This window comes from Haliotis rubra, unplaced genomic scaffold (assembly GCF_003918875.1).
Source record: "Haliotis rubra isolate DU_JTF1 unplaced genomic scaffold, ASM391887v1 Scf96, whole genome shotgun sequence".
Classification (NCBI taxonomy): Eukaryota; Metazoa; Mollusca; class Gastropoda; order Lepetellida; family Haliotidae; genus Haliotis; species Haliotis rubra.
Window position 1 is genome coordinate 901,489 of NW_025767701.1, and position 72,089 is coordinate 973,577.

Below are 72,089 nucleotides of genomic sequence, written 5' to 3' on the forward strand. Positions count from 1 at the left end.
TACCCCGAGGTGACACAAGAAGATTTGACAAATTAACCCCCAAACTGACTGTGTACTATTCTTTCCACCTTCGAATACACACATTAAAGAAACAAAACTTTATCTATGATCCTTAATCCGTCTCCAAAACCTAACATTGGGTGATCTCTGCCGACCTAAATATTTCTCGTGTCAAAAGCTAATCCTTACATATAAAGTTATTTGGCAATCATAATGCAGTACATTAAAATAAAACAAAAGAAACAAAAAGAAAATATAATTATGCATGCATTCGAGAGACAGTCAAAACTATGTCTCAGTAAAAATTCACATATGGTCAATTAAAACGGTTTCAAATTTTCAAACTCAAAAACTAATTGCATACATTTCTGTAGAAACTTTTAAACCGCATAAAGACCATTTGTAGATAATAGAAAGTCACATTCTTTATTTTAGGGGTCGCGGTTGAATGGCTTAGTTTTTATGACAGGAGTTGTAACTGCAGGGGATGAGGCGAGGCAAGCATGCAGTATGGTGTGAAATTAATAGCGTGCATCGCTGTGAGGGGAAAATGGTCCACCAAGCCTGCTTGAGATGCATTGATTCTGCCACGAAATTTGCAAGTAGTATTTTTGCATATGCATGTATGGTATATGTATTTATGAAAGTATGATTTATAAAATTGCCTTTAAAGTCCAAATCGTTTGATAGTTACCACCGCGTTGTTGTGACGCGTGCATGTTATTACCGTATCTTGGATAATACGTAATAATAATAGTTATCTTCTCCAACTTCTTCCAATTGCATCTGTGATTAATCGGGCTGCGCAGTAAAACCGGTTTACCGGTATTTTCGGTTCAGACATGAAAACGATACATATTGCGATACGCTGATCGAAAACCGGTATTTTGATATGCATTCAGAAAACTTGGTAACACTCGGAACCTTGATGATTGTGGCAATTGTGGTAATAGTGGTGGACTGGTCGTGGTGAAAATTACATTTAACTGGATTGTTAAGTTCGGTTTGAAGTGTTTTGGAATTTGATGTTTTAAATACTTACTCATTAATTACCAGTGATCTATGATATGTCCTGACCAGGTCAAGTTGCTGTGTTAAATCTCAGGGCTTTTTTGTGAGAGTGGAGAAAGTAGTTCAAGCTAGTAACCACTGCGTTGATGTTAAATTGTTCATTTCCATGTTTCATTTCTGCCAAGTATTATTTACATTTTTATTTTGTCATGATTGAAAGTTGTTGTTTTTATTAAAGCTGAATCAAGGATAGTATTTTTGTTCTGTTGTTGCTTTACAACTCAAGCATTAGAAGTAGTTTTTATGTAAAAAGCTTCTAGCAATATATTGCATCAAAATATATCGCAATATGAAACTTCTTGGCAATACCCACCCCTAGAGATTAACATAAACCATATGGGACAATACGAATGACCGCTTTTCTACTACCAACGTACGTTTAGAACCCTAAGTACAGATAAAGCTGACTAGTCACGCGACAATTCACGGATGCATTGTGGGACCGTAAACATTGTGAACGTTACCGTGTCCCTGTTTAATTGTGACTTGAGCTGAGACATTTTATCCGTCGAAAAGCATAAACATAATGTTTTCACCAAGTAGCCAAGTAAAGCATATGTAAACCATGAATCGGGGTTCTTCGGAACAGTTTACCGTAGGAGAATGTACGAGGCAATGACGACTGACATGCATTGTGACGTCGGTTACAAGGGTATGCTTGATGACAAGGGGTCAGAGGAGAATGGCATAGTGACGTCATACAGTGTGACGTCATGCAATAGTGTACTTTATCGCCTGATGAAGTACTGTCGGCGCATTTGATCTTTTAGCGAAACGTCTTAGAAGTAATAATAAAGTAATAATAGTATACAAAGCGTTGTTTCGGACTCAAGGGTAATCAAATAAGTTTCTTGAACCTGCTTCATGGGATATACTCATAGGATTGTACAACGCAACATTATGAATGTGTGTCGCAGAATAAAGCGGTGTATAGGAATCTGCAGAATCGAATGGCTATTATCCCCCGCCACTCGCCGTACGTACGAATTTGAATATCTTAAGAACCGTTTACTAGATACTCTTCATACTTGGTACCTAGGTTCATCACAGTGTCAAAAGGTCCCAGTCAGGTTTGGTGGCCTTGATCTTCATTTCAAGGTCACAAGGGGACTTTAACGTTTTACCCTTGTCAGCGAGATATCTCAAGAACAATTCAATGACTTTTCTGCATGTTTGACACCAAGCTTTATCTAGTAAAGGCGCGGGGCACAAACGATTTGGGTGGACAATACGACATCGTTTTTTGTTGGTTATCCCGCCACATTAGAATTCTGGTAACACAGTGGCTGATTCTGCTGCTAAAGCAACACTACACAAATCTGATCACAAAGCCATCATTAGATCAGATATCCGTGATCTGAAGAAGTAGGACACCCAAGTAGTTAATAATAAATAACATGAAATATAACCTATGTTGGTTAAACCTACTTGCTCTGTCAGACAAAATTTGCGGAGGTCATTATAAGACGTTGTCGTATTGGTCATTCAAGATATACACAAGAGTATTTGCTTAATGGTGAAGATCCTAAATTTCGCGTCCCTTGTGATGAAAGGATCACGGCCAAGCACGTCCTGCTTGACTGTACTGATTTTTCCATCACAAAAAAAGAAATATTTCAATGTCAAAACATTAAAGGATCTTTTTAACGTGAAGTCACATTTAATACTTTCCTGCATATTGGTCTCTCACGGTTATTTGCTATCTCTGTGTACAATGTGTGAAGCCCATTTCTGGTGTCCCCCTCCGTGCTATTGCATGGATATTGCTACAAGCGGCATAAAACAAATTCACTCACTCATTCACTATGTGCTATCTCAATGCAACAACGTGCCTTTGCACTGCTGCATTGCCGGCGTCAAAAATCTAGAGGTTGATCGATATCCTTACCCTTGAATGTCCTTATACGATTCCTCATTGACGACTGCATCCGATGAATGTCACGTCGTGAAACTAGCAAACTTCTGGAACAAGGTACAGAAAATTTAAGGTAAAGGTACTAAATCGATCGTCCATGACGTTAAACATGGAGATCAAGTACTTACCGACAAATCAGATATTGCGAATAAACTCTCGCTAAACATTTTTTGTCTTCTAATTATGTGCCTAAATTAAAAAAAATATCAAAAACAGCAAGAAAAGAAAACTATTAATTTCAATTCGGATAATGGGGAAGTATTTTTTATTCATGAGCTCCATATCAAATTATCTTTGCAGTATGTCACTGACCAGAACAACCCTGCTTATATATGTGGGAAGAATAAAACAAATCTCCTCTTATTCCACCTCTTGGAATCTGAATAAAACCGCCTCTTTCTGCTTCTAACATTGGCCTAATTACTATATGTCCATCCCGCCTGTTTTATTCTCCCCCGTGGCAGTTGGTGAGACCACAAGTACACCTAACACTGACCACTTTAAAGAAATCTGAAACAAATGAATTACAATACAGACAGGAATATATTTAATTAAGAAATACATATAAAACTTACAAATCGATATTAACAGATTGATCAAAGGATGGTGGCGTGGTTGCTTGTGCCACTGTCCGTGAATCAAAGGCAATATCTTACCGATTATCAGATAACAGCTCTATCTTTAACAGCTCTACTTTTACAGCAAATGCCATATTAACAGCCTTAAAATGTAATAATAGACACCCTGTATATAAACAATACATCATCTTTTTAGACTATATTTCTTGCCTTCAGGTTCTATACAAATTTCTTGTAAACATCCTCTCTTAACTGAAATTATTGAATTTCATAATGATCATGCTACTGGCCAATACGACATCATCCTCTGATGGTTAACCCAACCATGTTGGAATTTCTGGTAACACGATGACCGACTTTGCTGCTAAGGTCGCCTCGCATGGCCAGCCCAGGCAACTAGGGATCTGTTCTAACCTGGATTCACCTGAATGTACGTGTATTGGTAGTAAGTACCAACGAAGACCCAGGTTAATACAATCGTGTGGTTGACACGGTCACCGTATCCCAATTCCGCATATCTATGCTCATGATGTTGATCACTGGATTGCCTGGCCCAGACTCGATTATTTACAGATCGTAGCCATAGCTGGAAATTTACTGAGTACGGCGTTTAATAACAAACAAACAATAAATATGTCCGGTGACAAATAACAGTCCACTGTAACAACAGCAGTGAGTTAATCTTGACAAACCCTCACGCCGGCGTTATCACCACACGGCGACAACCTCTCCCGAGACCATCCCGCGTGGGAACCTCCAGGTGACACCAACTTGAATGCTGTAGTCGTCCTTCCCCGCCGACAGTCTGGAGTAGCAGAATGAATACACTATGTACGTCCCAGGGGGCGGGGCAGAAGTCAACATGGCGGGGATGCACGCTTTGGGGATGCACATGGTTGCTGCTGCTGCTGGTGATGGTGGGGATGGGAACGCCAGGTAGGCTGCTTAATCTGTGACGTTTCTTTGGTTTGTTACGACACAAACTTATTACAGTATGTGGATGAGAGTATTTTTATCGGACCTTTGACCATGTTTATGCCATCTCCTGTCGGACTGACGAAGGAGCGCGACAGATTTTGAAACACAGCTATTATTGCTGTTACACCTGGAGTGAGTGAGTATGATTTTATGCCGTTTTCACCAATATATAAAAAATATCCCCGCGATGACACTAGAAATGAATATCGTTCAATTTCCCCATACGAGAAATGGAGCCATGATCTTCGGTGTGAAGAGCGGACCCTTTAACCACTAGGCTACGAAACCGCTCTTAGAGAAAACCAAGATATGCACTCAGGTCCAACCCATTGTTATAAGGGGACACTCCTCGACAAAGCGTCTATCCGTGCTGTGCCATGGATTATGTGGGTTCGATTCCCACCTGCACTATTTGAACCCCGAAGAACGGTGTAAATCCATACTCACTCACTCACTCACACCACATACCACAGAGGTGGAGAATCGGATCCGGAGATTGTGTACTGGACATTATTCAAAAGCCTATTTTGAATCCAAACGATGTGTATTGGTCACAATTCAGTGACTGTTAGATGTCCAGATATTGTGTATTGGACAAAATGAAAATGAAGTTCATGTATACATTTGGAGCTGTTCATGTCGCCGGTGTTTGTGTTGTTGAAGGCTACGAGATAACACTGAGAGATAGCAGAATCTGGTCATGTGTCAAACGGCTCGACTGACCGTCTATACGCAATGCTGACCTAATTGTCTTATGAGCCGAATGATCTGTAATTTGTTTTCACACGCGACAAGAGATTGCACGTATTAATTGTTGAACAAGGGCTCCTTTCACGAAGCAGCCTTTACTAAGGTTAACTTTAACTCCTATTCTTTAACATTCCACAGATATAGACATGAGCCAGAGCGTCATTTGAGCAGATACATAGATCCTTATTCAGAAGTAAAGAGGCTACAAACATTTTGTGAGCCACGCGTATCATGAACGCCAGTGTACATCGTATCTTGATCATCTGCCTGAACAGATTTCGTTGGGATAAAGAGGCAAAACAGAGGTTAACGTTATATTCTAATTCAACTTAGTATGTAACACGAGTTCTGATTGGTCAATGCTATAAATTTCCGACCGTATAATCAGCATATACGGTCGCAATTTGAAAACCAATTCACGGAACCTTTGAATGTATCCCTACACTATTGGGGTAACGCTGTTTCGCAGGACATTGTCATTTGCAGAAGCCATTGGTCAAATAACTCCCTATCCAATAAAAATGGGTGGAATTTGTGTTAAAAAAGACAAAACAGTATCATAAATTTAATTTTAAGTTCAAACAACTTACTCGCAACGGACTGTTGACCCAACACTGTTAGATCATGAAACAAGGTTTATGACGTCATTATGGAGCGTGACGTCACCTGCTATGACGTCATTTGACAACAGAACTGGTAATGGCCCGTAGTTAAGGAATCAGCGGGCGGCTCATTTCTGTAACTAGAGGGTGGTTTCATCATAATACCGTCCATTTTATCTAAAATACTATGATCTATTCATCAGTGTCAAACTTAGTCTGTGTGCACATAATAAACGTGTAGTTTGAAAAGGGAACTACTTTCTCTGGCGATGGTGTAAGTTGAAGGAGTGATATGATTAACCTTTGACCTAGAGGAACTTTGACCTGGTTTAAATAATGAATTTCTTTCACGAAAAAACAGCGTAAAACGAGTTGAATTAGAATGGGGATAACTGTACTGTGTTTGACGAATTGGGGACGTATACCGGTGGTTATATAGCCGCAAATTTAGTTATATCGGCGACGCGTTAGTTATCCCCTAATTAATGTATCACTGAATAATTTGGTGTAGCAAGCTTAAACCATACACGTTGACTCAATAGTGTTTCTGTCTTGTAGACGATCAAGATCAACATTGTAATATCTGTAACAAACAGTTGGTATACAGAGGAAACCTGACAGCATATGGTAAATGTTGGCTTTACATGACTTGACGTATACATCTTATCTCCAATTGCTTAAAAATATATGTAGACCACCGAACCCGTGGGAAACTAGCATATGATGTGCAGCTGATGCATATTTTGAGCACCCATACTTATCTAAGTGCAACAGCAATGTATGAATATGTGTCAGCATGCATCAGTACTTAACACACCTTTACTAGAAAAAGGACGCCAATTACATTCAACTCTGAAAACTGAGGAACGCATATTTCTGAAAAATATTTTTTATATATATTTGAAAAATAGAATATAAACAATCCTGAGAAAACCTAATTTGGTAGTTTATAGTTATCACCCGAGGCTACAAATAGAATGAGTGAGTGAGTATAGTTTTACGCAGCACTCAGCAATATTCCAGCTATATGGCGGCGGTCTGTAAATAATAAGTCTGGGCCAGGTAATCCAGACCAGTGATCAACGGCATGAGCATCGATCTGCGCAATTGGAAACCGATGACAAAAAAACGATCGCGTACCGATCCGTCGAGTTTCTGATTTCAGAGTAGTAAAATGCATTCGACGGATCGGCACTGTGATCTTAGCTATGAATTAGTTATCAAAACATTGGATCATACCAAAACAAGACGCAAAGGGTGTTGGATGGTTTGACTCTCTATATTTTTGTACTTTTGTACAGTATATATCTTTTTTGAGTGGCATTTAGAAGTTGGTGTGATGAACAACCATCTCGTTGTTCAGTATATATATTTGCCTTCTCATATGATACAATGACTGACTGTGACTGAGTTTAGTTTCACGCCGCTTTTATATCACCACACCAGAAATGGGCTTAACACATGTGCCCATGTGGGAATCGAACCCGGGTCTTCGACGAGCCAACGCTTGAACCACTAGGCTACCCCACCGCCCATATGATACAATGAGAAATTGATGCATTAAATGTATGTTTGGACTCTCTACACGTTTTTACTTTTGTACAAAATTGAAATTTATGCATTAAATAAAATGCATTCATAAGGAGAAATATATAGTTCGTGATGTTCTTACTTCTCGAGTAGTACTTTAGACTTGGTGCATAAACCTGGGAGTATAATAATGTAAGGTATACAAAGTCGCATGGTAGGGATTAAACTTAGGGGTCTCTCTAATCTCAAATATCTTTGTTATAAAATTGCTTAACATAAGGTGGGTTTTTCATTTTGGTTGGATAGTGGTCCTACAAACTTAACAAAGAAATGGGTGCTTTGTATAATATTCTGGTAGATACTTTTGTCTGCTCCCTACAAGAAGGACATGGAACTCGTCTTCATCTGTGTTTCTACAGAACGGGCAGAGTGATACACCAGGGTCGGGGTTTGTAGCCAAATACAAGCCGACCCCTTAATTAATGAACTTAGACTCTCCTAGTGTGTTAACACAGTCTGAAATTCGACCGATTAGCACAGAACCACTCAAGCATGATTCGACGGATCGGCACTGCTGGCTGTTCGAAATTCGACGGATTAGGCCGTAACAAAAAAAAAAAACATAACTAAAACACAATTATCACTTATTCATGACATATAACATGCATTGCTGATTGTGGAAAAACGAATAATCAAAATTATAAGCGTACAATCGCGAATCAAAAGTGCAATACTCCGATTTCGCGGGGTTTTTTTTCATCGCGTTATTTTTCAACTTTATAAGTTGAATTTGCATTTTTCATAATTTGTTACTGTAAGTCCATACCGAAAGGTATCAGAATCAGCAAAGTTGTGTATTGCGTTGCATGTGACCTTTAAGGATATTTCGCATATATGACGACATGCATGCGTGTGGCTGCTTGTACTAGCCCAGACTTCAGCTGGTTTAATAGTGTTAGCTCACTTAGATACCCCATGCACAGTTAAGCATGAATACTTCACACAGACACATTATACTGACTCCAAGCCGACCAGTCCTTGTTGTACCCATTAATCCCGAGCGCCAGGCAGGGACCAACAAGTTATATATTTTTTAACGTCTTTTGGTATGACGCGGCCGGGGATCGAACCCGCGACCTTCCGCTCTCGTTGAGGACGCTCTATAGTTACACCACGCAGACGGCCGTCAGGGTACGTGAGTAGAGGAAAAAGTAGGACTTCATGACAACAATACCAGTTACCTCCCAATTTCAATGGAAAGCGAAAAAAGCGTGAGCACGTGTACAATGGAGGGAGGTACTTGGATGTGCAGTAGACCGAGGAATACTCCCTAAAGATGCGGTAACAATGGACACAAGGGAGGTTATAGAATTAAGCGTTATCATAAGACGGTACTTTTGGTTGAGGGAGGTAGAGGGAAGGTTAAGGGAAATTCATTGGCTGATCCAAGTCACGTGGTCATAGCTGATGCATAGGCAAATATAGGCAGGGCGTCACGGGTCAGGACTGCCGAAATGCCAGCAGGCGAAGGCGACCCCCAAAGCATATAACTGAACATGGTCAGGAAAGATGAATGAAAGGTGTGTGTGTTTTAATGCACTCTCACAGAAAACCCTTCATGACACGAAACAAAAGCAAAGTGTCATGAATAGAGCCATGTATAGCGTGCTGCCCTGAATAGACAGACAGTACCTGTCAGCCCAGTTTGAATTGAGCGCGCTTGACAACTCACGTGACCCCGTCGGTTTTAATAGCTCTAGAGCGCGCGACCTGTTTTGATGAATACAGGGTGTGTGTTTTGAAACTACATCGTAGCACAATAGAGACGGGTTGTGTCAACATTATATACGCCGGGTAATGTAGGAAAAATGTACGTCTAGCTGGATCAAATTCATCCTGTACGGTGCACACGTTGTACACCATAAAAGTTAGACAAGATGTTTGAAAAGAGATAGAAGAAATAGATAGGACATGTAGAGGCAAGCAACGTATTTCATGTTTACGATCTTCATCCTTAATCGCAGAGATAACATATTTTAACATGGACATTTTAAAGGCGAGGAAAATGTTTCATTGGAAATATATGTCGAAGCAGATTTATTCATAGCTAGTGTGTAGCAGACAGACTAAGCGACCGGCCATAACAATGTCAACATACCGGCCTAACAATGTCAACATACTGGCCTCGCCTACCGGTGAAGCTTCCCATTCATAAATTGTGTGACCAGTGTACCGTATTTATTATAGGTTAGGGAAGATGTGTTATTTCAGAGATGTCATGGGTATTCCCTTCATTAAACCTTTTGTTGTTGTTGTGTGTGTATATATATCAAACATTGTTGTCCGGCCAATAGCCTTCAACCTAAGAGAAAGTGCGCCACACTCGAGAGTGATGATAATTACAGTGACTATGACGACCTAGCCTCTTCCCAGAAAGACAGTGGTCTTGCCGTCAAACCTCCTCGTTGGTAAGCCAACATTCACTGATATGGAAGCCGAGGAGTGGCAAAACGTAGGCTTACAACGCATCTGGAAGCAGGTGTACAACATGTTCCAGGACAAGATGAAACTACAGAGAAACAGCACAAGCGACAGGGACGAAGGCAAGAATGGATTGAGAGAAGATTGAAACAGAGGTGGGACGATCTACTGCGTAATACTCTCATCTTTGCGGTGGAATACAACAAGTACTTTAAAGAGCCACCTCTGTTTCAAAACATGCTATACAGCCTGGGAGATATGAAACCTTCCACGGAGCAATCCGTTCTCAAAAAATAAAATCAAACTCCTCCTGAAACCCAAGATGAAAGAGATCCTGCCTTTGCTAGATATGCCGGAAATAGAAAGTGAAACTGAATCTGATAGCGTTCCGGAGGATAACGATGGTGATGACGAAGAGGATGGCATGGAGGAGAATGTTTGAGGAAATAAACACTGGTCATTAGTATATGAGTCTAACAGTAAGAAGAGAATGCCGAGTCAACGCCGCACGTCTACTTTGATTCATATTTTGGAAACACCTCATAAACTGAGGCGCTTGAACGATGAGAAACGCCGAATTTCCCTCTACGTGAGAGGAGTTGTGAACTGGAACCCCTTGACGGAAATCGTTAAAGGCAGTGGATAAAACATAGACTATAGATGACCATTCAACCTTAAAACAGCATAGGTAAGGTGAACTGAATATTCAACAGTGCGAAATGTGTTTCAAAACAGGGACTTGCTGTTTAACCAATCGCGCCTTGAAGCAGCAGCTTGATTGTGTATAGAGTGACTGAACTGTTGGCTGAAATGTTCCAGAGTGAATCCTATTGTCCATTCGTATATCACAGTTTTGTATTGAACCGATTGACTTGAATCAATAAATTATATGAATGAATTGCTTGTTTTGTCGGTTTTTGCATAGAATATGATCTTCATATACCTCGATGACAATATGTGTAGTCCCTAGACGGACATCGACACACACTTCACAGATCTACAAACCACACACATCCTTACCGATACATCTAAAACGTAATCTAATCATTTGAATTGTGAGTTTAAACGTATTTTACATGGACTTACTAATACAAGGATGAGTGCATTCCGCACAAACGCTACACCCTCCTGTTATCAATGTGTAACTGTTTACAGTTCGATAGTGTGAAAATACCCAGAGTTATGTTGACCCTAAACATGTGTGCGGGCGAGTTCATTCATCAGAAATCTGTTATTTACGATGTGTTTATAAATACGAACTGCCAGCCACACGCATATTAATGTTTCATGTCGTGGTTAGAACCGTATTTAATCTATTGAAAGGTGTCATACATTCATGTTCAGATATATGTATAAAATGTACACGCACATACATTCCTACAATACCACAATTCATTCAAATGTATTAAATACCGGTTCCATTTAATACACACACACACACACACACACACAACAACTACAAAACAAATGTTTAATGAAGGGAATACCCATGACCTCTCTGAAATAACACATCTTCCCTAATCTATACTAAATACGGTACACTGGTCACACAATTTATGAATGGGAAGCTTCACCGGTAGGCGAGGTCGGTATGTTGACATTGTTAGGCCGGTATGTTGACATTGTTAGGCCGGTATGTTGACATTGTTATGGCCGGTCGCTTAGTCTATCTGATACACACTAGCTATGAATAAACCTGCTTCGACATTTTCCTCGCCTTTAAAATGTCCATGTTAAAATGTCCATCTCTGCGATTAAGGATGAAGATCGTAAACATGAAATACATTGCTTTTCTATTTCTTCTATCTCTCTCCAAATAGTTTGTCTACCTTTCATGGTGTACAACTTGTAGAGCGTACAGGATGAATTTGATCCAGCTAGACGTACATTTTTCCTACATTACCCGGCGTATATAATGTTGACACAACCCGTCTCTATTGTACTATCGTGTAGTTTCAACACACACCCTGTTTTCATCAAAACAGGTCGCGCGCTCTAGAGCTATTAATACCGACGGGGTCACGTGAGTTGTCAAGCGCGCTCAATTCAAACTGGGCTGACAGGTACTGTCTGTCTATTCAGAGCAGCACGCTATACATAGCTCTATTCATGACACTTTGCTTTTGTTTCGTGTCATGAAGGGTTTTCTGTGAGAGTGCATTAAAACACACACACCTCTATTGTACTATCGTGTAGTTTCAACACACAACCCTGTTTTCATCAAAACAGGTCGCGCGCTCTAGAGCTATTTAAAACGACGAGTTCACGTGGGTTGTCAAGCGCGCGCTCAATTCTAATTTCTCATTCGCTGGGGGGTAAATCCAACTAGGGTCAATGCAGGTAGCAAAAGTACTGTTAGTCCCCATGGTTCCCTAGTATGGTGATCTACTTTCAGGTGTAGGCGATCTCTAGCCTATTTTTATATCATATTGTCCAAATAGTGCTATCAGTTTTAACTTTCTACACTAGTTTTAGTTGTAATTGTGATATTCTAGTTGTTTTACTGTCCTTCGTCGACAGGTTTTTATAATGTACATATACTCCATGTGGCTGAAATATTGCCATGTGACGTTAAATCTCACTCACTCACTCACTCACTCACTCACTCATTCGCTGGGTTTGGGCGCAAGGCCGTTTGATGGGATGATTTACCTGATTATTTGATGTTGGGTAAATCTCTTTCGTGCAATAAAAACTTTTTTTCATCCAAACTGCGTTCCATTGTAGAAATCGCATGTGTCAAACAGTAGATTTTGTACAATGCCACACGTCATCAATTACAAGACTCACAATGCTATGACGTCATACATTTGATGACGTCAGAATGCTATGACATAGCCTCAACACAAAACTAATGACAGTGTCGTGTTCAGAGATGTACATTTTCCATTGAAAACTAATGAAGGGCGATTTTTGATGATAAATAGAATCTCACCCTCGTAACTTCTGATATCAAGTATATCAACACTCGTTGATAAAAAAGTAACATATAATCGGCAAACCTCGGATATGTGTAACTTTATCAACTCGTGTTTATATAAACGATATCAGTAGACACTTGAGGGAGATTCTCTATGTATGTGTGTGTCCAGTTTGGTAGGTGCAGCAGCGGTTATTGCTAACATTTTAAGTTAATTACGGCTTAATTTCAATTTCAATATCATGATGTAATTAATTCTAGCTAGGGCCCATGCAGGTAGCATAACTACTGTAAGTCCCCATAGTCACTAGTATGGTGAACTTTTCTTCTGTTGCTGGGGATCTATAGCCCGTTTTTTATATTGTATTGTTCTGATAGAAATCGAATTATAAAGATAGATGCTAGTTTTAAATTCTGTTACTGCAATATGCAATTATTTAGTCATCTTCGTTGTGATGATTGTTTTATATTTGAAATGTTTTGATCATGAAGTTAGAACTTATTTCAGTCACGATATGTGTCTTTAAATTTTAATTCACTCACTCAAATGTATTTAATTTTACAACATTATAGTATATAAATATGATAAGAAGCTACACAGTCACCTGTTATATATTCTGAAGATATATTTAGGAACAATGCACAATATTACTTACACAAGGGGCGGATCCTGTGAAAGATGCACGTTGGACTTGATCTTCAGTATCCCATTCTTGTCGTAAGAGGTGAGGTGAGGTGAGGTGAGGTGAGGTGAAATTGGGTTTTACGTCGTGCTTGAGAATATTTCGCTCATATCACGACGTGCATGCGTGTGTATGTGTATGTGCGGCTGCTTGTACTAGCCCAGACTGAAGCTGGTTTTATAGTGCTAGGCCACTGAGATACAACGCCGCAGTGAAGGATGAATACCCCACTCAGACACATTATACTGACTCCGAGCCGGCCAGTCCTTGTTGTACCCATTAATGCCGAGCGCCAGGCAGGGACCAACAAGTACCATATTTTAACGTCTTTTGGTATGGCGCGGGCGGGGGATCGAACCTGCGACCTTCCGCTCTCCGGGCGGACGCTCTAACCACTACACCACGGAGGCGGATCTTGTCCTAAGAAGCAAATAACGTCACCGCGTCCAAATTGCGTTTATAGATGCCCATGATGCCAATCATTGGATTGTCTGGTTCAGACTCTATTATGTGCATACTGTCGCCATATAGCTGGAATATTGCCGAATGCAGTGAAACAAACAAACATACCAAAAACATAAATACATTAAACAAACACAAGACAAAGACAGGTAAGTGCCAGGTGATAGTGTCTGTTTGGTTTCCAAGCAGCCAATGCTGGTCGTCGGAGGCTTATAAATGGACAACCCGTGAAGATCCGGGTTAGAATTGGTCTTCAGCAAACCCATACTTATCGTAAGAGGCAAATGACAAAATCGGGTGGCCAGGCTCACTGACTTGGTGAATACATGTCATCGTAACCCAATTGCGTAGATCAACGCTCTTGATATCACTGGATTGACTCGCGTATTTACAGTCAGCAGCCATATAACTTGAATACTGCCGAGTGCGGCGTTAAACAACAAAGCAAAGGAAACCAAATTTATAGGTTGGCCAGATAATGGCGTGGCAACCTACTACAGCTGCTAACCAAAAGTCCGTTTAACTCATGTTTGAGATGGTGTGTGAGATTTTATGAGGAATCTATTACAATTTCAGTCCCTAATAATTAATTTATAGCTTGAAAGGTATACATAATTGGTAATGTCGCCAACAACATTGGTAATTTTCAACAGTGATGTTAATTATGGCCTCCTCAGGCCTACTATGACATCATCTCTGGAACCGGATGTATGACCCTGAAGCGGCCGAGCAGTAGAAAACGTAAGTAAATATGCTAATATTTATTACATCGCTAAAGTCAAATTCTTCCTATATCTGTAAGAACTCCTTTCTATTTAGTATTGAGTTTAAACCTATTTCTGTTAAAGTTAGATACATTTTTTTCTTATTAAACCTATGGGATTGTAATTCCCATATAATTGTTAGTAATTCAAGTGTTATATGAAATCTTGGACTTTGAAGTCACTTTTAATTTCACATATATTATGACAAATGTTTTGTAAATACTTTTGGTTCATCGTTTTACAGAATGACAGGTGTCAAACAGAAGAAATGGACATTTTCGAAAGGACCGAAAGTATTACTCTAAGAGACACGTGTTTGTCATGGAAAGCAGGGGAAGAGTTAATGGCAGAAAAATATGACTCTTTCATTTTCTAGCAAAGGTATGATAAAACTTTACAAGAAATTTATACTTGAGGACTACCACAGATCAGGCAGGCCGAAATGTACGTCACGACGTGGTGATTGAAGCACCAGAAAAGAGATCAGGGTGCCTATTCTCGAAAGTGTCCCAGCTAAGACAGATCCTAACTAGTTAGGACAGAAGTTAAGGACATCGATATCCTACCGTTAGGATAAGACCCATTCTAGAAACGATCCTATCCCTTTCTTAACTTGAGCTACCGATCCTAGCTAGGATAGCGAGCTCTTCAGTAGGTGAGATAGAAAAAAAAAATTCATTAAGTTGGGGATTCCCCCAAATATTACGCATGATTCATTACATAAAACAAACACATACAGTGAATAAAGGGCAACTACAATCTCATTTCCAAGATAAATGGTAGGACTAGAAATCGAAGTAAAAAACTTGAAAGCGGTGAAATTCAGCTTTTGGTGCCCTTAGTAGATCTAGAAGTACTTATAATTGATTATAGTTATAATTAAATTACACATCTTGTATCCAGAAAGATAGAGTGAATTAGTACCTTGAATAGATTTAAAGTATTTAATGAGATTTTTTAATATCTATTTGTTCGAATTACCATACTTCCAGAAAAGGTATTGTTATACGTTAATATATTCGATACTTCCATCACACTATAGTAGCTTTGAAGTTTATGAAAATTCATTTATTTGACAAGGAGATAACTTTTTTACTTATCTTTGAAAATCTGCCCCAAAAACAATAAGATAAGGGCAAAAAATATTTTAATTTTATTTGTTTATTTATGAAAATCATGACTTGGACTCTCATTATGCGTCATCTCACAAACTGAAAATTCACCTGGGAAATAAACAGGAGTAACTTCCCCTAGCAAGTTGGCTTTGACATTGACATTTCACGGCAATGTGACAGTAAAAAGCAATGTTGTGATTAAAAGGGCCGAGAATAGGTAAGAATTGAACAAATCTCTTTTGTAGATCTAAAGAATATGTGCATTGCAACAAGTGTGTCTATTCATTACCGATACATTGATAATATATACACACAAAAATTCTTCTTAACTCATCAAAACTGTGTGCTGTTGTAAATTATAATGTAATTTAGGCGAGTTATTTTGTTTGACAACGTTACAATGGGTGAACAAAAAAGAACCACACCGTGTTGACTTAGACTAAGATAGACTTAGGACAAGTCAGAACCTATTTGTCCTAAGTTAGGATATCCTAGCGCTAGGATACTTTTCGAGAATACGGTTGGACATCTATCCTAGAACATAGGATAAAAGTTAGGATATCCTAGCGCTAGGTTACTTTTCGGGAATAAGGTAAGACATCTATCCTAGACCCTTGGATCAAAGTTAGGATATCCTAGCGCTAGGATCGTTTCTAGAATAGGGGCCCCGCGTGATAGATATGCAACCCTGAACATTCTGCACAGAAAACTGCGCACTACTCTGGGTCGACGGGTCAGTCAGATGACCATCCCTCGAAGACTTCGCCATTTTGTACTCAAGTGTCGTATATTCCATGTCGAAACCTCTACTGAATGAAACTCGGAGAAAGAACACATTATTGTGGGCTCGGTGATACCGACATTTTGAAGTGCCAGGCTGGAAGAAATTTGTTTTCTCGGATGAATCAATCTTCAGGTGCTTTTCAAATCGTCGACGAATGAAAGTGAGGAGTTCAACTCATGAAAGGTACAGGCGTTTTTGTCTGCAAACAACTGTAAAGCACCCACCCCAAGTCCATGTTTGGGGGATGATGTCTCCAAATGGCTCAGGAATTCTAAAACATGTACACTCAGCAAAAAATCATCATGATTCATGTCTTGTATTTCATGGAAGAGAATTCACAACGCCCCTGCGCATAATTCAAGCTGCAAGGGAGTTAATCTGCTTGACTGGCCCGGAAACTACCCCGACATGAATCCATTGGAGACCCTCTGGGATATTAAACCATTGAAATATACGTAAATACAGTAGGAAATACATGCCATGACGTATGTTTTCAGATATTTCCTAACTTCGGGCATATATTTCATATGAATCTATACCTTTGAAACATATGCCCATCGCACATTTTCGTATGCACAAGCACCTCGTTCATGTATGCCCTGACCGGATTGTCGGGGATTTCCAAATATGAATTGCAAAACAGATACCCCGGTAAATACATGATCATACAGTATTTCCAATGCATTCCTTTGAATTTCAGTGGGTGCTGAAATTTCCGATTTCGTTCTAAGTTTACTCGGGTTGGAAACATGTGAATTTATTTAGGTGGGCAAAACACAAGTAAATTTTCAAATTTACAAATGTTTACACACCTTAGATATTTATGTATCATACCGGATTTCAGGGTATGTATATGAACGGTTCATACACCATCATGTTACCTGTATTCAAGCAAGATGATCAAATGTTTCCATCATGTGAATTACTTGGCTCATGTAATTTCACTTTCACACATTTTAGTACGTTTGAAATCAACGTTCACATGACCTCAATATTCTTATCACCGAAGAGCCTGACAAAGAAAGCGGTATTACGCAAGCTAACACGCCTTATTAAGCTGCACTGGCTCTTGCTACCAGTATCAGTTACGCCTTGTCTGTGGTGTTGGCAAATCTTGTGAGGTGCATGTTTCGAGGGATTGAAAGGTTCAGTGGTGAACAAAGGGCGATGCGTTGCCCCTTTGTCCTAGCAAGTGTCCCTAGCTGCCCCAAAGGAATAGCACTTTGTCTCTCTTGGAGCACAGTCAAATATGCTACACGAACCAACTCGTAATTTCTTAAGTCTGTTCAGCTCGCGCATCACTACTGTACAATAATTGTGGCAGTACATAATTGGAATATTATTGCACTTGCTGTAATAAACGCCATACATAAACTTTAAAGTTTGTTTCACTAACGCAAAAGTATACAATAAGAAACAATGCCATATCAAATTATATATTCTGTGAGACATGAAATGAAAAATTGTTTTTATCGAGTAGCGATTATAACCGGATAGCACAGGCGGGTGCGTTCTCTGAGTATATCATACACATGTTGGATCTCTCAGTGCCTTTTTGGGAAATTCGTCTATATTGTCCTGTTTAAATTGACGATCCATAACTCAGATTGCGAGTAAATATCACGTAATTAATTGTGATGTCGCATTGCTGTAAATTTCCCTGTCGAAGAAGTCATTCTCACAAGATGTATATTCCCTTGTTTGAGAAGATCTGTGGCTATTACGCCCCAGTGTTGCTAAACATCTTACAGGCCTTTAGTCTGACACAGACGCGGAATGAGTGAGTGAGTTGAGTTTTACGCCGCACTCAGCAATGTTCCAGCTATATGGCGGCGGTCTGTAAATAATCGAGTCTGACCAGACAATCCAGTGATCAACACCATGAGCATCGATCTGCGCAATTGGGAACCGATGACATATGTCAACCAAGTCAGCGAGCCTGACCACCCGATCCCGTTAGTCGCCTTTACGACAAGCATCGTCGCCTTTTATAGCAAGCATGGGTTGCTGAAGGGCTATTCTACCCCGGACCTTCACGGGTCCACAGACGCGGACATCGCATGTTCAGGTTCTGATCTGACAGGGGCTGAAAATATCATTCCGACATGAATACAATATCTCAGTGTTTTCCTAAGTAAGTGGAGATCTTTCTACAACATTGGAAATAACTCTATCGTTGTCCTTCTGATATTCCCCCGAACGAAAGCTTTACCCATTTAGGGTACATTGTGTAAGTTACAGAATTGTAGGGAATAGTCTTAAGTCTTTTCTACTTTGACCAAGATTCTTCGAACTTGTAACAGTCGTTTGAGAAGATCAAAAGAGAAAAGGGTAGTGCGCGATGTATATGACGGACGTATATGGAGAACGTTCGAAGAACTTTATAAATACAATAATAGAAATACCGGTTATGTTTAAAACGCACCTTCAATCTGATAACCAGAGGGATTATTGTGAAAGATCGCAGTATGTATCATCATAAACGGGCCAAGATAAAAGTACATGTCATTCATCTCCACATTATATCCCTTTATAGACACGGGACATCGTTGTTACAGGTAGGGCAAACACTTTATTCTAAAGTATCTGCCGGTTTCACTCTACATACATGTGTTCAGATTATCGAGAAAACTAGCGACGCAAGTTCTCCTCCATCACACCAGAGACCACATAATCTATCATATGGCCTTTGATCACACATATAATTGTATAGATACCCAGTGTTATCAAAATCTACAGCCGACAGTATCATCTGCATTACTCTCTTACATAAGGTGAAATATCACAGGGTTGTCATGGTAACGATAATTTGGCATACTATTTATTGTGTTGTTCTTAAATCTGTGATTAGAATTTAAATCAGTTTTGACGTGAGCATGTTAAGAAAACAGAAGCTGTAAAACGAAATGTATTGTGATCGAACCTATAGGCCTTTGTAAAAGCGAGTTTCAAGTTACCTACATAAAAACCTGTTTTCATGATAAGTATCTGCTAATCCGTGGCACGATTCCGACCATATCGTGGGCATGTGTTTGTGAATCATAATCAAATAGTGATGTTACAAGCAGTCCATGCCGCGTCAACAACACATGCAAACAGGGGCGTAGCTACCATTATAAAAACAGCTCGAGCATTCACATGATCTTTGCTAAAAATAATTTACAGTAAATTACAGTAAACAGGTTATTCTTCATATCATAGCTTTCAGTGATGATTGTTTTTCCATCGACATGTATGAGGATGTTTTGTTACAGTCATGATTATATGTGAATCATCACTGAAATGCAGTTGTTTATTTATCATTTGTTTATCAATTATTTTAGAAAAAACACCAAATACTGATGTTTGGTATTGTATCAATGCAGCTGACATGTATAAAATATGTCCAAACATATTTGTATATGAGGAAATCACACTTGAATTTCCATGGTGGTAAGACTTCCGTCCGTAACCCCAAACCTCCCCTTTAAATTTTAACGATGAGGAAAACTTTCTTTGAGTGGCATTTATATGTATTTCAGTATGTTCAGATTAAATAAACAAAACACGTTCAAACCCATCCTTATCGGATGAGGAATATATATTCAGGTGATATGATTTGACTAGAATGAAATTTAAAGGGGATACAGGCGGAAGTCTTTCCACCATATTTTGAAGCTATTGAAATCATCAAACGTCAAACGATAACTCTTCAAGTCTCACAAAAAATGAAAGTTGGACAAGCCTTCAATACCAACTAAATATAAGGCTTTGCAGCTCATATTGCTTACACGAAAACATGGCTTGCTACGTGCCTGACAAACGCACGAGAATTGCAATACGGGCCTCTAACCACTGATTCTCCCTGACCTGGAGACACATGTGATTGAGCGTGTGTTGGGACGTCGTCTGTCATACAGACCCTGAAGCAAATATATCCAAGCCCACGCAAGTCTACAAAATGTGGCAAGTCTAGATTTTAACAGCTTCAGGAGAAAGTCTCAGGGCTCCTTTTCCCTTATATAATATTCTTTTTTTACTATCAACTTTTTTTCTGTAAAATATGTTCATATCAGAGACTAGTTGTTAATCTAGTTCTGACAGGTAGAAGACAAAAGAGAAAATGGATACTAGTGCCGTTACATTTTTTAATTATATATAAACATTCGTCCTTGTCTCGGGATAAATATATATTTTCCACCAAATGTACATTCGAAGGATATCGAAATCTAGGTTAAGCTAGTTGAATCATATTTACAATTAAAAGACCCAAACAATGGTGTGCTGTCCACATTTTTGGTTTTCCATAGTCACAGAACGATATTTTCTCCCCTTCCGTCTCTAGGAAAACTCACTGCAGGGTTCGGGTTATGGAGAGCCATACTGAACACCCACAGCTGGCGGGACCAACATATCCAGTAACATTTACATCTGCCAACGCTTAATTCGCAAGTGGGGAGGCAATAAGCTAATGAGGCTAAGGGTCCTGTACCATGTTTGTGAAATATCTGTGATGCCTTATATGAAGTCTATCATCTAAGCAAGTCTAGCTATGTATGGCGTTAAGTCACAGCTTTAAGGAAGGCTCCTTTAGAATTTTATGTGGTCAATATTAGTATTTCCATCATATCGGAAAATACATAGACTAACGCTTAGTGTCTGAATATATATAATTTTGATAGTAACAAACAAGCCCATTTAAATTGAGCCCCAGGGAGACACGAGATTCAGTCCGGCTAGCCATGGCTGCAGTTAGCTATAGATATGTTTACTTTGTAACCCGACCCCCAAAGTGAGTTAGGGTTCTTGCAGATGTTAACAGACCCTGGACCTGAGGAGATCTAGACTTGCTTCATTTAAGGCTTTAGCACTGCACAGAGGGCTTGGCAGTAGGGGAAATAATGTGGTTCAGGGACTGTGAGACAGACTAAACAGTAAGGAAAATAATGTGGTTCAGGGACTGTGAGACAGACTATAAAATGCATGGCAACCTATACTTCATTGTGCCTATCACTTTAAAACACACAAGGGTTATTTCCTTTGGGTTAACTGACAGGCTTTCGGTGTCAAATTATTTGGAACTCCAGCCAAAGGTGATGTTATGTTGTCTGGAAATATGGCCTTTTGTAATGCCATAATGATAAGTGATTGTTGTACATATGATGTTTTGAAGGATAATATCAGCGTACTAATACTTTGCACGTGTCCCCCCACACACTCTTTCCATACCCGTAAAAGTTAACTTTCCAATATATGCCTGTAAGAAAATACTGTAAAGTAATGGGATTGCTGAATTTGGCCACCGGAGGTAGTGACCACAGCACTCTGGTTATACTGCATTGGGAGAGGACATAGCTTGGCAAGATACCAATAAATATGCTTGTCATTTAAACCTTTATCTGATATTTGTGGAATGTGATTTTATAATTGAAGATGCTTCCTGCACCTGTAGCCCCAATATAGATGTTGTTAGTCCAAATTACTTCGTCTCTTTTTTTCAATTGAAATTAAGATCTTTGCCTTTTATCAAAATAATATATTTTCAGTCTTAATGTGCCTTTGTCGGGAATCAAACACCGGTTTTTAACTTGACAAGCGAACGCTTTAGCCACGAGCGTACCCCATCATTCCTTGATACTGTTGGTACATTTATTATACATTCAAGATTGAGCCCAGTTTTGTCACCATATATCCTTTAGTTTTTATGTTAGTCACATGATCTGCACACTGATAATTTAAAAAGTGGAATATAAATAATGATTGTTTGCGATCTTTATCCAATTTAGTTTTCCATTGATCTAGTAATTTTCATTTTCTGTTTCCACGAAATTCTGTACGAAGGTACTTTTAACAGTTTCACCCAATAACAGTACAGCATACAGATAATACGTTTCGGTACTTTGATAGATTAATAAGTACATATTATATTCCATGATATTGAGATACCAAAATGATTAACATGATTATATAATGTATAACAAATTAGACAGCAAAAAGCAAAAGCAAAAAAGAAAACGCATGAGCAACATAATGCTGTCAGGTAGTAAGCTTTCAACAATTATCGAAACTGCTTAGTTATGAGCTAATTGCAATCACTACAATTTTCTTTAGTCTACCCAAGAGGTGGAAACAAAATATGTCTACAGTATTTTCCGTCGGGTAACTGAAATTTGAGAAAACGTCCGTATGGAATAATACCTGTATTCCGAATCAAAAAGAGGTCGCACCAAGTATGTGCATGTTCACACATTTACAAAAGTAATTTACACCGGGAATCATTAATACATTGTAATCATCTTTTATGAAAGTATAGATAATGAAATTTGTCGGATAACTCATCAGTCGGATAAATCATACAAGTGAGCACTAAAGTAAGGGACCTACCGGTTCATGTCTGTGTAGACACATTCGTCTGGACCTGTGTTTTATTGTAATTAGCAGTGTCTCCTAGTATAGCATATATAATAAGTGTACCTAAGGTCAGTTATTTAAACTGTTATGTAATTTCCATAACAAAAAGTATAAATGATATTACCTATTGGTCAGAAAGACTTATCAATACCCCAACACCGACCACCGCCACCACCCCACCCTAGGCCTACCCATGCCACACCCTCTCCCTCGCACACACACACACACTCCTAACATACATATCGCTCTGGCCCATAGACCCGATATTTGAACCTTTTAAACAGACACCATGTGTATGTCAAGAAAGACACGTACGTTATTAGTGGTGCTCAGTCATGGGTATCACTTCACCATGTGTTACTAATTATCTCAGTACATTATGGCGTGGTCGGACGCGCTAACGAACCCTATGTGACAGTTACATTACAGCACCATTGAAATACATGTCAAAGTAGTGCTAATCTTGTAACACTATACTTACTCATTTCCAACCATTTACGCATGTACAAAATATATGACAAACCTAACCCTGGTCATACGAGATTTCAAGGGTATTGAAATGCATGTCCTACAATCACAGCATTTACATATGTTACACATGTTAGGAAACACATGGAAACAATGGCCAGATTTACACACCTGTGAAATACATGTAAATGCAGAGTCGAATGTTCGTTTATTTTAACACCCTTTTAAACGTGTGTAAATCTGACGGCCAGATGATACGTAGATTTCAAACGTTGTTCATATGGCCGCCGGATGAAACGAGTATTTCCTGACGTTAGTAAATTTGGGTAATACAGTCATTTTGTGTGGTGTTATTGGCAAGAAAAAATAGCTCGGGACATGCCAACATCCAGTAAACAAATATGGCAATCAGTGAAGAAACACTGGCATGGACTGAAAAAGGCACCCTTCAAACCTTGTACGACAGTTTGCCGAAAAGAATCCGAGCCGTAACGGGTAGCTCTACGTAATAAGGGTGGAGCTACCCCTTACTAATATCTAAACATGTTCATCAACTTATTGTCACGATGTCCATCATTTTGCATAGTTATACCCTTGTAATTGTTGCAATGAATGTGTTTTTAGGAATTGAACGGACTTTTGGTTAGCAGCTGTATATCCGTGTGTTCACAATATTAATCACGGGCCTATCTGGTCCAGCTTTTAGCATTCACAGGCTGCTTTCACATAGCTGTAATTTTGCAGCGTTGAGCATAACGGCAACACGAGTCATAGATCAGTCATGTTATAATCATGTCACGGTCATGTCGGAGTCGAGAACTACCCTGGTTACGGTTTGTCATGGTCATGATGAGACAATTGTGAGGGCGTGGACAGGCCATATGTGACAGTCATCATCTCGCTTCACTTCCAGGGGCGGTGAGGTAGCTTAGTGGTTAATGCGTTCTCTCGTCACGCCGAAGATCCGGGTTCGATTCCCCACATTGGTATAATATGTGAAGCCCATTTCTGGTGCCCTCTCCCCGATATTGCTGGAATAATCCTAAAAAGCGGCGTAAAACCATACTCGTACTCGCTTTTCACCGCCTGCAGATATCCGTGACCAAAGCCATAGTGTACCCCTGAGAGGGTATGTAATTCCAATTTCATTCAAAGTAGTTTTCTTCATCTGTGTTTTTAATCGCAGGAAATATATTCTTTTAATTTCTTCGTGTGTCATGACTTCTTTGAGTGGCATATTTACAAGTTGGAGAGTCAGATATGGGCAAACTCCATGGATGAACACCTTTTTCATTCGGTTGATGCGACGTTTCGATACACAGTCTTGTATCGTTTCTATCCTTTGTATCATTGTATTATTTTAAGGTTTGGCTAAATGGAGTACAACGGCTTAAGGGATGGTGTAAATTCAGCAGGTATTGTATGTCTCCATGGGCCCTAGTATAATGATCTACTTTCAGTTGCTGGCGATCTTTTTATCTTGTGGTGTCCGAAATAGTGCTACAGTCATAAAGTAACCTCCTTTGTCGAAAGATTTTATACTAGTACAGTATCTATTATTAACGCATGACTTGCTTTTGTCACGATACGGCTGAAATATGGCCGTTGTGACTATACATTTTCTCACTCAGTCTTTATTTCAAGGTCATGCTAGCTGTGTTGACGGTGATTGTTTATCTCCAATTGTCTTTACTGTTTCTCTGCCAGTTTCAGAAAGCCTCGTAGCCAATGAAACTGACGACAGTGCCTCCTCTATAGTTCAAGGTAAGAATGAAATGATAAACGTATGATCTCCTTGTCTCATGGTGATGGAACCAAGCCACTGTCGCTTCTGGGTGATGAGTTGTTAGGTCTACTTCAGCTGAGTGATATCCACTGATATCCTTGGTTCATATACTAAGTTATTGCTGATTGATATACATAAGGTATAACTGTGTACGTGAACCAGGGATAACAGTTGTCCTGATTCACATGTACATAGTATTCTCGGAATCAAATACACAAAATATCTCAGATTGATACCACCAGGTATCTCTGATTAATATCGACAATTATCCCTGGTTGATAGCAACAGTTATCCCCTTCTGATATCTACGGTTATCCCTCATTGATATCTTGTGTTACCCCTGATTGATACTCAGATATATCCGTGATCGATATCCCCAGTCATTCCTAATTGACTGTTACCCTGATTGATATCTACAGTTCTCCTGGTGATATGTACGGTTCTCTCTGTTGAAATCTACTGTTACCCTGATTGATATCCAAAGTTCTCCTAGTTATGTATACAGTTTTATCATCCAAAACTGTGTTCCAGAGGAGAAATCGCTTGTGTGAGATCAGACGATATCTCCTAGGAGATATCGTTTTGACAATAGATTTTGCACAATGCCCTGACAATGCTATGACGTCACAATGCTATGACATCTCTGCACTGCAAATCTAATGGCAGTACTGTGTTCAGAGATGTACATTTTTCATTCAAAACTAATGAAGAGTAATTTTGATGATAATAGAATTCACCCATCGTGTCTTCTGATATCAATATATCAACACTCGTTGATAAAGTAAACATATCCTTGGCAAGCCTCGGATATTTCTTACTTTATCAACTCGTGGTGATATATTTGATATCAAAAGACACTCGGGTGAGATTCTCTATATACCTGATTGATATCTACTGTTACCCTCATTGCTATCCACAGTTCTCATGGTGATATATACAGTTATACCTGATTGATATCTACTGTTACCCTGATTGATATCCAAAGTTCTCCTAGTTATATATACAGTTTTATCATCCAAAACTGTGTTCCAGAGGAGAAATCGCTTGTGTGAGATCAGACGATATCTCCTAGGAGATATCGTTTTGACAATAGATTTTGCACAATGCCCTGACAATGCTATGACGTCACAATGCTATGACATCTCTGCACTGCAAATCTAATGGCAGTACTGTGTTCAGAGATGTACATTTTTCATTCAAAGCTAATGAAGAGTAATTTTTGATGATAAATAGAATCTCACCCTCGTGTCTTCTGATATCAAATTAATCAACACTCGTTGATAAAAGTAAACATATCCTTGGCAAGCCTCGGATATTTCTTACTTTATCAACTCGTGGTGATATATTTGATATCAAAAGACACTCGGTGAGATTCTCTATATACCTGATTGATATCTACTGTTACACTGATTGATATCCACAGTTCTCCTGGTGATATGTACGGTTATCTCTGTTGATATCTACTGTTACCCTGATTGATATCCACAGTTCTCCTGGTGATATATATAGTTATCACTGATTGATATCTACTGTTACCCTGATTGCTATCCACAGTTCTCCTGGTGATATATACAGTTATACCTCATTGATATCTACCTTTACCCTGATTGATATCTACAGTTCTCCTGGTGATATGTACGGTTATCTCTGTTGATATCGACTGTTACCCTGATTGCTATCCACAGTTCTCATGGTGATATATACAGTTATACCTGATTGATATCTACTGTTACCCTGATTGATATCTACAGTTCTCCTGGTGATATATACGGTTATCTCTGTTGATATTTACTGTTACCCTGATTGATATCCACAATTCTTCTGGTGATATATGCAGTTATACCTGAATGATATCTTCCTGTAGGGGGATGTAAGTCCCCAAACATTCAAACTAAATTTAAACATACCATTAGTTTTCAGCGTAGAATATGTGTTATTTTAGCTTATGGCTAAATTGTCTAAACTTGCTAACGGCTGAAGGGATGGTGTAAATCCAGCTAGGGTCCATGCAGGAATCAAATGTGCTGTAAGTCCCCATGGTCCCTAGTATGGTGATCTACCTTAAGTCGTTAGCAATCTACATCCTGTTTTTATATTGTATTGTCATTTCTAGTTCCAATATTTTAGATTTAATTGCTAGCTTTAAAAGGATATATGTGATACACTAGTAGTTTTACTGTTCTTCGTCTACAGGTTTTTTAATTTCTAACTTTATTCATCTTTAATATAATTATAAAATGTTCTCGTCACGATATGGCTGAAATATTGCCGATGTGACGATAAATATTAACTCACTCACTCACTGAATGATATCTAATGTTACCCTGTTTGATATCCACAGTTCTCCTGGTGATATATACAGTTATACCTGATTGATATCTACTGTTACCCTGATTGATATCCACAGTTCTCCTGGTGATATATACAGTTATACCTGATTGATATCTACTGTTACCCTGATTGCTATCCACAGTTCTCCTCGTGATATATACAGTTATACCTGATTGATATCTACCGTTACCCTGATTGATATCCACAGTTCTCCATGACAGATATATACAGTTATCCTTGATTGATATACTAACCACATAAAGAAACTGTGCATTGTCAAAATATCATCCCAGTTGATAAGTACGATAACAATGGCAAAGGTACATATAAACTTTAATGGAGGGATCATGAGACAATAACAAGTCGGGAGAATTTCCATTGAAAGGTCAATCACAATGACGTCAGGAGTCCACAAGCGGGACAGGGGTCAAACGACCATGTCACAAGCTCAATAACGGGTATGTCCACCATCGGCATTGAGAACAGAAGTTTATCGACGACGCATGGAGCCTATCAAAGGGAGGCTTGTGGGATGTCACGCCAGATTCTCTCAAGTTCTGTTGCAAGGTCAATGACGTTATCTGGCGGATGGGGAAGACGGCGTAGACGTCGATCCATCTCGTCCCAAACATGCTCTATCGGGGAGAGATCCGGTGAATTTGCAGGCCAAGGCAGTAAGTCAACGTTGTGGTGTTGCAAGAAATCCATAGCAACCCTTGCCGTATGAGGGCGGGCATTGTCCTGTTTGAATGTTAACCCAGGGCCATGACGTTGCAGAAAAGGAATAGCCACAGGTCGAAGAATCTGATCCCTGTAGCCCACGACAGTTAAGCTGCCCTGAACAATCACCAAAGGAGTTCTTTTGCGTACTGTTATTCCACCCCAAATCATCACGGAACCACCACCAAAGCGATTCCTCCCCAAGACACAGGCCTGTGCATAACGTTCTCCCACTCGTCTATAGGCACGTTGACGTCCCTCACTATGGGAAATGTTAAACCTGGATTCATCGGTAAAAACAATTTCTCCACCAAAACAAGGGTCTGCGGACATGATTTCGGCACCACATTCGGCGAGCTTCTCGATGACGTTGTATCAGGATAGGCCGTATGGCGGGACGTCGTGGTCTGATCACGTGATGACGTAAACGTTGTCGAACTGTGTTGGGATGGATACGGGGAAGTCCCGGGATGGTTCGGGCAGTCATCACTGCAGTCCAAAACCTGTGGCGCAGATGGGTCACCCTTACCCATCTGTCCTGTCTTGGCGTTGTTACACGTGGAAGTCTAGAACGTGGCCGATCGATGACGTCATTTGTGTTCTGGTAGCGTTTCACCAGTGCAGAAATGGTGTTCCGGTGGCAGTGGAAATGAACAGCCACTCGTCGTTGAGACATTCCCCCACGGAGCATCCCAATAGCCCATAACGTTGTGCAGACGTGAACCTTGGCATGCTATGCAGTTCAATAGCCGTTTAATTTTTGGAACGATCGCAAGGGCAGGGGTTGAGCGTTCCAAAGTGACAGTATTGTGTGGCATTCATTTGCTCTGTTTCTCTTTCCCGGAATGCACGTGCAGCAACGTATTGCACGTCTCAAGGACGAACCCACTGCCGTCACGGAACGTGGCACGTGCATGCATGTTAGATACATGTCACTAATCTCTGAGTTTAAATCCTTATGTGTCTACACAGGTTTGATAAATTTTAATTTTATTTTTTTGTATGCACAGTTTCTTTATGCGCCTAGTATATATAGCACAATCGTGGCTATCAACCAAAGATAACACGTTTCCTGGTTCGTACATACATTTATCTCTCATTTATTTCATCAGTTATCCTTGATTGATGCCCTCAGTTATAGCTGATTGCTATCCACCATTATCCCTGACTGATATCAACAATTACCCCTCAGTGATATCAACAATTACCCCTCAGTGATATCAGCAATTATCTCTGATTTATATACACAGTTATCCTGGTGTTATTAGCAGTTATCCCTGACTGATGATATCCACAGTTAAATATGTTATTGATATCCACAGTTACCCTGGCATTTATTTTACAGACTTCCAATGCTTTATTTAAAATAGTTTATAGATTTCATCGCTTGCACACTCAATTTGGATATAATTGATCCGTTTTATAGCAGTTTTAAACTTGACAGAATATGTTTCACTGATATTAAAAATCCAGTCGAAAGGCAGAGACCATTTTGTAAACATGTCTTATAGTCAGTAGCGAGCTTATCGATCTCCAAAATAAAATAAAATGATAATTTGTACATTTAACATGACGGTAAGATAAATACGTTGTAAACCTCTCCCTCGGGTAATACGGTCTGATGTACGCCCCTTTTTAGCAGTGTTATCCCTTGCCTACTGGCTCTGGTGACCCTGCTACAAAGATGCGTACACCAGACCGTATTACCCTCGAGAGAAGCATACAACTTATATTTACTGCTTTACTAAATACCTATATCATTTCTAGTTATATCATTCTTAAACAAAATTAAATTTATAACTGACAAAATAGCATAACTAATAGGACAGTAACGATGCATCGAACTATCGATGGATTGCAATTGTTGAGGGACTCCGATAGCAATTAATCGATGGTAGAAACGAAAAACTATCGATGCAACGATAGTATGTGATAGTATCTATCGTTCAGTAATTGACTTCCGTTGATAAATGCGCAGCGCAAAATGCAGAAAGTACCAGATTCGTTCACTTCGAATTTGAGTTATCCGCCCCTGTTACCTCTTAAACAAACATGACTGTTTACTTGATCTGAGTTTCAAGTTTCTTGCCAACTATCAAAAGAGACTGAAACTACGTTAACTTGTTTTCATTTCATATAAACTATATATTCATTTGGGAAATGAATTCAAATGAAACAATTCAAGGAGGAAAAAAACCTATTGTAATAGATGACCACAATAAACTATCTCTATCGCAATAACACTCTTTACACATTCTCTGCATCCTCTACAGCACAAATCTTCTGCCCGCGTAAAGACGCCATCGCAACAATATGTTGCAATAGACTATCGCTATCGAAATAGTATGTTGCAGTTTCCCCTCAATTGTCACCCTAATAATTATTCAATTGTTCCCATGAGAGGGTATGTCCCATCTCATTCAAGGTTAGCAATGTTTCATACTACGTGCTTCTAGAATATGTGTAACGTTTGGCTAAACTGAAATTCCAACGGCTGAGGGAATGGTGTAAATCCAGCTAGGGTCCATGCAGGCAGCAAAAGTAATGTAAGTCCCCATGGTCGCTTGTATGGTGATCTCCCTTCAGTTTCTGGTGATCTATAGCCCATTTATATTATGTATTATTCCCTTTAATGATATTTTTTTGTAAAAACATGCTAGGTTTACCTTACTATCTGATACTCGTTTTACTGTCTATCGTAGACAGGTATTAAGCTTTAAAATGTACTTATCTTTTATCTATAAATTGTTCTCGCCACGGTATCACCGAAATATTGCCGATGTGACGATAAAATAATAACTCACTCACTCACAAATATTCCATCACGTACAAAAGGTTTAATTGTGTCATGGTGTACTTTCTTCCCTTTCAGTGTTGAATCACGTAATTCATGACATCAGTGATGCCGGTGAGTAACTGTAAATGTGGTTGGTGGTGAAAGCAGATAAGGGGATAGGCAGCTGAGTTTGTCAGAAGGACAACCGTATAAATGTCAAACGCTTAAAATAGTTTTGAATTGTATATAATTCAAGCCTGTGGTTGACATTGTGATCATCATCCATACAACGTTACGATGAAGCACCAGGTTAGATTTGGTCTTCATTAACCAAAGTTTGCCGTCCATAGCCTATTCCAACATAACCAATACCTATCACACGCTATTATTCTTAAAATAGCGTTATCCAAAGTGAGTACAATTTTACATCCCAACCGCACTGTTGCAGCGGGATATATATACTTATAACATATGGTGACACAGGTATTTTAAACTAGTTTTATCACACCGTCAATCCAATATGTAAGACTACTATGTAATCCATAAAATGTTTAACTGTGAGTCCCAAACGCCACACTCTTTAAAGTGTAGTGTCTACAACCAGGAAAGTTATCAACATTTACGTGGCCAGATTATAGTATTGGAGTGTTTAATTAATTTTCTTTGATGTTACCCAATTTGTATTTCTGAGGAAAGCGATTCCCTCCAGGCACATCGGCTCCAAACGAGGCTCTTGTGCTCTGACGTTCAACCGTTATATTTCCATTTCAGTTGTACAAAACCAGCAGGTTTCAAATACCGTGACAGCCATTATGAATAAACGTAAGTAGGTCAACAGAGAGATCCAATCCATTTTCCCAAGACGTTCACTTTACAAAACAAGGTCTCTAATATGGTGATCTACCTCCAGTTGCTTCGACCTGTAGCCCCTTTTAATATTGTATTGTTCTGAATAGTGGTTTAATTTAAACTCACTTCTTACTTTTAAATCTGTAGTTGTGACAATCTAGTTATTTTATTATCCTTTGGCGACAGATTTATGACATGATATGATATAACTTTATTCGTTATGACTAAATTACATTCTTAGTCACGATATGGATGAACTATTGCCGACTGTCTATATCCTTTTACTCACTCACTGAAAATAAGAGTTCAACTTTGAAATATAGTATAAGGATGAACCGAACATGCATTCACACCCATTGAGAATTCGCATTTGTGTTTTGTAACCTTGGAGTCGTGAATAGTGTACACCTTGATAGAACTGGTTTCACATGGCTACATCAACATATATCTGTTTAGTATTACAAATAATAAAACAAAATGAGGTTCACCATGCTTTGGCCTATCGCGGAACTGAGGCACTGACCATTCCCAGAATAGGATCTTGGTACGATTATGTACACGGAAAAATGTACGTGAGAAAAAAACATTTAGGTTTTACACAGCAAGAATATGCATGGAAAGATTATCGCCCAGCATGGACATGCATAGTCAGAGTATTGCACAACAGGAATATGTATGGGGGAATTAAGATACAGAACGAATATGCATGGGAAATTAAGGTATAGCAGGGATATGTATGGGGAAATTAAGGTATAGCAGGGATATGTATGGGGTAATTAAGGTATAGCAGGGATATGTATGGGGGGAATTAAAGAAAAGCAGGGATATGTATGGTGAAATTAAGGTATGGCAGGTATATGTATCGAGAAATGAAGGTTAGCAGGGATATGTATGGGGGAAATTAATGTATAGCAGAGATATGTATCGGGAAATGAAGGTATAGCAGGGATGTGTATGGGGGAAATTAAAGTATAGCAGGGAAATGTATCGGGAAATGAAGGTATAGCAGGGATATGCATGGGGGAATTAATGTATAGCAGGGATATGCATGGGGGAAATTAATGTATAGCAGGGATACGAATGGGGAAATTAAGGTACAGAAGGAATATGCACGGAAAAATAAGGTGCATCAGGGATATGTATGGGGAACTTAAGGTACAGAAGGAATATGTATGGTGAAATTAAGGCACAGCAGGAATATACATAAGGAAATTAAGTGAGTGAGTGAGTTAATATTTAACGTCACATCGGCAATATCTCAGCCATATCGTGACGAAAACAATTTATACAAGAACAAGTGAAAACATTTAGAAGAGTAAAACCTGTCGACGATGGACAGTGAAAACATTAGAATATCACAGATATGAATATAAAACTAGCGAGCAAAGCTTAAACATTCCAATTAAAGAAGACAATACAGTATAAAACACGGGCTATAGATCGCCAACAACTGAAGGTAGATCACCATACTATGAACTATGGGGACTTACATTACTTTTGCTAACTATATGGGCCCTAGCTGGATTTACACCATCCCTTCAGTCGCTGGCGATTGTGGGAATATTTAGCCGAGAGTTAAAATAACAAAAATACTACGTTTAAAATGTGGTAAATTTATATTTTACTTTGAGAGTTTTGGGACTTACGTACCCTCTCAGGCGGACAATAATTTTACAGTACAGGAAATTTAAGGTACAGCAGGGATATGCATTTGGAAATTTAGGTACAACAGGTATGCCTGGACAGATTACCACAGCAGTGTTCTGCATGGAAGGATGATCGCACAGAAGGAATATGTCGGGGAATATGGGATTCAGAAATAGGCCTTGGTAAATTTGACAGAAGCTATATACGGTTCAGACCTGCTTCACACTAAAACTGTGGTAAAATAACTAAAACGTGTTTATCTGCATATCTGACTAATTATTGCAACATCAAATCAAATAGCAAATTGCAGCTTGTCAGTTTGTGTCTAATTATTCACATGACACATTTGTGTAAATAAGATGAACGAAAATCCTCCCCGACAATCCTCGATATTTTGATCACTGTCGTTTGAGTGAGTGAGGGAGGGAGTGAATGAGTGTTCTTTTCCGCCGTGTTTAGCATTATTTCAGCAAAGGGTTTCACACATTGCACCCATGTGAGGAATCGACCAGAATCGACAAGCGAACACTTTAACCACCAGGCTACCCCACCGCCCCAACTGTCGTTTGAACATCGAGGCGAATGTCGGTTTAAGTAACCAGTTTAACTCAAACCTGTCGATTGCAGTTTTGCGTCCGAATTCACCCAAAATATTACTGGATAAATCGTTATTAGTGTTCAAGATAAATATATACAAACTTTTGATAACCGGTTTGCATATTCATAATATTTCTTTGCTCTTATTGTACTAATTCTGAGAGTTGATGTTAGTTAGTTTGGTTGTTGTAAACGCCGCACTCAGCAATATTCCAGCTATATGGCGGCGGACTGTAAATATTCGAGCCTGCACAAGATAGTCCAGACCAGTGATCAACAACATGAGCATCGATCAATGCAAATGGGATACGATGACATGTGTGAATCAATGTAGCGAGCCTGACTACCCGATCCCGTAGGTCGCCTTTTACGACAAGAATGGTTTGCTGAATGTGAATTGTAACCAGGATCTCCCAAGTTCATAAAGGAGGTCGTTGGTACAGAATGTTAAAATCCAGACGGACATCCCATTCCTTGACCTACCCATTGACAACATGGCCAGTTTTAAAACGTACTTGTGAAAATATCAGTATTGAACTATTTTTTTAGCAAATGATTTTCCTTATCTGCGATAAGATCAGACCGTATAAAATATCTTTATGTATATTTATCATGGAATATTTTGCTTCATCGTGAACGAGACACAATTTGCAAAATTTTTTTCTTTATACATTAGCATATGAATTGACTAAAATGTATTTATGTCTGTCATATAGCAGGCATGGCCTTTTGTCATTCGACGTATATTATATCCAGATGTTAAATAATAATTGTTGCACAGTTGAACTTGTATCGATAAGTAAATACGTGGCGTGTTTTTTTTCTCTGTATGGTGTAACAAAATATTTGTCTACATTTAACAGTGTTTGTAATTCATGCCTGCTGTTACTATTTGAATTTACTTTACAACCTCCTTGACATGATGTTATGGTGTACTCTCCTCGCTGTAAACTTAGTGTAAGAGGTAGACCTCCTGCAGCGTGACCACAGCTGTGTAGCTACACATAATGCTGCATCAAAACATCTCAGATTCAAAGATCAACCTCGAAGCATATCTCTGGATTACAGCGTGATGGGGTAGGGTAATGATTAAATCGTTATTCGTCACAAAAAAACACCCTGGTTCAATTTGTCAAATGGGTACAATGTGTGAACATTTCTGGTGATATTGCTGGACTATTGCGGGAATATTGCTGGAATATTGCTAAACCATACTCAATCACTCTCTTAGTCTTAGGATTGCATGACGTCAGCGTGACTTATTCAAATTCAGTTAAATCCACATTTGATGACGCCCACTTGTCAACGCAACGAGTCAACTGGTTCCTGCAGTGCATCTCCAATTGTCTCAGTGGCAACCTCGATGACCAACCGACCATTTTAGGCGCCAAAGGCAACATCACTGTAGAGGCTCTGTTCACGTGCAATAGGTTCTGTATCACCGCTGGACCTAACTTTAATAACACAAACCACACCCATGTCGGTATCGCCGTCGGTGAGTATGGCAGTACCCAACTTTAATACAAAGAACCACACCCTAAACACTATCAACGTCATTGAGTGTGGCAGTACCCAACTTCAATGTTACGAAGCAGGCTCCAGACAATGTCATAGTCAGTGAGTGCAGCAGTTCCAAACTACATGTAGGTGAGCCTAGAGGTGTGACTCCATGTAGATGAGACTAGAGGTGTGACTCCATGTAGGTGAGACTAGAGGTGTGACTGCATGTAGGTGAGCCTATAGGTGTGACTCCATGTAGGTGAGACTAGAGGTGTGCCTGCATTGAAGTGAGACTAGAGGTGTGACTCCATGTAGGTGAGCCTAGAGGTGTGACTCCATGTAGGTGAGACTAGAGGTGTGACTCCATGTAGGTGCGACTAGAGGTGTGCCTGCATTGAAGTGAGACTAGAGGCGTCAATGCATGTAGGTGAGACTAGAGGTGTGACTACATGGAGGTGAGACTAGAGGTATGACTGCAAGTAGGTGAGACTAGGGGTGTGACTGCATGTGAGGGGAATGCATTGTATGTAGGTGAGACTAGAGGTGTGACTGCATGTAGGTGAGACTAGAGGTGTGACTGCATGTAGGTGACACTAGAGGTGTGACTGATTGCATGTAGGTGAGACTAGAGGTGTGACTGCATGTAGGTGAGCCTAGAGGTGTGACTGCATGTAGGTGAGACTAGAGGTGTGACTCCATGTAGGTGAGACTAGAGGTGTGACTGCATGTAGGCGAGACTAGAGGTGTGACTGCATGTAGGTGAGACTAGAGGTGTGACTGACTAGGGTGTGACTGCATGCATGTAGGTGAGACTAGAGGTGTGACTGCATGTAGGTGAGACTAGAGGTGTGACTGCATGTAGGTGAGACTAGAGGTGTGACTGCATGTAGGTGAGACTAGAGGTGTGACTGCATGTAGGTGAGACTAGAGGTGTGACTGCATGTAGGGGTGAGACTAGAGGTGTGACTGCATGTAGGTGAGACTAGAGGTGTGACTGCATGAGAGAGGTGAGACTAGAGGTGTAGGTGACTGCATGTAGGTGAGACTAGAGTGAGCATGTAGAGGGTGAGAGGTGTGACTGCATGTAGGTGAGACTAGAAACTAAGTGTGACTGCATGTAGGTGAGCCTAGAGGTGAGACTAGAGGTGAGACTAGAGGTGTGACTGCATGTAGGAGTGAGACTAGAGGTGTGACTCCATGTAGGTGAGACTAGAGGTGTGACTGCATGTAGGTGAGACTAGAGGTGTGACTGCATGTAGGTGAGACTAGAAGTGTGACTCCATGTAGGTGAGACTAGAGGTGTGACTGCATGTAGGTGAGACTAGAGGTGTGACTGCATGTAGGTGAGACTAGAGGTGTGACTGCATGTAGGTGAGACTAGAGGTGTGACTGCATGTAGGTGAGACTAGAGGTGTGACTGCATGTAGACTAGAGGTGAGACTAGTAGGTGAGACTAGAGGTGTGTGACTACATGTAGGTGAGACTAGAAGTGTGACTGCATGTAGGTGAGACTAGAAGTGTGACTGCATGTAGGTGAGACTAGAGTGTGACTGCATGTAGGTGAGACTAGAGGTGTGACTGCATGTAGAGTGAGACTAGAGGTGTGACTGCATGTAGGTGAGACTAGAAGTGTGTGACATGTAGCATGTAGACTAGAGTGACACTATGTGAGTGAGCCTAGAGGTGTGACTGCATGTAGGTGAGACTAGAGGTGTGACTGCATGTAGGGTGAGACTAGAGGTGTGACTGCATGTAGGTGAGACTAGAGGTGTGACTGCATGTGGAATTGAGACTAGGAACTACTAGGTGTGAGACTGCATGTGACTGCATGTGAGACTAGAGGTGTGACTGCATGTAAGAGTGAGACTAGAGGTGTGACTGCATGTAGGTGAGACTAGAGGTGTGACTGCATGAGAGTGAGACTAGAGGTGTGACTGCATGTGGGGTGAGACTAGAGGTGTGACTGTGTGACTGCATGTAGGAACTAGAGAGTGTGACTGCATGTAGGTGAGACTAGAGGTGTGACTGCATGTAGGTGAGACTAGAGGTGTGACTGCATGTAGGTGAGACTAGAGGTGTGACTACATGTAGGTGAGACTAGAGGTGTGACTGCATGTAGGTGAGACTAGAGGTGTGACTGCATGTAGGTGAGACTAGAGGTGTGACTGCATGTAGGTGAGCCTAGAGGTGTGACTGCATGTAAGTGTGAGACTAGAGGTGTGACTGCATGTAGGTGAGACTAGAGACTATGTAGGAGGTGAGACTAGCATGTACTACATGTAGGTGAGACTAGAGGTGTGACTGCATGTAGGTGGAGTGAGACTAGAGTGTGACTGCATGTAGGTGAGACTAGTGAGCTAGAGGTGTGACTGCATGTAGTGAGACTAGAGGGTGTGACTGCATGTAGGTGAGACTAGAGGGGTAGATGTAGTGAGACTAGAGGGTGTGACTGCATGTAGAATGAGGTGTGACTAGAGGTGTGACTCCATGTGGAGTGAGACTAGAGGTGTGACTGCATGTAGGTGGAGTGTGACTGCATGTAGAGAGACTAGAGACTGCTGCATGTAGGTGAGACTAGAGGTGTGACTGATGTAGACTACATGAGACTAAGGTGAGACTATGAAGTGAGACTAGACTGCATGTAGGTGAGACTAGAGGTGTGACTGCATGTAGGTGAGACTAGAGGTGTGACTGCATGTAGGTGAGCCTAGAGGTGTGACTACATGTAGGTGAGACTAGAGGTGTGACTGCATGTAGGTGAGACTAGAGGTGTGACTGCATGTAGGTGAGACTAGAGGTGTGACTGCATGTAGGTGAGACTAGAGGTGTGACTGCATGTAGGTGAGACTAGAGGTGTGACTACATGTAGGTGAGACTAGAGAGTGTGACTGCATGTAGGTGAGACTAGAGGTGTGACTGCATGTAGGTGAGACTAGAGGTGTGACTGCATGTAGGTGAGACTAGAGGTGTGACTGCATGTAGGTGAGACTAGAGGTGTGACTGCATGTAGGTGAGACTAGAGGTGTGACTGCATGTAGGTGAGACTAGAGGTGTGACTGCATGTAGGTGAGACTAGAGGTGTGACTGCATGTAGGTGAGACTAGAGGTGTGACTGCATGTAGGTGAGACTAGAGGTGTGACTGCATGTAGGTGAGACTAGAGGTGTGACTGCATGTAGGTGAGACTAGAGGTGTGACTGCATGTAGGTGAGACTAGAGGTGTGACTGCATGTAGGTGAGACTAGAGGTGTGACTGCATGTAGGTGAGACTAGAGGTGTGACTCCATGTAGGTGAGACTAGAGGTGTGACTGCATGTAGGTGAGACTAGAGGTGTGACTCCATGTAGGTGAGACTAGAGGTGTGACTGCATGTAGGTGAGACTAGGGGTGTGACTGCATGTAGGTGAGACTAGAGGTGTGACTGCATGTAGGTGAGACTAGAGGTGTGACTGCATGTAGGTGAGACTAGAGGTGTGACTGCATGTAGGTGAGACTAGAGGTGTGACTGCATGTAGGTGAGACTAGAGGTGTGACTGCATGTAGGTGAGACTAGAGGTGTGACTGCATGTAGGTGAGACTAGAGGTGTGACTGCATGTAGGTGAGACTAGAGGTGAGACTAGGTGTGACTGCATGTAGGTGAGACTAGAGGTGTGACTGCATGTAGGTGAGACTAGAGGTGTGACTGCATGTAGGTGAGACTAGAGGTGTGACTGCATGTAGGTGAGACTAGAGGTGTGACTGCATGTAGGTGAGACTAGAAGTGTGACTGCATGTAGGTGAGACTAGAGGTGTGACTGCATGTAGGTGAGACTAGAGGTGTGACTGCATGTAGGTGAGACTAGAGGTGTGACTGCATGTAGGGGAGAGACTAGAGGTGTGACTGCATGTAGGTGAGACTAGAGGTGTGACTACATGTAGGTGAGACTAGAGGTGTGACTGCATGTAGGTGAGCCTAGAGGTGTGACTACATGTAGGTGAGACTAGAAGGTGTGACTGCATGTAGGTGAGACTAGAGGTGTGACTGCATGTAGGTGAGACTAGAAGTGTGACTGCATGTAGGTGAGACTAGAGGTGTGACTGCATGTAAGATGAGACTAGAGGTGAGACTATGTGAGAGACTAGAAGTGTGACTGCATGTAATGAGACTAGAGGTGAGACTGCATGTGGGTGTGACTGCATGTGTAGGTGAGACTAGGGGCAGAGGTGTGACTGCATGTAGGTGAGACTAGAGGTGTGTGACTACATGTAGGTGAGACTAGAGTGTGACTGCATGTAGGTGAGAGACTAGAGGTGTGACTGCATGTAGGTGAGACTAGAGAGTGTGACTGCATGTAGGTGAGACTAGAGTGTGTGACTCCATGTAGGTGAGACTAGAGGTGTGACTACATGTAGAGACTAGAGGTGTGACTGCATGTAGGTGAGACTAGAGGTGTGACTGCATGTGAGGTGAGACTAGAGGTGTGACTGCATGTGTAGGTGAGACTAGAGGTGTGACTGCATGTAGGTGAGACTAGAGGTGTGACTGCATGTAGGTGAGACTAGAGGTGTGACTACATGTAGGTGAGACTAGAGGTGTGACTGCATGTAGGTGAGACTAGAGGTGTGACTACATGTAGGTGAGACTAGAGGTGTGACCATGGGAGTGGTGAGACTAGAGAGGGTGTGACTGCATGTGAGACTAGAGGTGTGACTGCATGTAGGTGAGACTAGAGGTGTGACTGCATGTAGGTGAGACTAGAGGTGTGACTGCATGTAGGTGAGACTAGAGGTGTGACTGCATGTAGGTGAGACTAGAGGTGTGACTGCATGTAGGTGAGACTAGAGGTGTGACTACATGTAGGTGAGACTAGAGGTGTGACTGCATGTAGGTGAGACTAGAGGTGTGACTGCATGTAGGTGAGACTAGAGGTGTGACTGCATGTAGGTGAGACTAGAGGTGTGACTGCATGTAGGTGAGACTAGAGGTGTGACTGCATGTAGGTGAGACTAGAGGTGTGACTGCATGTAGGTGAGACTAGAGGTGTGACTGCATGTAGGTGAGACTAGAGGTGTGACTACATGTAGGTGAGACTAGAGGTGTGACTGCATGTAGGTGAGACTAGAGGTGTGACTGCATGTAGGTGAGACTAGAGGTGTGACTGCATGTAGGTGAGACTAGAGGTGTGACTGCATGTAGGTGAGACTAGAGGTGTGACTGCATGTAGAGTGAGACTAGAGGTGTGACTGCATGTAGGTGAGACTAGAGGTGTGACTGCATGTAGGTGAGACTAGAAGTGTGACTGCATGTAGGTGAGACTAGAGGTGTGACTGCATGTAGGTGAGACTAGAGGTGTGACTGCATGTAGGTGAGACTAGAAGTGTGACTGCATGTAGGTGAGACTAGAGGTGTGACTGCATGTAGGTGAGACTAGAGGTGTGACTGCATATGGTGAATTGAGACTAGAGTGTGACTGCATGTAGGTGAGACTAGAGGTGTGACTGCATGTAGGTGAGACTAGAAGTGTGACTGCATGTAGGTGAGGTAGAGGTGTGACTACATGTGGTGACTGCATGTAGGTGAGACTATGTAGGTGAGACTAGAGTGTGACTGCATGTAGGTGAGACTAGAGGTGTGACTGCATGTAGGTGAGACTAGAGGTGTGACTGCATGTAGGTGAGACTAGAGGTGTGACTGCATGTAGGTGAGACTAGAGGTGTGACTACATGTAGGTGAGACTAGAGGTGTGACTACATGTAGGTGAACTAGTGTGACTAGAAGTGTGACTGCATGTAGGTGAGACTAGAGGTGTGACTGCATGTAGGTGAGACTAGAGGTGTGACTGCATGTAGGTGAGACTAGAGGTGTGACTGCATGTAGGTGAGACTAGAGGTGTGACTGCATGTAGGTGAGACTAGAAGTGTGACTGCATGTAGGTGAGACTAGAGGTGTGACTGCATGTAGGTGAGACTAGAGGTGTGACTGCATGTAGGTGAGACTAGAGGTGTGACTGCATGTAGGTGAGACTAGAGGTGTGACTGCATGTAGGTGAGACTAGAGGTGTGACTGCATGTAGGTGAGACTAGAGGTGTGACTGCATGTAGGTGAGACTAGAGGTGTGACTGCATGTAGGTGAGACTAGAAGTGTGACTGCATGTAGGTGAGACTAGAGGTGTGACTGCATGTAGGTGAGACTAGAGTGTGTGACTGCATGGGGAGGTGAGACTAGAGACTAGGTGTGACTGCATGTAGGTGAGACTAGAGGTGTGACTGCATGTAGGTGAGACTAGAGGTGTGACATGTAGGGTGAGACTAGAGGTGTGACTGCATGTAGGGTGAGACTAGAGGTGTGACTGCATGTAGGTGAGACTAGAGGTGTGACTGCATGTGGAGGTGAGACTAGAGGTGTGACTGCATGTAGGTGAGACTAGAGTGTGACTGCATGTAGGTGAGACTAGAGGTGTGACTGCATGTAAGGTGAGACTAGAGGTGTGACTGCATGTAGGTGAGACTAGAGGTGTGACTGCATGTAGGTGAGACTAGAGTGTGACTGCATGTAGAGTGAGACTAGAGGTGTGACTGCATGTAGGTGAGACTAGAGTGTGTGACTGCATGTAGGTGTGAGACTAGAGGTGTAGAGTGAGACTAGATGTAGGTGACTGCATAGAGGTGTGACTGCATGTAGGTGAGACTAGAAGTGTGACTGCATGTAGGTGAGACTAGAGGGTGTGACTGTATGTAGGTGAGACTAGAAGTGTGACTGCATGTAGGTGAGACTAGAGGTGTGACTGCATGTAGGTGAGACTAGAGGTGTGACTGCATGTAGGTGAGACTAGAGGTGTGACTGCATGTAGGTGAGACTAGAGGTGTGACTGCATGTAGGTGAGACTAGAGGTGTGACTGCATGTAGGTGAGACTAGAGGTGTGACTGCATGTAGGTGAGACTAGAGGTGTGACTGCATGTAGGTGAGACTAGAGATGTGACTGCATGTGTGACTGCATGTAGGTGAGACTAGAGGTGTGACTGCATGTAGAGTGAGACTAGAGGTGTGACTGCATGTAGGTGAGACTAGAGGTGTGACTGCATGTAGGTGAGACTAGAGGTGTGACTGCATGTAGGTGAGACTAGAGGTGTGACTGCATGTAAGTGAGACTAGAGGTGTGACTGCATGTAGGTGAGACTAGAGGTGTGACTGCATGTAGGTGAGACTAGAGGTGTGACTGCATGTAGGTGAGACTAGAGGTGTGACTACATGTAGGTGAGACTAGAGGTGTGACTGCATGTAGGTGAGACTAGAGGTGTGACTGCATGTAGGTGAGACTAGAGGTGTGACTGCATGTAGGTGAGACTAGAAGTGTGACTGCATGTAGGTGAGACTAGAGGTGTGTGACTGCATGTAGGTGAGACTAGAGGTGTGACTGCATGTAGGTGAGACTAGAGGTGTGACTGCATGTAGGTGAGACTAGAGGTGTGACTACATGTAGGTGAGACTAGAGGTGTGTGACTGCATGTAGGTGAGACTAGAAGGTGTGACTAGAGGTGTGACTGTGTAGGTGAGACTAGAGGTGTGACTGCATGGTGAGTGAGAGGTACTGAGGTGAATGTGACTGCATGTAGGTGAGACTAGAGGTGTGACTGCATGTAGAGGTGAGACTAGAGAGTGTGACTGCATGTAGGTGAGACTAGAGGTGTGTGACTGCATGTAGGTGAGACTAGAGGTGTGTGACTGACATGTAGGTAGGTGAGACTAGAGGTGTGACTGCATGTAGGTGAGACTAGAGGCTAGAGGTGTGACTACATGTACTGGTGAGACTAGAGGTGTGACTGCATGTAGGTGAGACTAGAGGTGTGACTGCATGTAGGTGAGACTAGAGGTGTGACTGCATGTAGGTGAGACTAGAGGTGTGTGACTGCCATGTAGGTGAGAGACTAGAGTGTGACTGCATGTAGGTGAGACTAGAAGTGTGTGACTGCATGTAGGTGAGACTAGAGGTGTGTGACTGCATGTAAGTGAGACTAGAGGTGTGACTGCATGTAGGTGAGACCAGAGAGGTGTGACTGCATGTAGGTGAGACTAGAGGTGTGACTGCATGTAGGTGAGACTAGAGGTGTGACTGCATGTAGGTGAGAGACTAGAGGTGTGACTGCATGTGAGAGGTGAGACTAGAGAGTGTGACTGCATGTAGGTGAGACTAGAGGTGTGACTGCATGTAGGTGAGACTAGAGGTGTGACTGCATGTAGGTGAGACTAGAGGTGTGACTAGAGCATTTAAGTGAGACTAGAGGTGACTGCACCTAGGTGAGACTGCATGTAGGTGAGACTAGAGGTGTGACTGCATTTAAGGAGAGACTAGAGGTGTGACTGCACTGCATGTAGGAGAGAGTGTGAGACAGGGAGGTGTGACTGCATGTAGGTGAGACTAGAGGTGTGACTGCATGTAGGTGAGACTAGAGGTGTGACTGCATGTAAGTGAGACTAGAGGTGTGACTGCATGTAGGTGAGACTAGAGGTGTGACTGCATGTAGGTGAGACTAGAGGTGTGACTGCATGTAGGTGAGACTAGAGTGTGACTGCATTTAGTGTGGTGAGACTAGAGGTGTGACTGCATGTAGGTGAGACTAGAGGTGTGACTGCATGTAAAGTGAGACTAGAGGTGTGACTGCATGTAGGTGAGACTAGAGGTGTGACTGCATGTAGAGTGAGACTAGGGGTGTGACTGCATGTAGGTGGTGAGACTAGAGACTGAGAGGTGTGAGACTGCATGTAGGTGAGACTAGAGGTGTGACTGCATGTAGGTGAGACTAGAGGTGTGACTGCATGTAGGGTGAGACTAGACTGCATGTGTGACTGCATGTAGGTAGGTGAGACTAGAGGTGTGACTGCATGTAGGTGAGACTAGAGGTGTGACTGCATGTAGGTGAGACTAGAGGTGTGACTGCATGTAGGTGAGACTAGAGGTGTGACTGCATGTAGGTGAGACTAGAGGTGTGACTGCATGTAGGTGAGACTAGAGGCGTGTGACTAGAGGCATGCAGGTGAGACTAGAGGTGTGACTACATGTAGGTGAGACTAGAAGTGTGTGACTGCATGTAGGTGAGACTAGAGTGTGACTGCATGTAGGTGAGACTAGAGGTGTGACTGCATGTAGGTGAGACTAGAGGTGTGACTGCATGTAGGTGAGACTAGAGGTGTGACTGCATGTAGGTGAGACTAGAGGTGTGACTGCATGTAGGTGAGACTAGAGGTGTGACTGTATGTAGGTGAGACTAGAGGTGTGACTGCATGTAGGTGAGACTAGACTAGGGGTGTGACTGTATGTAGGTAAGACTAGAGGTGTGACTGCATGTGGGTGAGACTAGAGGTGTGACTCCGTGTGGGTGAGACTAGAGGTGTGACTGCATGTAGGTAACACTAGGAGTGTGACTGCATGTAGGTCGGACTAAAGATGTGACTGCATGTATGTGGGACTAGCGGTGTGACTGCATTTAAGTGATATTAGAAGTGTGACTGCATTTGGGTGAGTCGACAGGTGCGACTCCATTTAGGTGATTCTTAAGCTTGGATGTGTGGCTATATGACTGACAGGCTGGATAGCTGTTTTGACTTCGTGTGAGCATGGCTCTATGCAAGAATAAATATATGCCTTTCTACCTTTTCATTTGAGGGATGGTCAATTTGAATGTCTTTCTGTGTCTTGGTATGACTTGTCCCTTTCGCCATATGCAAGTTTATATTTACAGGGCGGTGATGACATAACGGACTACCTGGAGTGAAGGCAGCTACTGTACGCACAACCATATGTAAAATGTAAATACATCAGTTGTTTGAAACTAACTGCTCCGTTGTTGTCTACCAACTGAAGCCGAATTGTCAATGGACAAACAGTGTCAAATTGGATTTCACACAAGCCAACACAGTTCTTCGGTCCGTCACCTGTTCTCATCTGCACAAACCAGCATTACAAAAACCTTCAAGTACATCACTCAACAAGATTCCTTTACACCTGCACTAGAACACAAACCAGCTTGACAAAACCTTCAAGTACATCACCTACATGTAACAAGCTTCCTTCACACCTGCGCTAGAACACAAGCCAGCATGCCAACATTTTCAAGGACATCACCTTATAAGCTTCCTTCACACCTGCGCTAGAACATAAACCACCATGACACAACCTTCATGTACATCACCTGATAAGCTTCCTTCACACCTGCACCAAAACACAAACACAAAACCTTCAAGTGCATCACCTAAAAGTTTCCTTCACATCTGGACTACATACATACATACTTACATAGTAACATTTGTATAGCGCCGATATCCAGCTCAGCTCAGCTGCTCAAAGGCGCTTTGTTTTTCCCTCGTTCACTGGATGTCAATCTCAGCGGCACATCGTATTGTCAATCTCAACTCCCCGGGGATTATACAACTCTTGCAGCCACTAGGCGCACCTAGTTAGTGTGGCGTTCCCATCTTTACGAGGTACCCATTTACAGCTGGTTGGACTGGGACACATAGTCATAGTACTTGTCCATGTTTACTGCACGTTGCTGTACCCGCAACTGGGTGTTTGCACGTATTCATGTGGCCACCATCTGGTCATATACCAACGGATTCGTGGGTTCTTTTAAGTGCACAGGGTTGTGTACTGTACACTAGGGATTGTGACAACACTGAAAGAGTCTGAACACAAAGTTGACTCCAAGGTTTTTACACCCGGTCACAGGTGGGCTCGATCCCGGCACCTCAAGCTCGCTGGATCACTAGCCTGACGCTTTAGCCAGTTCGCCCGCCGCGCCCCCAAATTTTCAGTACACCATCCTTTTGCCAAACGTTTTTTGTTCAGAGAAATTGCTTCAAATATATTGTCGTTACATGAAGTTTCCTTGAAAAATTTTCAGTATATGTTTGTAGCTTCGAGTGTTTTCTAATTACTCCCATCGCCATACCCACCTGTATAATTTTGTGTCATTATATAGATAAAGCGATACTGTGACACGGTATAGCCAAACACGAAATAGTGATAGCAGCCAACGACATTGTAATGGCATGACACGAAATTGTGATAGCATGACACGACTTCACCGTGATGTGACACTAAATGAAGCTGACATGAGTGAGTGAGAGAGTTAAGATTTAATGTCACATCGGCAATAGTTCAGCCATATCGTGACTAAAACTAGTTCTAAAATCATAAAACATACATATAATATATAAAACCCTGTCAACGAAGGACAGTAAAACCAATAGATTATCACAGATTAAGTTAAAACTAGCTAGCATATATCTTTAAAAGTAGAAAATTATTTTTGGACAATACAATGTGAAAATGGGCTATACATCGCCAACAACTGAAGGCAGATCACCATACTAGGGACCACGGGGACTTACAGTGCCTTTGCTACATGCATGGACCCTTGCTGGACTTACACCATTCCCTCAGCCACTGGCGATTGTAGGAAAATATAGCCAGCAGTTAAAATAACAAAAATGCCAAGGTTAAAAATATATATATGTTTAAATTTTACTTTGAAAGTTTTGGGACTTACGTACCCTCTCAGGAGGACAATACTTTTATAGTACTTTTACCCCCTTTGAGGATGGAGGTGACATGATGAGAAATGGCCATAACACACCATGAACTGGCGACACGGCCAGGAAGCGATCGTGCAGTATACAGATAAAGAGATGGTGCTAATTTGATATTGCAATATGGAGTGGTCAAACAGAGAAATTACAATCTAGCGGTAAAGCGTTTCTGCAATATGGAGATCCTGCGAAATGGCGATATAGTGACAATACAGTGTGGCGGCGATATCGCGATATCGCAATATGCAACAAAATGCTGATGTAGCAAAAATGCGATATGGAGAAACGATATGGTGATAATCCAATAGTGAGTGAGTGGGTGATGTTACGTGGTATGCAAGTGAACGCACTAATTGCGAGTTACGTCCCTTTGATATGTGTGCTACGTCATTAGTTGGTGTTAGTCAGCCATGATGTTCAAGTAAAAAGGATCATCGTTCATCTCCTCTTTTGTTGTGCTTTGTTCTGAATCACTACACATAAACGAACACGTAACATGGTGGCAGCAGGTGACTACGAATGCTCTCACCCGTATGATTTCGCTCTCAATAGTGAAAATTGACTCTCTCCCTTACTGTAATGTGTTGAACTCTCGCCCTAACACAACCCACGTGCGTCGTCCTTGTAGATGTGTAGTGAACTCAATCTCTCTCTTCTCCATTCACCGATATGGTAGATCAAGTGCAGGCACAACCAGTTCTCAAACCGGTTAGCGGAATTATACCTCCAAACTTCAATCTTGACTCCAACATTGCCGAAACTTGGAAGTTCTTTCGTCAAAAATGGAGAAACTACTACATTCTCACTAAGCTATCTGACTATCCTCACAAGTATCAAGTTGCCATGATTCTAAACACTCTCAGTGATGATGCCCTGAAAATCTATAATGGATTTCACTTTACTACTCTTGAAGAGGAAAGGACTGTAGCAGAAATCATTGAAAAGTTTGATGCATTTGCAATAGGAGAAGTAAATGAAACATATGAACGTTTTGTCTTCAATAACAGACGTCAGAAGGAAGGTGAATCGTTTGAATCATTTCATGGTGCAATCAGAAATCTTGTAAAAACATGCAACTATTGCAGGGAGTGTGTACCCTCTATTGTTAGAGATCGTCTTGTGCAAGGGATTGGAGATCAGACAACTCAGCAATCTTTGTTGAGAGAACGAGGCTTAACTCTAGAAAGATGTATTGACATTTGCAAAGCTTCTGAAAATGCCTCTACTCAATCTCAGGTTCTCAGACCTGAACTTGTGAAGAAAGTTTCTCACAGACCTGCTAAGAACAGTCAGAAAGGTACTAACAAGGCTAGGCCTCACTCTTCAAACTCTTCTCAGTCTCACAACAGACAACAAACTACTAGTCACTCATCTGCTCAAACCAGAGAATGTCTTTATTGTGGAAATACTCACGTTATGATAAAAGAACAGTGTCCAGCATGGGGAAAGACATGCTCCAAATGTAAACGCAAGAACCATTACTCTTCTAAATGTGACTCTTTGAAAAACAGAAACCACAAAGTCAATAATGTGAATTCATCGAATGATGATTCGTTGGATCATGAGGAGGATTGGGTATTCTCTGTACAAGCCAAACCTCAGAGACCTGTTCAGTGTCGCATGACAGTCGCGGACTGTGACGTCATCTTCACCATCGATCCTGGAGCTTCTGTGAATGTTTTACCTGTGACTGTAGTTCAAGACAAGATTGGTGAACTCCAACCCACAACCAAGAATCTCAAGATGTGGAACAACTCCGACGTCACTCCACTTGGGTCAATACGACTCTCTGTAAGCAACCCAGCTAATATGAAGAAATACAATGTCGAATTCACAATTGTCGAGGATGAGTTGACCCCTCTTCTTGGTGTACGTGCAGCTACACAGATGGGACTTGTGTCGTTCAATGAGAATAACATTGAGCGAGTGTCTTACGTGCAAATTGAGGACAACTACAAAGATGTTCTTCAAGGGACTTTAGGTAGTTTTGACGGCACCGTCCATCTCTCTGTGGATGACACTGTGACCCCTGTTGTCATGCCCTCTCGTCGTGTGCCGATTGCTCTCCATCCGAAACTGAAGGCTGAACTGGATCGTATGCAGAAGCTTGGTGTAGTTGCTCCGGTCAGTCAGCCCACTCCATGGGTAAGCCAAATCGCCATTAGTCAAAAGCGCTCAGGTGATCTCAGGATTTGTCTTGACCCACAAGAACTCAATAAAGCACTCCAACGGGAACACTATACTCTACCCATTCTTGAGGACACTCTCCATGAACTCGGACAGTCTCGTGTCTTCTCCAAAGCCGATCTCTCATCTGGATACTGGCATTGTGTACTCGATGAAGAATCCAGCTTCATCACTACTTTCCAAACCTGTTTCGGGAGGTACAAGTGGCTTAGGCTCCCTTTTGGATTGAATGCCTCATCTGAGATATTCCAACGCAAACTCACTGAAGCGTTAGATGGTCTACCTGGCGTAGTGTGCATCGCCGACGACGTACTCATACATGGAAAAGATGTCAATCACCATGATGAGAACCTCAAGCAGTTCCTTACTCGATGTCGAGAAAAGAACATTCGACTTAACCCCAACAAGTTAGAGCTCAGACTCAGTGAAATCACATTCATGGGTCATGTGATCACGAAAGACGGACTCAAGTCGGATTCAGAGAAGGTCAGGGCCATACATGACATGCCTGTCCTTCCAACACTGAGGAACTACGTCGCTTCTTTGGGCTAGTGAACTATCTAGCCAAATTTCTCCCAAACCTGACTGAAGTCACAACTCCAATGCGCAACCTCACGAAGAAGGATGTACCCTGGACATGGTCCAAGTCTCAACAAGACTCCTTCGACAAGGTCAAGTTTCTAGTCTCATCTACTCCTGTATTGTCGTTCTATGACCCAGCAAAACCAGCAACTCTTGAGAATGACGCCTGTGAACATGGACTTGGTTCTGTGCTATTACAGGAAGGCCGTCCTGTCGCATATGCTAGTCGCTCTTTAACTGATGCAGAAAGGCGTTATGCGCAAATTGAGAAAGAACTACTTGCAGTAGTCTTCGGCCTACAGAAATTCCATCACTATACTTATGGCCGACATATGTCTGTCATCACAGATCACAAGCCTCTTGTCGCCATAGTGAGAAAACCTTTGTCAAAAGCTCCTACTCGTCTCCAAAGCCTCCTACTCAGAACTCAAACCTACAACTTTGACCTCCAGTATCAACCAGGAACCACTATTCCAATTGCGGATACTCTCTCTCGAGCTCCTCTACCTGACAAGACACAGCTAGAGCCTGTACAGGTGAACAGTGTGATGTACACAAACATCACAGACCACAGCCTTGATCAGATCAAAGCAGCTACTTTGACTGACGACATACTCTCTCAACTCAAGACCGTCATTGTGCAAGGCTGGCCTGATATCAAGAATGATCTCTCGCCTGAACTGAGGACCTACTTCAGTTATCATGATGAACTGACTGTGCATGATGGTTTCCTTCTCCGTGGATCACGCGTTGTGATTCCTGCCTCAATGCGTGAAGAGCTGAAGAGAAAACTTCATGTGGGACACATGGGAATCAACTCTTGTCTCCGACGTGCTAAGAGTACAGTTTTCTGGCCCCTGATGTCAAGTGACATCAGACAGTACATAGAATCTTGTGACATATGTCAGAAGTTTTGTGACAAGCATTCTTCTGAACCACTCTACATGCATGAAATTCCTGATCACCCCTGGGAAAAAGTTGGAAGTGATATCTTCACCATAGAAGGAAGAAACTATTTGGTAACCACCGACTACTACAGCAACTTCTTCGAGTTAGACTTCCTACCAGACACTACCTCAGAAACAGTGCTCCACAAACTGAAGCATCACTTTGCCCGCCATGGCATTCCTCGTGTCATCATCAGTGATGGCGGTCCACAATTCACAAGTGAGAAGTTTAAGACATTTTGTGAAACATGGGGCCTTGCTCACGAGCTATCCAGTCCCGGGAACAGCAAGGCGAAAGGAGCCGCAGAAACTGCTGTGAAAGTCGCTAAGCGAATGATGAGAAAATGCAGAGAAGCTAAAGAAGATCCCTACCTAGGACTCTTAAACATAAGAAATACTCCTACTGAAGGTATGGAAACCAGCCCAGCCCAACGCCTGTTTGGACGTTCAACGAAGACTCAATTGCCAAGCCCGGGCTCCAACCTCAAGCCTTTGTCTGAGACCAACACCACAGCCGACCTGGTCGACAGACGCATGAACGTACTTGCCAGACATAACCGCAAATACTCTGGTAAACCACTCCCACCTCTCAACATAGGCGATCATGTCAGAATGCAACCAATTCAGCATGGACAAAAAGAATGGAATCAAGCCACTGTGCAATCTAAGCTGAAAAGTCGCACATACACTGTCATGTCCAAGACTGGGCAGACCTATAGAAGAAATCGCCAACAGTTACGCCTGACGCGTAACCCTGTGAACAACGACCCTGAGCCTGAGGCCGTAGACAACACTCCTATTCACTCTGAAGGAGGGGTTCATGTGCAGTCCGATGACACTTCCGAGACAACAACTAGTGTTGTTCCTGGCATCCCTGTCAGCAAACAGCACCCTGTTCCTGAGAGCACTCCAGAGACAGTTCAAGTGCTCCCCTACAGAACTCGGTCCGGCCGTGTCGTGAAACCAACAAAGCGATATGATGCATAGACTGTAAAGTGCTCATTCTCAAACGTTAAAGTTAATCCATTGAAGCTTTTAATCCAAGTAGGATGATGTTTTATTTACGCCAAAGGACTCATAAATGGTTGAGTTGAGTTTCAGTTAAGTATTATCACTCAGTATTAGTATGGACTCTAGAGTGTTAAAGTGTGGTGATAAAGAAGCCTTTACAACTCACTCAACGTTTAAAGTGCCTCTAGTCAACGCTTAGTTCTGGTAAAGTTTAAAGTTAATAACTGTTCATCTAAAGTGTTCTTTCTATTTCTCTTTTAAAGGAAAAGGGATGTTACGTGGTATGCAAGTGAACGCACTAATTGCGAGTTACGTCCCTTTGATATGTGTGCTACGTCATTAGTTGGTGTTAGTCAGCCATGATGTTCATGTAAAAAGGATCATCGTTCATCTCCTCTTTTGTTGTGCCTTGTTCTGAATCACTACACATAAACGAACACGTAACATGGTGAGTTCAGATTTATAGTCACAACGGCAAAATATCGGCCATATCGTGACCAAGAACAAGTAATAATTTTAGATTTAATACATGTAAAGTTAAAAATAAACCTGTTAGTGAAGGACAGTAAAGCTAACTAGGACATCACATATATGAATATAAAACGTGTATGTAACTCTAAAACAGCTAAATTACAGACAACAATACAATATATAAACAGGCTATATACTGCCAACAACTGAAGGTAGATCACCATACTAGGGACTATGGCGACTTATAGTACATTTGCTTCCTGCATGGACTCTAATTGGATTTACACTATACCGCCAGTTATTAGCTACACTATCCAGCCAGTTACTAGCAAGTTAGGACAATCTAGCAATAAATAAAAATGACACATATACTGCGGTAAAAAAAGTAGTAAGTTTAACTTTGCTTTGAAAGTTTTGGGACTTACGTACTCTCTCAGGAGGAGATAATGCAATATGATCATGTGACATGGTTTTACAGCAAAAATGCAATGATAAAGGCGATATTACGATATGGTTATGTGACACGGCAATACTGCCATACAGTAATAGTGCAATGAGGGGAAAGTGAGTGAGTGAGTGAATTTAGTATTACGGCGCACTCAGCAATATTCCAGCTATATGGCGGTGGTCTGTAATCGAGTCTGAACCAGACAATCCAGTGATCAACAACATGATTGTACGCAATTGGGAACCGTTTATATGTGTCAACCAAGTCAGCAAGCCTGACCACCCGATCCAGTTAGTCGCCACTTACGAAAAGCATGGGTTATGGAAGATCAATATTCTAACCTGGACCTTCACGGGTATAATGTGGGGAAAGAAAGATATTACGATATCTACAGAAATCTTTCCTTGTTATATATGCGCATGCTTGTGCATGTGTGTGCCTCGCGTGTGGTATGTGAATGTATATGTTATTTGATTAACTTGGAACCAAATATTTTTTACAATATCTTATGCTATCTGAATTCCATGCCGCAAATCCATTTTGCAGGACTTTTACTGAGGGAAATAAATAAGAGAACAATCACTATAGGTGTGATTGCATGTAGGTGAGACAAGATGTGTTACTGCATGTAGGTGAAACTAGAGATGTGACTGCATGTAGGTGACACTAGAGGTGTAACTGCATGTAGGTAAGACTAGAGGTGTAGGTGGGACTATAGGTGTGACTGCATGTCGGTGAGACTAGATGTGTTACTGGATTTAGGTGAAACTAGAGATGTTACTGCATGTATGTGACACTATAGGTGTGACTGCATGTAGGTGAGACTAGATGTGTTACTGCATTTAGGTGAAAGTAGAGATGTGACTGCATGTAGGTGAGACTAGAGGTGTGACTCCAAGTAGGTGAAACTAGCGGTGTGACTGCATGTAGGTGAGACTAAAGCGCGACTGCATGCAGGTGAGACTAGAAGAGTGATTGCATTTAAGTAAGACTAGAGGTGTGACTGCATGTAGGTAAGACTCGAGGTGGGACTGCATGTAGGTGAGACTAAAGGTGTGACTGCATGTAGGTGAAACTAGAGATGTGACTGCATGTAGGTGAGAGTAGAGGTGTGACTGCATGTAGGTGAGACTAGAGGTGTGACTGCATGTAGGTAAGACTAGAGGCGTGACTGCATGTTGGTGAGACTAGAGTCGTGACTGCATGTAGGTGAGACTAGAGGTCAGACTGCATTTAGGTGAGAGTAGAGGTGTGACTGCATTTAGGTGAGACTAGCGGAGTGACTGCATTTAGGTGAGACTAGCGGTGTGACTGCATTTAAGTGAGATTATAGGTGTGACTGCATTTGGTTGGGACGACAGGTGCGACTGCATGTAGGTGATTCTTAAGCTTGGATGTGTGGTTATATGACTGGCAGGCTGGATAGCTGTTTTGACTTTGTGTGAGCATGGCTCTATGCAAGAATATATGTATGCCTTTCTACTGTTTCATTTGAGGGGTGGTCAATTTGAATGTCTTTCTGTGTCTTGGTATGACTTGTCCCTTTCGCCATATGCAAGTTTATATTTACAGGGCGGTGATGACGTGACGGACTACTAGGAGTGAAGGCAGCTACTGTACGCACAACCATATGTAAAATGTAAATACATCAGTTGTTTGAAACTAACTGCTCCGTTGTTGTCTACCAACTGAAGCCTAATTGTCAATGGACAAACAGCGTCAAATTGGATTTCACACAAGCCAACGCAGTTCTTCGTTCCATCACCTGTTCCCATCTGAACAAACCAGCATGACAAAACCTTCAAGTGCTTCACTCAGCAAGCTTCCTTTACACCTACACTAGAACACAAACCAGCATGACAAACCTTCAAGTACATCACTCAACAAGCCTCCTTTACACCTGCACTAGAACACAAACCAGCATGACAAAACCTTCAAGTACATCACTCAACAAGCTTCCTTTACACCTGCACTAGAACACAAACCAGCATGACAAAACCTTCAAGTGCTTCACTCAACAAGCTTCCTTTACACCTGCGCTAGATCACAAACCAGCATGACAAAACCTTCAAGTACATCACTCAACAAGCTTCCTTTACACCTGCACTAGAACACAAACCAGCATGACAAAACCTTCAAGTGCTTCACTCAACAAGCTTCATTTACACCTGCACTGGATCACCAACCAACATGACAAAACCTTCAAGTACATCACTCAACAAGCTTCCTTTACACCTGCACTAGAACACAAACCAGCATGACAAAACCTTCAAGTACATCACTCAACAAGCTTCCTTTACACCTGCACTAGAACACAAACCAGCATGACAAAACCTTCAAGTGCTTCACTCAACAAGCTTCATTTACACCTGCACTAGAAGACAAACCAGCATGACAAAATCTTCAAGTACATCACTCAGCAAGCTTCCTTTACACCTGCACTAGATCACAAACCAGCATGACAAAACCTTCAAGTACACCACCTACATGTAACAAGTTTCCTTCACACCTGCGCTAGAACACAAGCCAACATGCCAAAATCTTCAAGGACATCACCTTATAAGCTTCCTTTACACCTGCACTAGAACATAAACCAACATCACACAAACTTTAGGCATTAATTCTTATTTTCATCAAAGGTTCGCAGCTGCACACACTATCATGTCACAACCTTCATGTACATCACCTTATAAGCTTCCTTCTCACCTGCACTAAAACATAAACACAAAACCTTCAAGTGCATCACCTAAAAGTTTCATTCACATCTTGACTAGAGCACAAACGAACATAAAAAAAACCTTCAAGTACACCATATCCTTTTGCCAAACGTTTTTGTTTAGCGAAATTGCTTTAAATATATTGTCGTTACATGAAGTTTCCTTGAGAAACAATGAAATTTTCAGTATATTTTTGAAGCTTCGAGTGTTTTCTAATTACTTCCATCGCCATACCCACTTGTATAAATTTGTGTCATTATAGTGATAAAGCGATACTGTGACACGATACAGCCAAAACGAAATAGTGATAGCAGCCAACGACATATATTGTGATGGCATGACACAAAATAATGATAACATGACACGACTTCACCATGAGGTGACACTATATGAAGCTGACATGAGTGAGTGAGTGAGTTAAGATTTAATGTCACATCGGCAATAGTTCAGCCATATCGTGGCTAAAACTAGTTCTCAATTCATAATACATACACATAATATATAAAACCCTGTCAACGAACGACAGTAAAACCAAGGGATTATCATAGATTGGGTTAAAACTAGATAGCATATATCTTTAAAAGTCGAAAATTATTTTTGGACAATACAATGTAAAAATGGTCTATACATCGCCAACAACTGAAGGTAGATCACCATACTAGGGACCACGGAAGAGAAATGTCGATAACACACCATGAACTGCCGACACGGCCAGGAAGCCATAGTGCAGTATACAGATAAAGAGATGGCGCTAATGTGATATTGCAATATGGAGTGGTCAAACAGAGAAATTACAATCTAGCTGTAAAGCGGTTTTGCAATATGGAGATCCTGCGAAATGGCGATATAGTGACAATACAGTGTGGTGGCGATATAGCGATATCGCAATATACAACAAAATGGTGATGTAGCAAAAATGCGATATGGATAAGCGGTGATCATTCAATAGTGAGTGAGTGGGTGAGTTCAGATTTATAGTCACAACGGCAAAATATCGGCCATATCGTGACCAAGAACAAGTATAATATTAGATTTAATACAGGTAAATTAAAAAATAAACCTGTAAGTGAAGGACAGTCAAGCTAACTAGGACATCACATATATGAATATGAAACGTGTATGTAACTCTAAAACAGCTAAATTACAGACAACAATACAATATATAAACAGGCTATATACTGCCAACAACTGAAGGTAGATCACCATACTAGGGACTATGGCGACTTACAGTACATTTGCTTCCTGCATGGACTCTAACTGGATTTACACTATCCCGCAAGTTATCAGCTACACTATCCCGCCAGTTACTAGCAAACAATAAAAAATCTAGCAATAAATAAAAATGACACATATACTGCGGTATAAAAAGTAGTAAGTTTACATTTGCTTTGAAAGTTTTGGGACTTACGTACTCTCTCAGGAGGAGATAATGCAATATGATCATGTGACATGGTTTTACAGCAAAAATGCAATGATAAAGGCGATATTACGATATGGTTATGTGACACGGCAATACTGCCATACAGTAATAGTGCAATGAGGGGAAAGTGAGTGAGTGAGTGAATTTAGTATTACGGCGCACTCAGCAATATTCCAGCTATATGGCGGTGGTCTGTAATCGAGTCTGAACCAGACAATCCAGTGATCAACAACATGATTGTACGCAATTGGGAACCGTTTATATGTGTCAACCAAGTCAGCAAGCCTGACCACCCGATCCAGTTAGTCGCCACTTACGAAAAGCATGGGTTATGGAAGATCAATATTCTAACCTGGACCTTCACGGGTATAATGTGGGGAAAGAAAGATATTACGATATCTACAGGGAAATCTTTCCTTGTTATATATGCGCATGCTTGTGCATGTGTGTGCTCGCGCGCGTGTGTGTGTGGTATGTGAATGTATATGTTATTTGATTAACTTGGAACCAAATATTTTTTACAATATCTTATGCTATCTGAATTCCATGCCGCAAATCCATTTTGCAGGACTTTTACTGAGGGAAATAAATAAGAGAACAATCTTAAAGGAACGCTTGAATATTCACGCGTTCCTTTATTTGTTTCTCTCAGTATATTACTGACAACTGATCTATTGAAACAGCGAACCCATAGCGAACATAAGTTGTTTGTGCTTCTCTTCCCATGGGTCCATGAGGTCGCAGTCACCGGGTATATACCACCGGGTTTCAAAAACCGTGACTTGATTGCATTGTGGGTCTTTTCTCATCAGTGACATTAGTTTAATTTATTTGCTCTTTTGAACTTGAAATGTTGTGTTGAGTTGTGTTTTACGTCGCATCGGCATTATTTCAGCCATATCATGACAGTGTGTTTAATAAGTAGGGCGTCTTTCTTTTTGTTCAGTACATGCACGGTTAAATGCATAGTTAAGTACAGTACCTTCTGGTTTATGAAATTGCTGATGCACTTGGTGAAACATTGGCTAAACATTCTTCCTCATTTTAGTCTCAACTCAGTTGCATAAATATTAAAAGCAACAAGAAAAGAAAACTGTTTATTTATCAGATAATGGTGAAGCTTCCAAATTGAATTCATGAGCGCCATACTGCTACAGAAGCTGTAAACATATATCATTAACATCTAAAGCACTCACCAGAATCATGTTTAGAAACCCTCTCAAACATTTTTCATGACAGTTCGTCTTCTTCATAGCGCGATGCTAGTATTGTCCAAATCTCTAAAGATGGACCTGATCATACTGATCCTTCGAATTATCGACCGATTTCACTAACTAGCTGCGTCTGCAAAACCATGAAACGCATGATAAGTAATCGACTTGTTTGGTACTTGGAAACCAATAACCTAATAACAGATATTCAATGTGGTTTCCCTAAAAATGGCAGTACTGTCGATCATTTATTTTGTTTAGAATTTTAAATCTTAAAAATGTGTATATTCTAAAGCAACATGCAATGCCGATCCTTTTTATATTTAGAAACAGCATACGGCACTACAGGGATTTTCAGAGATTTCGTTTGCCTCAATGTATAACCAAATTTTTAACCGTGAGTTGGTTCTGCCCTGCAAGATCATTACAATCAGGATCAGGGTGACCCACAAGGCAGTATTTTGTCTGTCACATTATTTAGTACAAATATTAATAGTTTATCACCGATTTTAGACCATTCAATTTATTGGTGTTATTAATAGCTATTTCCTGTCGTGGCAAAAACATACATACTATTGAACGACAATTAAAATTGTGTTTTAATGAAATAATAAATCATGGTTCCACTTGTGGAAATTATATACCTTACAAGGACCCGGAATTAATTTTAGATGGTACACCTATTAAATTGTAAAATGGGCCAAGTTCCCGAGTAAAAGTTTCGATCAACTTTTGACTTTTTGGGCACATATAAAATATTTGAAAAATAGATGCCCGAAGGCACTAGATATAATGAAAGTGGTTTCCAACTGGAAGTGGGGAGATGACCAGAAGAACCTTCTCCGACTGTACAGCGCATTGATACGTTCAGAACTCCATCATGGCTCTATCATTATGGTGGAACCTGCAAAAGCTAGCTTAAACTTCTTGATTCTATTCACCATCAAGGTCTAAGACTTTGTCTTGGATCTGTTCGAACTTCCCCTATTGACAGTCATAACGTTGAAGCAGATAAGTCTTCTCTGAAATCCTGCTGCATTAAACTCTCTCTGCAATATATGACGAAACTACATTCCAGTATGTCAAATCCAGCGGACAATTGTGTGTTTTATGCTTGCTAGAGCAGTACTCAACAAATCTGTGACAAAACTTCTCATTCCATACTCTGAAAACAAAGCTATTATTAGATCGTACATCTGAGACCTCATGCAGACGATGAGGGACAGCCAAGTATTATATTACAAGATATACCAAATATTGGTTATACCTACTTGGAACGTTAGTCAAGATTTGAAGAGGTCATATACGACGATGCCGTATTGGCCACTGCAGATACACTCATCAATATCATTCTGTTAAAAGAAGAGGATCCTCCATTTTGTATTCCTTGTGATGAAAGAATCACGGTCAGGCATGTTCAGCTTCACTGTATTCACTTTTTCCATCACAAGAGACAACTAACTTGCATCATCATCAATAAAGTATCTTTTCAATAATATTAATTCGCACTTAATAATTGTTATTTAAAGGACATTGAGTTAGTTAATACATTTTGATGTACATGGATGCTTCTTATACATTGGAAGTATTTATAAACGACTTAGATTGTTAGTGGTTGTACTCTCGAGGAGTTTGAAGTAACGTAAAATGCTTGTCCCTGTGGGAGTTTATGTAAGCATTGCATCATTTGAAGTATTGCTTTTCATGCCATGGTTTTAAATACAGTATATTTGTCATCTTATATTTGGTTAGACTCAGCAATTGTTGTCGGTGACTGACGGGATGATGTAAACCTAACAAGGGTCCATGCAGGTAGCAAAAGTACTCTAAGTCCCCATGGTCCCAAGTATAGTGATCCACCTTCAGTTGCTGACGATCTATAGCACATCTTTACAATGTGGTGTTGTTTACTAATATATTCATTTAAATGTTGTCAACAAGTTTTAATTGATACCTGTGATAATCTATTAATTCTATCTTCTATCGATGGTGGGTTTCTTATTCCTAATATATTAAGAAGTCATTACATGACATTACATTACATTACATGATGTGGTAGTCGAGGGCTGACATGGCTGGCGAAAGAAAAACTGTCATGTCATAACCTTTTTTAATCATATCGAAGGACATCGAAGGACGTAACTCTAACATAAAGTAGGCTCCCACTATTTACGTTGCGAGCGTATGCGTATGTTCATTCTGTACCGGTTTAGTAGCCGGGCAAGACGGCTTATATGGATTTTCGGCAGAAGGGCAGATATGGCTGATATTGTTATGAGGTAAAAATGCATCCCTAATACCATGAGAGAATTACATCAGATTCCGTGTTAAGATTTGGAGTTTTTGGAGTATACTCGAGAGATGTAACACACTAAAAGAAGAAATGCCATGCTGGTTCTGTCCATAACAGCATTACCAAGAATCATAGGTTTCAGATGGCTAGTATCATCAGATTCGCCCATTAGCAATCCCCTTCTAACATAGGACATAGGCAATTTTATACATAACAATTCCCATGACTAACAGTCATTAATAGCCAAATATATTCAAACTAATTGCAACAGGAATGTTTCCATGTGAAGGGAACAGCTTGACCAGGGGATTGATAGAACTGGGTCCATTTTACCACCCGTCTAGGTGAAATTCTTGAGAGGCATTGATAACTTGATGAATATAAAAGACGAATCACGTTTACTGTCCTTCGATGACAGGTTTTTATAATTAACATGTATTTATGATCGATTCTAACCTTGTTTTAGTCAAGATATGGCTGAAATATTGCCGATGTGAGTCAAAACTTTAACTCACTCACTCGTATATCATGAATGTTTATGGTGTATTAGTTATGTGGAATCAGGACCAGTTTTAACGTCTTTATCAAACCAGGCGGATCTTCAAGCACTTAACGACCAGTTTTCCAAGCACTGCATCATGATAGGTGAATTACGTGTTAATAATCTACTTTGGGTCAGTGTGCACTAAAGCAATGTAGATTTCATTCCAGACAATGCATCGTTCATTTTCAAAGATGGTCCACACACTTATGTACATCTTGATACTGGTACCTAGTCTAATACTGATGTATCGATAAACGCAAACCTCCTGAAGGTTATTTAAATGTGTATTAAGTAATTTCTAAGACTTGAGTTCAATTGCTTTAACCTGCAAGATGGTGTAAATCCAGATAGGGTCCATGCAGGTAGCACCGTCTTCACGGTCCGTGGCGTGGTGAGCTATAGTACTGTGTTTACATGATTGTTGTACATCAGCGTCTGAGGTGACAAAATCCATGTTTCAGTGATGACACTGTCCTTTGTCCGCAGGGCTTTTTGTAATCTTGTGTAGCATTTAAGGGTTGCTACAAAAAGTTGAATAGTGGAATAATAACGAAACATTAATAAAGAGTGGGATTGTGACGAGGAAAGGGATTCAGAATAAACTTTACAAATATGTTATTAGAGTTAAGGATTCGCAAATAATAAAATGAACAAGACACTTGTCTCCATATGCATGACTTGTTTTGTCATGATACGCTGAAATATGTCTTAAATACAGCCGATGTGACAAGAAATCTTTGAACTCCACCGATCATCTTTCGGTAATAAAACATACAACCAACGAAGATCGGTTTTGGAACAACCATCCCCATTACATAATGATGGACAAGTGCATATTTACACCTTGGCACATGAATTTACTCATCTGTTGATAACAAACACACTAGCCTACAGATGAACTTAAATGATCACATCACAATGTTTTCTATTCTAAAACCTCAGTCTTAGTAAACATAGGTTCAGTATTATTCGTTACACTGCTATACTAAGTCTCACAAACCCTAGTAGAAGGTTGCGTCAGCTAACCTTTGAGCGACCTATGACCGTCCAATCAAACGCGAGAGGCCCGAACGGATTTAACCAACCATACAAGGGCTCGGCGGGACTAGCGGTTCCCTTTCAATATCATCAGTGACTACAGTAGTTTACTCTTTCCAATTCTTCAGTATACTGTAGTATTTCGAGGTAAAGGTTCAAACGGTATGTACGAATGTTAAGTTTCACGATTTAGTAAGCTGTGTTCTGATTGGTCAATTCAAACGTTTAACTGATGCGACTGTCTACTAGGGTTTGTTAGACTCGGTATAGCAAGAGTAAACAACGAAGTATCGATAATCCAAATAACTATAGAGGCATTACTCTTTTCAGTATTTTTAGTAAGGTTTTCACTTCTATCATTAACAGAAGATTAGTAACTTGGGGAGAGACATTGAATAAAATAAATGAATCTCAGGCAGGTTTTAAGCATGGATATACGACTACTGACAATATGTTTATATTACAAAGTATTATACAGAGATACCACAACATCAAAGGTGGTAAACTCTATAGACTTTTCGTTGATTTCGAAAAAGCATTTGATTCAGTTGATAGACAAAAGCTATGGTCTATTTTTAATAACCATGGTCTAAGTCCTAAAATGAAAAAAATGATTCATAATATGTAATAAAATGTTAAAGCTTGTGTTAAGAATAACAATGAATTCTCAGATTCGCTTGAACTACAAATCGGGGTAAGACAAGGCTGTATACTTAGCCCATTTTTATTCTCATTTTTCATAAATGAATTAGCAACCCAAATTGAAAACAATTGTGAGTATGGAATACAGTTACACCCTGACCTAGTACATATTTTCCTTCTGCTTTTTGCAGACGATATCGTGCTATTCTCAAGCACTGTTGCAGGTTTACAAAGACTTATACAAGAACTTAAGAATTATTGTGACCAGTACAAATTGGCTGTAAATAGAAATAAAACTAAAGTAGTAGTTTTTTAAAAAGGGGGATGTTTATAAAAAAAACGAGAAATGGTTGTATAAAGGTAAAGAATTAGAATGCACCAGTTCCTACAAATATTTGGGAAAGTTCTTTAGTAATTGTTTATCTTGGACAACACATGCACAGCAAAAATAACTTGGTTTCCGCAATGCGGACTGAAACGCTTAATTACGCTTGTTTGCAAGCACAAAAGGTCATGATAGGTATCTTTAAACAATTAAATGTACTTGGTGACATAAATATAAGTTCATACTTTAAAATATTTGATGCCCAAATTAGGCCAATTTTATTGTTTGGAGCCGAAATATGGGGTTTGAATTATTACAGTGATATTGAAAGAGTTCAATTGAAAGCATGTAAAAGATTTCTTGGTATTAAATCCAATACGATGAATACAATGGTGTATGGAGAATGTGGTAAATACCCGATGCACTTATTTACAAATATCAGAGTTATAAAATACTGGTTAAAATAACTGAAGATGCCTTCTTGTAGGCTACCAAAGAAATGTTACAATATGATGATGCTATTCGAAAAAAATGGACACACGAATTGGGTTTCTGCTGTTAGACATTTTCTATTCTCGAAAGGGTTTGGTTTTGTATGGAACCATCAGTATGTTGATTCTGAGGGTAAGTTTATTTTAGAACTAACACAAAGATTAAAAGATATCTATTTGCAAGAATGGTTTGAAAAGATATCACTTTCCAGTAAATGTCTGTATTATAAGATGTTTAAATGTACTTTTGACTCCGAAACTTATCTTTCATGCCTAAACGTAAAAACAGTATAGGATAGCGTTAAGTAGATTGAGATGTTCTTCACATGATTTATCTATCGAAAGGGGAAGAATTAAACATGCCAAAAAAGTAAATAGAACTTGCAAACTATGTGATCTTAACCAAATAGAAGATGAATATCATTTTCTTTTAATTTGCCCTGCTTATAATTCCATCAGAAAGTTGTATATTAAGAAATATTATTGTGCCCATCCAAACCTTTATAAATTCTCAGCATTGTTGAATAACAAAACCCATACTATACTTCAAAACTTCTCCATGTTTGTTTACTATGCCATGTTGTTTAGGACAGAATATATCTCAGAACACAATGTAACCTAAAGTTGATTATTTTCCCTTCCTCATGTATATTATCCGTTCTTGTAAATATTGATTTATAAATGCATTGTACTACAGGCTTGTGGCCTTTTAGTACCGGAAATAAATATATATGTAGACTCGGTATAGCAGTGTAACGAATAATCCTGAGCCTAAGATTAATTTCATGTAGACTGTCTAAAACCTGTGACCCCCTTCTAGTGTTTCTCCTTCATCATGATGCTGTTTACGAAGGCTAACTGTCCTGCAGAGAAACCACAGTGTTCTTACAAACGTAAGCCTGAATGTTTTAGAGTGAGTGAGTGAGTTAAAATTTACCGTCACATCGGCAATATTGCAGCCATATCGTGACTAGGATTTGAATAATAAACAAAGTCGCAATGATATCATAAAACCCTGTCAACGACTGACAGTAAAATAACTAAGTGATCACAGATATAGATATAAAGCTAGTATGAAAAAGTAAAAACGTTTAGCTATGAAAACAGGCTATATATTGCCATCAAGCGAAGGTAGATCACCAAACTAGGGACCATGGGGACTTACAGTACATTTGCTTGAATGTTTTAGAAGGGGTTAGAATTGGTCATAAAAAACGTGCCCGTCTTAAGAGGCGACTAAAGTGAACGAGAGATCAGGCTCGCTAAAATGGTTGACACATGTCATCATAACCCAGTGTGTCATGAGAGATGGTCGGTCATTGGACTGTCATTTGAAACTTGATGTGTGTCAAATGAAATATATGAAAATCGTATCACAGTTTTTAGACTGTTAGCAGTACCCCATGCATAGAACAGAAAATCAAGCATTATAAGGTTCAGATTCAGTGTTTTATTTTACCTGTATTTGCCATCAGCCAAACAAATATGTCAATGTTGAACGAAGAGCCTTGTGGCTGCTCTGAACAGCAGTCAAACAATGATGAAAATGCCGAGTGCGAGTGTCCTGCTTCCAACTCATATAATGGCCTGTCGGATGATCAGGACGATATGGTTTGCAGAGATGGATAGGATTGGACTCACAACCTACTAATGGCCTGCGTGGTTTTGGGGTCCCATACAATCTGAAAGAATTGCAACATTCATCGATTAGCGTTATTTCTCAAACCAATATCGCCTATTAACAGTAATTCTAATTCAACTTAGTATGTAACACAAGTTCTGATTGGTCAATGCTATAAATTTCCAACCGTGTAATCAGCATATACGGTTGCAATTTGAAAACCGATTCACCAAAACCTTTGAATGTATCCCTACTCTATTGGGGTAAGGCTGTTTTGCAGGACATTGTCATTTGCAGAAGCCATTGGTCAATTAACTCCCCTATCCAGCTAAAATGGGTGGAATTTGTGTAAAAAAACGACAAAACAGTATCATAATTTTTATTTTAAGTTCAAACAACTTACTCGCAACGGGCTGTTGACCCAACACTGTTAGTTCATGAAACAAGATTTATGACGTGATAATGGAGCGTGACGTCATTTGACAACAGAATTGATAATGGCCCGTAGTTGAGGAGTCTGTGGGCCGCTCATTTCTGTAACTGGAGGGCGGTTTCATCATAATTCCGTCCATTTTATCTATGGTACTATGATCTATTCATCATTGTCAGATTTAGTCTGTGTGCACATAATAAACGTGTGTAGTTTGAAAAGGGAACTACTTTCTCTGGCGATGGTGCAAGTTCAAGGAGTGACATGATTAACCTTTTGACCTAGAGGAACTTTGACCTAGTTTAAACAATGAATTTTCTTTCACAAAAAAATCAGCGTAAACCGATTTGAATTAGAATGGGGATAACAGTACTGTGTTGACGACTTGGGGACGTATACTGCTGGTTATATAGCCGCAAATTTAGTTATATCGGCGACGCGTAAGCTGACCCAACTGCCACTGTGCCCAACTGAGCCACAGCGCCACCTGAACCAGCTCCCAAGACCATGACTAAGCTTCTTAAACCACCCCCAACCCCCCGCACTCCCCCGAGCCAAGTGCCCTCCCTGTATAGTCTACAGGACATGAGGTGAGGTGAGGTCAAATTGGGTTTAACGTCGTACTTGAGAATATTTCGCTCATATGACGACATGATAGTGCTAGCCCACTGAGATACCATGCCGCAGTGAAGCATGAATACCCTACTCAGACACATTATACTGACTCCGAGCCAACCAGTCCTTGTTGTACCCATTATTGTCGAGAGCCAGGCAGGGACCAACAAGTGCCATATTTTAACGACTTTTAGTATGACGCGGTCGGGGATCGAACCCGCGACCTTCCGCCGTCCGGGCGGACGCTCTAACCACTACACCACGGAGGCGGTCTACATGACATGATATACATAACAATGTTCCAAGCTTATTTCTTAGTGAGTGAGTGTGAGTTAATATTTAACGTCACATCGGCAATATCTCAGACATGTTGTGATGACAAAAAGTTATGTACTAAGAATAAGCATATCTATACTTATTTAAAAACCTGCCAGCGAAGGACATTATAACGACTAGAATATCACAAATCGATTCAGTGTAAAATGTTAAATCATTTCAAAACACCACAATATAAAATCGGGCTATAGATCGCCAACAACTGAAGGTAGATCACCATACTAGGCACCATAGGGACTTACAGTACATTTGCTTCCTGCATGGACCCTAGCTGGATTTACACCAACAACTCATCCGTTGGCGATGGACGGGAAATTAAGCCATTATTCAAAATCACAAATAGTCTATATTTAAAAAGCATTGTTGAGCTAAATTGACCTTGAACGTTTTGGGATTTACGTATCCTCTCAGAAGGACAATAATGGTTCGAGACTAGCTTATTTCTTAACATCCGGTGGTATCATTGATTGTCCGTGATAGATGCATGCGGTCGTCGACGCTTTTGTGAATAATTATGATGTTTGGATGTACAATGGAGACTGATTTCAACGTGAGTGTTACAATTCTACCTACCTATTCCTGAAATAGATAGCAACAAAGGATCGTTATCTATCTATCACATTGGGGTTAACAAAGCTATATAGCTATATGAATATATAACATGTGCTATATCTAAGATCACACTTTCTCAGTGAAGTGCAGATTGTAGTACAGAAGAACAGAAGTACTAAAGTACTGTCGGAAAAAACTGTTTTTAGGCTGTTACTCTGTATCACTAACATTTACACAATTGCAAATAGCATATGTCGAAATAGCCCAGATCGGCCTAACTGGGCGTTCAGAGGGATGCGTAATAGGATATCCAGACAATCATGTTTGCTCGTAAAATCGGGCTAAACTTAGAACAAATACGAACAGCTGCTGAAACCAATAGATCAGACTATAGATGGCAATTAGGTCGCTCAGCCAGGTATGACGACGGACAGTCGTCTCACATGGCATGAAATGCACGTGCTGCCCACAGGCACAAGGGGTCATCTCAAAGATATTTTATATTTTGTCATGTGTATTGAATATGTATCTGTTGATTATCTTATCTCAGCTAATATCTCAGTTCTCCAGTCCGACCCCAACCACCGTCTGCGACACCCGTCCTGGTTTTGCTTTTGAGACGACCCCTCCTACCTGTTTCTTTTTATAGTGATAGTGAGACGCGTGGGAGCTACATCCTTAATAGTTTCAGTATTAAAGTTATTATATTTTACGTCTGCTATCGTTTATAATGAAGCTAAGTCTAATTTCAAAATGATAATTTAAAAAGTGTCCTATGTAATACAATATGTTCGCACACTAATTGGCATAAAGCCATGGTCTGTTCTGAATAAGTCGCATTGGACTTAGAAAAAAACTGCATTGCTAATTTCTACACTAATATCTCCTCAGTAAAACCTTCTTTTACGTTTCCTAACCCCCTCCCCACACACACACACACTGCGATTGTAGTTAGGCCGAACAAAGTTTAACAGATATTTCACACTATCACATATTAACTACCTGAATTGTACATATAAGTGTGAAAAAATAGTTTTTCTCTATTTCCGACAGTACTTTAGACTCTGTACTTAACTGAGAAAGCGCCATCCCAAATATAAGATACGTTACATTTCTAAATGTTATTGTGTATTTTAAAAATGTACCTGTATCACCATGTTGCCTTTGATATGTGTGGGGAGGTTGAGAAAAAATCGCCGCTTGATAAGTTTGGACCTGCCGTCAAGTACCACCAGGTGTCTGGAGGGCCATATGAAACAAAAGAACACACACACGTGTCGGAAATTATAATCAAAGTTACATTGAGATTTGCCTTGTGCATGCTTATCCTTCCCCCAAACTGTACACGTTGAGCATGGATTGGCCACTGTGTGCTGTATTGACGTAAACATTATTTACCAGCTGTTTGTGCATGAATGGGAAAGTGAGTGGTATGTGGCGACATTGACCCACACCAAGCCTATTATGGGTGGATGACACATTAACATCATCATCACCATGAATTACTTCACACAGACTCAGACACGACACTTGGAGTGAGTGAGTGAGTTTAGTTTTACGCCACACTCAGCAATATTCCAGCTATATGGCGGCGGTCTGTAAATAATCGAGTCTGGACCAGACAATCCAGTGATCAACGGCATGAGCATCGATCTGCGCAATTGGGAACCGATGACATGTGTCAACCAAGTCAGCCAAACTGACCACCCGATCCCGTTAGTCGCCTCTTACGACAAGATAGTCGCCTTTTTATGGCAAGCACATGGGTTGCTGAAGACCTATTCTACCCCGGATCTTCACGGGTCCGACACTTGGATCATCAACAACTCATCTGACCACTGCACGATCAGGGTGGGATGGGCGGGACAGGGCACCAATAACTGACCTGCCGTCAGGGACGAAATTGTACGACTAATTGGTTGGTTGGTTGTCTATCGCCGCAAACAGCAATATTCCAGCTATATGGAGGCGGTCGGTAAATGATCGGGTGAGTGAGTTAAAATTGAATGTCACCTCGGGAATATTTCAACCACATAGCGACGAGAAAGGTTTTGCATACACAATTAATAAAAGTTAAATATTCCGTCATCGAAAGACTGTAAAATAACAAGAAATCGCAGATCGTGTCTAAAACTAACATGTAAATCTAAACTATTTTACTTACCAAGACAATGCAATATAAAAACGGTCGACTATAGGTCGCCAATAACTGAAGTTAGATCACCATACTAGGGACCCTGAGGATAAATGATAGAATCTGGACAGGATAATCCAGTAATCAACAGCATGAGCATCGATCTGCGCTATTGGATGCGATGACATGTTTTTGTCAACGAAGTCAGCCAGCCTGACCACCTTCTTACGACAAACATGGGTTGCTGAAGACATGGACTAGCCAGGACATACGACTACTTGTGCTTTGCCAAAAATCAATGCACGTAAACCCTTGGAACAAGTTATAAATGACATCATTGACTATAAACATCCAAGGCATGAACCTTTGACACGTGTACCTTTCCAAAGCAAAAATACTCACTATGAAAACACAGAAAGCAAAATAAATTTATCTAAAATGGACAGTTCGGTCAAGATCATATTGGCCTTGACTCTGTACCAAAGAAACAGAACAACCACAACGGCGGTAAATACTTATGAACATTTAAGACGTTTACATGTATATACTACCTCGTGAAATCCTCCATTCTGACATGAGGTTTACACAATAAGTGAGTGAGTTAAATTTAAAGTCACATCGACAGTGTTTTAGCCTTATCGTTACTACGAGAGTTTCATATCAAAATAGACTTAGCCAATAAAAAACTCTGTCAACGAAGGAAAGTAAAATTGCTATACTGTCACAGGTGAACAATTAAAACTAGTATGCAACCATGACAAGAAATCACTACACATAACAATATATAAATGGGCTTAGATCGCCAGCAACTGATAGATCACCATACATGTGTCAGGTAGATCACCACATATATGTCAAGGTAGATCACCATACATATGTGTCAAGGTAGATCACCATACATGTGCCAAGGTAGATCACCACAGATACGTCAAGGTAGATCACCACACATGTGTCAAGGTAGATCATCACATATATTTCAAAGTAGATCACCACATATATGTCAAGGTAGATCACCATACATATGTGTCAAGGTAGATCACCACAGATACGTCAAGGTAGATCACCACAGATACGTCAAGGTAGATCACCATACATGTGTCAAGGTAGATCACCATACATGTGCCAAGGTAGATCACCATACATGTGCCAAGGTAGATCACCACAGATACGTCAAGGTAGATCACCACATATGTGTCAAGGTAGATCACCACATATATTTCAAAGTAGATCACCACATATATGTCAAGGTAGATCACCATACATATGTGTCAAGGTAGATCACCACACATGTGTCAAGGTAGATCACCACATATATTTCAAAGTAGATCACCACATATATGTCAAGGTAGATCACCATACATGTGCCAAGGTAGATCACCACAGATACGTCAAGGTAGATCACCACATATGTGTCAAGGTAGATCACCACATATATTTCAAAGTAGATCACCACATATATGTCAAGGTAGATCACCATACATATGTGTCAAGGTAGATCACCACACATGTGTCAAGGTAGATCACCACATATATTTCAAAGTAGATCACCACATATATTTCAAGGTAGATCACCATACATGTGTCAAGGTAGATCACCACATATGTGTCAAGGTAGATCACCACACATGTGTCAAGGTAGATCACCACACATGTGTCAAGGTAGATCACCATACATGTGTCAAGGTACATCACCATACATGTGTCAAGGTAGATCACCACACATGAGTCAAGGTAGATCACCACATATATGTCAAGGTAGATCACCATACATATGTGTCAAGGTAGATCACCATACATGTGTCAAGGTAGATCACCACAGATACGTCAAGGTAGATCACCATACATGTGTCAAGGTAGATCACCACATATATGTCAAGGTAGATCACCACACATGTGTCAAGGTAGATCACCACATATATGTCAAGGTAGATCACCATACATGTGTCAAGGTAGATCACCACAGATACGTCAAGGTAGATCACCACACATGTGTCAAGGTAGATCACCACACATGTGTCAAGGTAGATCACCACATATATTTCAAGGTAGATCACCACACATGTGTCAAGGTAGATCACCACAGATACGTCAAGGTAGATCACCACATATATTTCAAGGTAGATCACCACACATGTATCAAGGTAGATCACCATACATATATGTCAAGGTAGATCACCACACATGTGTGAAGGTAGATCACCACAGATGTGTCAAGGTAGATCACCACATATATTTCAAGGTAGATCACCACACATGTATCAAGGTAGATCACCATACATATGTGTCAAGGTAGATCACCATACATGTGTCAAGGTAGATCACCACACATTTGTGAAGGTAGATCACCATACATATGTCAAGGTAGATCACCATACATGTGTCAAGGTAGATCACCATACATATGTCAAGGTAGATCACCATACATGTGTCAAGGTAGATCACCATACATGTGTCAAGGTAGATCACCATACATATGTCAAGGTAGATCACCATACATATGTCAAGGTAGATCACCATACATGTGTCAAGGTAGATCACCAAACATATGTCAAGGTAGATCACCTTACATGTGTCAAGGTAGATCACCATACATGTGTCAAGGTAGATCACCATACATGTGTCAACGTAGATCACCATACATGTGTGAAGGTAGATCACCACACATTTGTCAACGTAGATCACCATACATGTGTCAAGGTAGATCACCTTACATGTGTCAAGGTAGATCACCATACATGTGTCAAGGTAGATCACCACACATATGTCAAGGTAGATCACCTTACATGTGTGAAGGTAGATCACCATACAT

At 40.8% G+C, this 72,089-nt stretch overlaps 1 protein-coding gene across 4 annotated transcripts; it reads left to right on the forward strand.

The window, feature by feature from the left end:
- Positions 1-4,290: 4,290 nt before the first annotated feature.
- On the forward strand, positions 4,291-45,510 carry LOC124265112. 4 transcript variants are annotated; one of them, XM_046699903.1, is made up of 6 exons: positions 4,292-4,500; positions 25,205-25,255; positions 31,201-31,236; positions 31,876-31,926; positions 35,471-35,692; positions 45,417-45,510. In XM_046699903.1, exons 1-6 carry the CDS (start codon positions 4,383-4,385, stop codon positions 45,422-45,424), a joined length of 486 nt encoding a protein of 161 aa, XP_046555859.1. In that variant the 5' UTR covers positions 4,292-4,382; the 3' UTR covers positions 45,425-45,510. The 4 variants fall into 4 exon arrangements, with proteins under 4 accessions (XP_046555861.1, XP_046555859.1, XP_046555858.1 ...); XM_046699902.1 differs by having other exon boundaries at positions 4,294-4,500; positions 25,199-25,255; XM_046699905.1 differs by lacking the exons at positions 31,201-31,236; positions 31,876-31,926 and having other exon boundaries at positions 4,291-4,500.
- Positions 45,511-72,089: the final 26,579 nt, after the last annotated feature.

Coding starts and splice junctions, on each gene's coding strand:
- LOC124265112 (XM_046699902.1), top strand. CDS start 4,383: ATGAATACACTATGTACGTCCCAGGGGGCGGGGCAGAAGTCAACATGG. Junction 4,501..25,198: donor GGTGGGGATGGGAACGCCAG/GTAGGCTGCTTA, acceptor TTTCTCTGCCAG/TTTCAGAAAGCCTCGTAGCC. Junction 31,927..35,470: donor GACAGCCATTATGAATAAAC/GTAAGTAGGTCA, acceptor ATTCAAATTCAG/TTAAATCCACATTTGATGAC.